This window comes from Cenococcum geophilum (assembly GCF_001692895.1).
Source record: "Cenococcum geophilum 1.58 unplaced genomic scaffold K441scaffold_62, whole genome shotgun sequence".
In the NCBI taxonomy this organism is placed as follows: domain Eukaryota; kingdom Fungi; phylum Ascomycota; class Dothideomycetes; order Gloniales; family Gloniaceae; genus Cenococcum; species Cenococcum geophilum.
In genome coordinates, this window is record NW_027137620.1 from 638,657 (window position 1) to 707,544 (window position 68,888).

Here is a 68,888-nt window from a genome sequence, read left to right on the forward strand (position 1 = left end):
CCTAGATATGTTCTTACCTTCTGCATCCACGGTTCTAATCCAGCAGCCGTACCGGTACCATGCGGGGTTGGTGCAACGCCGCTGTAATGTTTCACAACCTTGTCCAACCATCAACTTAATCGATCTTGACGGAGCATGACAAGTGTTTGCAAGCCCTTTCCCGATGCCCCTCATGGTGACGGTCTGTCATGTACCTTGGTCAAGAGCCACGAAGCATCTCATATCAAATCATAGCATACCGTCTTTTTGTGTAACGTAGGGCTAGAACATCATGACCTAGCTAAATTTCACTGCTGCCAACAAAACAGCTCTGACACATGTGCATTGTCGTTGAATCCGAGGCCTGAGAGACCCTGAGGTATTATTCCAGGACGTGGCTTCCTGCGGAAACCGCAACCATGCTTGCCATTTGCGGCAAAAGGACATCGAACTCCATTCCAATTTCCTCAACGTATAAGAAGGGACCACTGCTGTGGCGAACACCTTGCCGACATAAAAAGAGGGCGACTACCCACCATTCTCCTTCCATAACCGTTTTGGAATTCATTTTCAGACCCCATTCACGTTAGCAAACAAATCCATTCACAAGATCACGGCTCAGATTCGTACACCAAAACCCTCCGATTAGACCCTATTGAAATGTACCGTTCAATCCTCGGCGCCGCTTTCTTGGGGCTTGTAGCCATTTGCCATGCGTTGCCCGCCTCCTCTTTCAGGAAAATTGTCGTTGGGAGTGCCCAAGATACATGCCAGGTGAGTCTACCGCTAAAAACTTTGACAAACCGTAAATAGTACTAAGTGGAGTTGTGGCAGGTTACATTGAGCACCGATGTCAATTTTGGAGGTGAAGGCGTGGTCACTACAGGTCCAGCTGGTCAATGTGTTTCAATGGCACAGATTGGCCTAGATTAGTCAGTAACACTACCACATTGTCGCTCTCGCAATCTCTATCTTCTTACTTACAATCATCCGCAGTATCAATTCCGTGTCTTCCTTCAGCATCGATGATGGTTGCATTTGCACCTTGGTCACGTACGTCCACTCACGGCGAAGATCCACCTCCAAAAGTTTCTGCGCTAACGCTGATCATTTGCAGAAACGCCAACTGTTACAATATTGGCCAAGGACTCCATTTAGTCTCACCTGGAGAACCAAACCTGGCTAGTCGCCCTAGCTGGAACGACGATGTCGGGAGCTACCTCTGCAACCGGTAAACAACCTCATTCAGGCCCATTTCCTTCTTAGACGTCGAAAATTTTTAGGCATATCGGGCTGGATAAATTGAGATGGGAGTGGCGGAAAAGTTGAATAGGTTCTGATGGCGTTTGGATGATTCATTCTTGCCTTTGCTTTTCTTTGAGTGCATAGCCTACTCAGTCGTTAGCCCTTCATCCTAATACTTCTTGCTGTTCTAACTCATATCGATCCTTGTGAGCGTGGGTTCTTGGGTAAACACTACATTGTTTCAGCCAAGCCAGGGTCTTTGGGGGACTTCGTCCTTTCCTAACCTTAGATCTACATAGCACCCACCTTTAAATCGGCGTAAATACCTACTGATCTAGCGGCTGCTTGCAAAGCGTACGCATACTTTCCACACTTGCCATCTGCGCTTCCCTGATGACTGGAACATCCGTATACGTAAATCTTGCTTCCGCATTAGCAACATACTGACTGGCAATCAGCACGCCACCTCGCCAAATCCAAGTATAGTAACGCATACGCATACGTTACGGCCTCCAACGTGCCTTTCTCCGTCTGCATCATGATACTCCATTTATACGGCTGAATATTCGACTGCGGATCCACACAGTGCGCTAGTTTCTCAACCACTCTACTCGTCGGATCATGCAACCCGATCTGCTCAGTCCCGACATTGACCATCCCGCCCGCACGCTTGCCCTTGTCTGCGATGATGTACTGCGTGAGGTTGTCGCTGAAAGACCTGCATGCAGTTCAGGCCGCGGCCCGCCATGTACCCCAGCCAGTCCGGAATATGCCGGCTCTGGATGATGCGTTTGGAGATAGTGTGCCCATTATAAATTCAGCGTACGGCCATATCTCGGTGGTCCTGGACGCGCGGCAGTCGTCACGGTGGGGTGAAGCAGCTTGCTGATGTGGATATGGCCGCCGAGCTCCCACGTCACGGAGTCGTCTTTCTCCTTTATCTGCAGCGAGCCCGGCGGGTAGTAGTCGTCAATGTCCTGGCCTTTGTTGCACAGTAGGATGCGTGTGCTTTTTTTTCCCTTCATCGCTGAACTTCCTGTATACCAGCAGCGTTTTGGATGAGGCCCCCGTCGATGATCCCGTCTCTTTTGCTCGCATATGAAGCTCCACATGTGGAAACTCTCACCAGTTTTGCCTTGGTTCGGATCGTGAAGCCGTACTCGTTGAAGCGATCACCAGGCAGATGCTTCTCCGCATGGCCCGCTCATACTCAACCAGAATCGGACCCTTGGCAGGCTAACTGGTCCGGCATTGTTTCTGTGGCCCAGGAACCTGTTATGGCTGATCTTCGTATGCTCCGGCGAAATTTACATTTAAATTTGGCGAAGTACTGGGCCTAGCGGATGCTTTAACTTATATCATGGCCGGAAAGGCGTAAGGAAATAAATCGTCAACGCCGAACATGATACGTATTACCGAGTATAGAGGTCATTGCCGAAAGGAACAAGGTATTACTTGTACTCAACCAACGAACTGCATCTTAATGAATTGTGAGGCGCTTTGGGCCTATCTAGCACTAACGTGCTACGTTTCAAGAAAATGTTGACAAGGTGGACAACGGAGGCAAGGGGTTTCGAATCTGATTGGCAGGAATAGTCTTGCGAATGATGCATTTCTCACTTCACAAGGGCTGTCTTTGAAAGCTTTGAAAGTGATAGGCTAGATATGGAGGCATTGCGATGATAAGGGACAACTCCGTTGGAGTGTTGCACAGGATAAGTTTTCGGTGATAGAAGCCTCCCTGGATGTGACCCGTGCGCAAAGCTCGAGACTATACCATTCTTATCAACACGTACATTCATGAGAACGAGATTAAAAATATATATTATTTCATTACGCTGCCTACGGATTTGCATATCGTCTCTTATGTACCGGTCTTCCCTTTAACGAAGTTATGCGCTCCGATTTCCATCCCTTTCCTTAAGTAAGTGCAATACCAAATCCAATTACCGCCGCAACCACTCCCCCTAAAGCGGGCATCTGCAAAGCAGACGCAGCACTCGTACTCGTTGGTGCGGCTCCTGCAGATGCAGTGCTGGTCGCCGTCGTATTTCCCGCTTGGTCCGCGTTCAAGATTCCGATTCCGCCTACATCAGTCGAGTTGGCGCATTCGGAGTCTGCGAGTAAAGCAGCAGTGGCGTTGAAAGTGATATCTGCGCACTTTTGGGCTGTTAGAATATCGAGTAATGGCGGGGACTTTCGAAAGACAAATAAGAAGGAAAGTTGAAAAGGAATATATGAAGAAGGGAGAAAGCGGAGAGAACCGAAAGCATGCCTAGAAAATTCAGCCAATGGAATTACACTTACATTATATAATGCTGCCCCTGTCGTGCTAATCTGAATAACCTGCAACGTCGCATCGACTCCGTCAACTGATTTCGCGTCGTACCCAGCTCCGCTAAGTCCAGCAGCCAGCCGCGCCTTTCCGGTCTCCTTAAGACAGAATGTGCCATTCCCAGTCTGGTTGAAGTGGTCCACAAGGCTGATGTTGAAGTTGGTAACATTGCTCCCGAGCCCAAGGTTTACGTAGGTCAGTGCCCAGTGGTGGCCAACGTGCAGTCGGAGCGAGCCACCTGTTGTGGTCCACGCAGTGCGGTTGGTGGTTTCCGACACGTTGGCGCCTAGGAGAATAGGGTAATTAGCGCCTTGAACTAAAAATGCTAGAGGTTGGCGGGAATTGGAAAGGAGCAGCTTCGGAAGACCTACATGGAAAAATCCACTGCGAAGTACCTTCAGCGGAGGACGAGCCTCGCCAATAGGGATACTCAACTGTGAAGTGGGCAGAAGTGAGGTGGAGGAGCGCGAAGAGAAAAGTGATGGTTGTTGAAAAGGCCATTCTTGCTGCGAGAAAATTGCGAAAGGCCTTCTAACTCCTTAGACGGATGAGATATCCTATTTAGTATCTAGAGCAGGTCCAACGAATGGAAACGGAACAAAAGGTGAGACCAATTGCTCTTTATAGCTCTTCAGAAGTTAGCAAAACTAAGCTAGGGAACATTCCACCTGCGCTGAACAGCGGAGGAGCTTGGCAATTAGGGAGAGCCGAATGTTAAGCTCTGCCAAGCCCACGACATGTGTGCTTGAGGCATTTGTGGCGCGGACCATTTTGTTGCTCAAATTTGCTCATCGAGGACTTGGCGCTAAGAGAGCGGGGAGTGTTGTGCGAAATGGTGCGAGGCGGCACGAAAAGAGGGGAAAGCATCAGCTAAAGATACACTGGCGAGAAACAACCTGTAACGAGAACTTGTCATGTTCGGAAGGAGCACAGATTTTATTTTGCGTAAGCATAACCTTGTTGAATCATATGAAAGATAATGCAGAGACTGTATTCCAAGAAATGTTTCCATACCAACTCCGCAGAATTCCCAAAGAGTTTGAATTTAAAACCTACTACTTTGCTTTTTCCGCAACGTATTCGAACTTTGATCGTCGCTCTGGCTTCTCAGACCCCAGAAACTCTTCTTCCCACCCTTTAACTTACGTCCCTCGTCAGGTCGCAAAAGTCCACCACCACCAAAAAAGGAACTGGCTGAAGCGCTGGGCTGACCCCCACCTGGTGACTGGAGATAAGGCCCACTAGACGTATGGCGGGGAGGCACTGCAGGTCTGTGAGATGGTTGTTGAAGCAGCGGCGCGGAGTATCTATGTTGCTGAGATGGCGGTAGCGGTGTTAAAGTGTCTTGGTTTCCGTATTGCTTTCGTAAGCGTTCCGTCTCTTTATCGACCCCAGCCTGACGCCTTCGCCGATTCTTCTCTTCTGCTTCGAGAAATTTCATGGTTTTTTTGGCTTCTGCCTCCTCAGCCTTTAAGCGTTTCCGCCTTTGTATATCTTCAAGGCGTTTCCGTTCGCGGTCTTCAGCCTCGACCTGGGCTTTGATGCGAGCGGTCTCGGCTTCGATTTCCCATTGTGCACGAGGATCCGCATGTGGTGATGGCGTAGCTCCTGTTTGGAGAGGAGGGAGAGAGTGTCTGTTTCTATCGTTTCGGGACTGCTGTTGGTAAAGATCATTCATCGCTGCTCCATTCGAACTAGGTCGAATAGGAAGATTAGTCAGAGGGATTTGAGAGGATGTTGGCCTGCTGGGTACTGGAGGGGTTATGAGGATTGGTTCTATTGGAGATGAAGTCTTCCTGCCTAAAATGCCTCCGCTGTTTTTCCTCGCTCCAGGGTCTGTGATGTGGAACGCTTCCTTAGTGTGGCCGAAGTACAGGTCCCGTATAACAGCTGCACCCAACAGCAGTACCACCTCTAGACCTTTATAGTCTTCCATTTCAACTCTGTAAAGATTTGGCTCGTAGATAGTTATTTCTTTTAACCCCGCGAACAAGGCGACAGCAATATCAGGTTCCTTGCTCTTTTTCTTGCCAGTGGGATCGGTAGATTTCCCTGTCATAAAACATATCATGTCCTTTGATAGTTTGCTCTCCTTTCTCCAGACAAAATTGATCTTAGGCGTTGCGGTGTCCGCTCCAGGATCACCCTGACTCCGATCTAGCGCAGAAACACTGGGTGTTCTAAAGGAGGTTTGCGGCATGCTAAACTCGTAGCAAGTGCTACCGGTCCATTTTCCAGTCTGCTGTGTGACCTTGACAACCTGATCAGGATTGTAGAGTTGAATGGCAAACTCGGTCGGAAGTATGGGCTGAGGTGGCGGAGGAACACCTCCATTACGCCGAATTTCTTCTTGAGATAGCGTAGGCTGAGTCCATCCAGGCCTTGCTAGCACCTCTGCGAAGAGGACTTCTGGGTTGTGAGAGTCAAATATTGCTGCGGCATAGGTATTCTTCGCTGAATTCGAGGAGGGGTCGAGGTGGTGGAGAGCATATGTAGCTTCTGGCTCAGAGCCATACTGCGATAGATAGAAGGACTGGTGATGCTTGATATTGTCTGGCGACGGTTTAAGAAAGAAAGCTGGTAGAGTGTTAGTGATGAAGATGAGCTGCTGCTGTATAGCAGTGTACTTACTAGGGAGATTCTCGTCTAGCATGGCTTCATGTTATATTTCCGAAGCCTAGAAATAATAATAGGGTAGGAGGTTGAGGCCTGGAGAGAGGTTTTAGCGGACTAGAAAAGCAATGGTGAGCTAGTCTTAACATTTTTGCGAACAGCCATCAAACGCGTGGTTGGAGGCTGTGAACCTTTCAAACTGCACAATTACCCTCGGCGAATGAACCCGATGACGCCTGCTTGGTCGCTTATTGAACCTAATACAGGACTTTCTATTCTTGGAAAAAGAAATTCTTCGGGTCCGAGGTCCCCTACCGTTGCGTACCTGTCTTGTCCTAAAACTTCTTGGCTTTCCAATCTTCGTACAAAGACAGTTAGCAACTGCTAAATTGCTGGGCGGTGGTGGTTCAGCGTGCGCGTCGCCAGATCACCACTCGAATAGCCTGCCCTTGCCGCGGCACGAGCACAGCCTCATTAAGTTCATTCCCTGACAACCTCTGCACATTCAGCTCTGCAGTAGTACATCCAGTAGTGCATCCAGTAAAAACTTTGTCTCCGCCGTGCAATTGATTCAATCCACTCCCGTTAGAAAACACCCCTCTATTTATTATCAGCCTTTGCCTTCCAACGGCGAAGTCCTACGAGAGTTGGACCGTGCGCGAACAAAAGTACGCGTATGAGCCTTGATCTTATTGATTCTATTGGCTGGCTCTTATCGATAACCGTAGGATACATTTCACCGCTGGAAGGATAAGTACAACAGTAACCTGTTTCCGGAGATGAATCATCAACCCGGTAGCTACCTCCACCCAGCTCTAGCACTAATGCAATAATATCACCAGAACTTCATCTTAAAACATTCTCACACCATGGCCGAACCAACCTCTTCTAGACAAGTCCCTATGCAGGTTCTTGCACTGGGCTTACCAAGAACAGGAACATCTTTCATGCAAGCCGCACTATCAAGGCTTGGGTGTAATGACACTTACCATAGCTTCGATATGCTATCCCGTCCTCAGGATATACCTCTGTGGGAAAGAGCATCAGACGCGAAATTCTATGGCCTAGGCAAAACACTCACCGGACGTGCTGCTTGGCCGATGTGCAGTGGTGACAGACATGCCATGCGCCTGTTTTGCGGATGAGTTAGTTGAAGTGTATCCAAAGGTAATCTCGAACTCTCGTTCTCCCTAGCAAGCGCGCACTAACCCCGATCAGGCCAAAGTGGTCCTCGAAAGCTGGCACAAATCTTTCTCAGCCAATATCGTTGGAATCCCCCCAGCCGCACCGCAGACATCCTAGTGAACTATGCTGAGTCGCTCATCGGCTTACGCATGGGCATCTTCTATAAGCGGTTGCTACTAGGCCACTTCCGGGCTTCTTCGGGAGACGAAATCCTACGTAAAGCTCGTTCAGAATTCGTGGCGCACTACGAACATATACGTGACATAGTGCTACCGGAGAGGTTGCTTGAGTATAAACTTGGCACAGGATGGGGCCCACTATGTCAATTTCTCAGCAAAGAAGAACAGCAAGAGGAGTTTCCAAGGCTGAATGACGAGCAGGTTATGAAAGAGAAGAGATTCCTCGCCGGTTTCAAGGAATTAGCCATTTATACCGGCCCATTAGTCGTAGTAGGAGCAGCAGTATATATGGTCTCAATATAAGGATTGTCAAAGAGTAAATATCTTCTACTTGAACCTTTATTCAAGACTTAAGTGACTAGGAGCAAGTTCGACAACTACGTATCTTTGCTTATCTGAGGGATCTCAAGGCTCCTTCGATCACGGAGCGCCTCTTAGCATGTTTTCATAAGAGATTTTGTGAAATCGTATCAAAGCACTCTACACTAATCAAATTAAGATTATCTGACAGGCTTTACGAAGTGTCAATTAGCAGATAGTAATCTGTAGGAGGGTAGGAATGGGGTATCTTAACAGGCCATAGACTTGATTGTGCATCAATGGTTGACACAATAGGCTATTACATTCGCCGGAAGACATTCCCACTAGCGCTTCTCCGGTCCTTCCGATCGTGCCACTGCTTTTTAGTATTCTCCTCACCCACACCACCCGCTTCCTTTTTCTTTGCGGGCGCAAAGGTGATCTCCTTCTCGCCCACAACACCCCTAGCACCCCCGCTAAATGAGACTTTCTTTTCTTTAAGCGAGGTAGCTCGAGACCCGAAAGATCTATCCCGGCTCTGTTGAGGCTTTCTGTTTGAGGAAGATACAATCATCTGAGGGCGTTGAGATCTGTGACCTGACCGTTTGTATGATGAAGATGAGATGCGCCCATTATCTTGAGGCTTCTCTTTGGTGGCTGATTGCTTCTGTTCAGTCTCGCTTTCGGATGATGATTCGTCTGAGCTGGAACCATGCCGGTCTTCCAGTTCTTCCTCCTCCACAGCAGTGAGGCCTTTTGGTAATCTCGCCGACGTTTGGGTACTAGGATTGATAGATTGAAATTCGTGAGATGTCTCATCGATTTCAAAATCCTCATCTTTGAAGAGCCTCGCGAACCGAGGATCGTTGAGAAGGCCTTTACCGGTAGAGGGCTTATTCTCAATCGCTCCGCTCATTTCAGCGTCTTCATTATTAGTAGCCGCGCTTAGTACTTTGCCCAAGCCAGTCATATCATCATCACCGCCCTTCTCCAACACTCGCTTTGCTCGTCTCCGCTCGTTCTTCTCTTCCCTTTCTAACAGCTTCTCGGCAAGTCTTCGGTTGACTTTAACTGATACCTTCTTGTTCCCTCGGATCCTACTCTCCCTCTCTTTGTTTATCTTTTCCTGGATACTCTTCGCCCGCTGTTCCTGCCACAGTTCTGGATTCGATATCAATCTTGCTTCCTCATAGAGCCGCTGGGCGACAAAATATCCGTGCATATATGGGCGCAACAGGCTCGTCGTTCCGACTAAATGATCTAAGTTAAGGTTTCGTAGTTGCGGCAATGTGAGGAATTTGTAGTTATCGTAAACCTCTCCAGTCTGGTGCTTTCCGAACGCATTCGGGTCATCAGGGTCCTCCGCCATCTCTTCCACGAGATTATCGAGGAATGCACACCATTTCGGAGCAGGCCCAAGTTGCGGAATAAAGAACGAATGCTGTTGTTTCCCTTCGTTTGCTGTAAGAAGCATGCCACTATCACGACACCATTCGACATGGTTAATGTCCACTGCGGGCTCGACAGATGTCCATGGTGTGCCGTCACAACGATCCCAAATTTTAATGATGCGTTTGTCAGAAGATAGTATTTTTGGTTCAGAAGTTTGCGCGCGGGTTGAGGTGACACCGTTAAGGTAGATGAGATTTTGGATTGGATAACCGTAGCCTTGGTCCTTTCCAAGAAGTGGTACTGGAGAGCGGAGATCGTAGAGATGTATGAGGCCATCAGAGGAGCCAGTGGCGAGCTCAAGGCCTGACTGGTGGAACTGAAGTGCTGTAATTTCTGACCTCCCGTTAGAGAGCGATGAGCCTAATGGCGTTGAGAGTATCCCAGCTCTACTTCTAGACCGCGGGTCCCAGAATTCGACGGTCCCAAGCGAAGTCCCGAATGCAAGCAAGTTGTGGCTTTCTTCTGCTATTGCCGCCGTGTTTACGCTTCCAGTATTGATTCCTCCCTGTAATGCGCCCCCACCTGCAGATGTGAAATCGTCTCCTCCTACATCAACTTCATAGCCCTTCATGAATCGACCCACTTCGAGGTTTAACCGAAAAACTTCACCATTTCCTTCCACATTGACGCCAACTGATGGTATGAGCGCTTCGGTAGAGTGCCTGTCGTAGAGGAGGTCTCGTCCATACCGCGGTATTCGTGTTGAATAATGACATCCTTGGGGAGTGTGGAATTCGAGAAAGCGGTTCGTCTGCAGGTGGAGAGACTTGGAATAGTCTGAGGAAAGAAGAAGAAACGTTTCGTTTAGTGTGTCTGTATGGCGTGCGAATGAGAGAGAGAGGTGCGGTAAGTAGTGGGTATGTATCTGTGGTTTATAGGTTCCTGGAGATTGAGGTTAGCATATTGCGGGGGTACAATTTCGAGAGTGAACGACGAATTACTTCAGCAACAAAAGGGAGACTCGCCTGTACTCATAACCCAGTCGCCATCTTCGCTCACGCGCACACAGGAACTTGCCTCTTCGAACTCGAAATCTTGGAGCAGCTCTACCCGGTTGGCGAACTCAGGATCCTGCTTCAAGCTCCGTTTCCGTTTGCGCGCAAGCCAATCTGGAAGAGGTCGAGCGGTCGATGAACCAGAGACGGTGTATACGGGGACGGCAGAGTGAGTAGACAGCTTCATGGTGCTATGTACATGGAGTTGGTTCCTTAGTGGAGCAGACTTGCAGTTCGAAAATTTCGCCTGGAAGCTTTTCGCGAGAGGCGCAGGTCGTCTATTGTTGCTCACCAGTCAGCTCGTGCATCTAGTGCTGTTATGCACTGTTAGACACTTGATCAGAGGATCAAAATGAGTACGAAAAGCTCGTTAAAAAATCCTTTCGCAAATCTAAAGCGAGGCACAGGCTAGTTTTCATATGCCCTTCTGAAGATCACCAACGGCCTGTCCAAACTGAAGAAATACCTAGGTACGTACCGATTGCTTGGCATCAATCTGAAAAAATCACGCCTCACAAGGCTGAACTCTCTCAAGGGCCAGCCTGCCGGGGACATCAGGCTCTCGGTCTACCTCGATCCGTAACGCCCGCTCTGTCTTCAATACTTATATTTTCCGCTCTGTCCTTGGATTTGGCAAGCTGCGCTTCCAGATACCGTTTCCGGACTACTTTGGGGCCCCTCGACCTTCTCCATCCTCTTTTCCCAGGTTGAGTAGCAATGCTTGATCTGGAGCCAACGAACCACGCGACCATATTATATAATGTATCTTGCATAAGGCTCATGGAGATATCCGGTTACTTAGGCCTGTCATAGTAATATCGACTGCGCGCCGCGACTCGACCTCTGCGGAGCGGAGTTGATGAAGGTTCACATAGCAGTATTGGGCGTGCATCTTCAACGGCAATATCATCTGAGTATTCCATAGTTTGGGAGAACAGCCCTTGTAATGGAATTTCTTAGGACTTGTAATACTAATGCGCAAGCTATTGTAGGATAAAACACTCTCGATGTCCTACGAAGTCCAGTACTAACACGTTTTTTCTTCAACAGGGAGACTTCGAAGCTGTCGCATATCAGGCCTTCTCTGTTAAACGCAATCCTACCACCCCCCCGGTAAACTCGGATGAAAGAGTGGAAAATCCCGAGGACCTACATGCCGTCGAGGAGTCATTCAGGCAGGGAAACCATTTGGTTGTTCAAGATGGGGGCAGATCTTGGTTGTGGTTCTTTCGATCTACAACTCCTGATAGATCCGGCCAAATACCTGCAGCTTCTCCTGTTCTTGATGGCTTTGCATTCCATGGTAGGATGACTGCATCACGCCCATTCAGCATGTTGCTAATTTATATCAAGCGGAGCGCTCAGGAGTTGTAAAAGCAGCTGATTTGGCAAGGTATCCTGGGAGGCCAATAAGCATGAATACCTCCGCATCCGCAGCAACCTCAAACTCTCCTTCAACTCAATCGAGCTATCGTGCAGCTCAGACAAGCAATTTGCGAGCAGTCCAAGCCAACGCCCAAATTCACATGTCATTCACCAGCGGCGGGGAGCAGCAACAGCAATCTGATATATACGCCATTTATGAGTTATTTATGTCAGCTATCATTGCTCTCCTATCATACTATCTAGCACGGGATCACGACGTGATACCATTGAACTATCGGACATTCATATCATTTTCAACGGCCGAGTCACAGGCAGAGATTGAAGACTCAGCAATACCTGAGCTGTCTGCATGGCTTACAGGCATGAATGTCCATTGGACGAGTGGAGGGTCTGTTGTAGTCTCTACGTCATCGTTTCGACACCCTGAGATTCACCAAATTAGCAGCTCACTAGCAGAAGAGGCACAAGAAAACATGGTTGGTAAATATATCCGTATCGCACCGAACGGCATACTTGCCCGACTTGTGGAATTCGAAGATTCTCTAATTACCATTGATGAAAATGAGATTCGGCAAGGGCAACACAAACGCCCAAAAATCAGGAATTTTGAAGAAGAGATCCGAAAGTGGAAGATTATCGTTATTCGGTGGTTAAAAAGCAAAGGAATTTCTCTTTCAAGGCAAATAGAGAACAAGGCTTGGGTAAAGATCCAAATAGCTCAAGATGTTCAACCGACTTCCATGGATCAAACCCCTTCATTCCCGACGCATTCCCGAGAAGTTCTTTGGCCGGCACCACTGTGCTTCTTTTATGAGTCTTGTAGTAATGCATCAAATAACCTCAATGCTCATGTGACGGATGCAGAAGGGCGCCATCAACCGTATAGTTCTTCAGACAGGTCTCTTGATTGGTTTCAAACCCCCGACTCAACTGGATTTCGAGATCCTTTAGATCTTGCCCAACAATGGTTCTCCGGGAAGGCTGAGAGAGCCAAAGTACAAAAGGCTCGGCGAAAGACTCAGCAGGCTGAAGTAGAAGCAGCTCAGGCCCATGTAGACGCCACTAATTTATACCCATCCTCGCCTCTATACTCACGGACTGGTGCGTATGGTGACCTCCAGGCGGTCAGCGGCGTTTATCCAACCCCTCCGGACGGAATTGTGTCACAAGGTCAAGGCGGATCATCTAGTATTGATGTCCCGAGTGTTTCTGGTCCAACTGCGAACATTGACGGAATCCTGGCCCAAGCTGGAAACCAGCCATTGTTGGGCTTGCCAGGACCACTTGACATCGACTCCACAACAGTACATGATCTCCCTGGAAGTTCACCAGAAATGCATCACACGTTCGACTCGCAACAAGAAATGCACTTCGACACCTCACTACATGACGCGAATGATGATCTTTTCGAAGACATGGACGAAGACGTATTTGGGGGAACTGGAGTCACAGAAGCGGATTTCAATTTCTTTGACGAACCGGACGGTGCGGAGTTTGAGGATATGATCGAAATGACTAGAGCTGATGCACCACCTGCCGACGTTTCCACGCAACCAAAGCTCCAGGACTCGCCAGCCCAAGAGCATAATGTCAAAAAGGAACCTTCATTAGATCCAGAGCCAAGCTTAGCTGATGCTGCTCCGTTGGACACGCAGTTAAAGAACGAAAACAGCCATGATTCAGAGATTTTCCAATCGAGCGATATGGAAGCAATTATTGAACCGGAGATCGCCGATCATTCGGACTCAAAACCCATGGATCTTGATGAGCCGGCAGCGACAAGACAAGAGATTGAGGAAATCGTTTTCAGCCCTCCACTGAGCCCGCACTTAATTAAACAGAAACTTCTACCTTCGCCAACAACAGATATTAGTCCAAACGCGGCTCACAGAACTCTAGCGGGTAGTACCCACAGAGAGAGCATTTTTGATCCTGTCAGCTTCAACAGGAAAATAAGTCTCTCCGATTCGAAATATAGTGATGGCCGGTTCAGTTTCCCCACACAACAAGCTACCAAATCACCATTAGCGCAAAAGGAGTCGAAGATGATAACAGCGAAGGACCGATTCAAACTCTCACAAGCCGATACCCCTAAAACATCCACTCCACAACGACTCTCACTATTGAAGATGCTTCGGGGATCTACAGAGGAAAGCGATGCCCATCAGACCCATCCGGCCGGAATTTCATCAGACGGACAGAACGCAGACGAGAGCGACACTAGTGATCAATCTAGCGGGGACTTCTCTTCCGAGGATGAACTCCCGTCTGCTGTAGCGGAGTCCGTTTCTGCTGGACAGAGCTGGCCTAGCAAGAGAAAATGGGTTGCAGAGGAGAATGCTACACCAAGTGCTACTCCATTATCTGCAAGTTCATTCGGCGAGACAAAGACAAATGGAGAGAACCAAGACTTTGCAGTTAAGCGAAGTATGGTCCAGGTAAATGCCTAATCGTTTCTTAAGGATCTCATGTCATTCTCAGCCTCAGCGATCGCCTCTCTTAAGTTGTGATGCCGGTCTGTAGTGGGGTGTCTGAAGATTTAGTGAACTATATTTGCGGCTTGAGCCTTATAGCTAACCCGTGCTCCAGACTGACGACCAATGCCTCACTTGGTTTGAGCCCAGTCCATGGGATTGGTCTTTGGCTGATTTGCCTTCTACTGAACTACCAGCCCCAACTTTCCGGAATGATTTATCTTTTTCCTCGCCAGGGTGGCCGCCGAAGCCACAGCTTCTAGCTTCGCAAGCAGACGGTGCCATCGATTCTGCCGATGAGAAACCGACTTTAAGTGGCAAGGATACTATAGCAGTTGCTCAAATACTCACTGCTCAGATTGTGTTAGCGACACTTGGTAAGTTCCAAATCTCTATTTAATTACTATCCTACAAGAAAAGGCTGCTATGATATAGAGGAATTCTTCTATCCCTAATTTTCCGTTTCTGGCATATTTGCTACTGTTATCAAATATTCTACTTCAGGGTCAACCCTCATGAAGGTCTTAACCACAGGAACGTCAATGGCAATACTGATGCTCCATAGACATACTGCAAGAGGATAATCATAGTCGCGAAAAATGCGATACAAGTAATGAAGGTCCTCTCAGTCCAGGTAATCTTATACAAACAGTTGTAAAAGAACTATTTTCCAAGACCGTTGACTGCGATTTACTGAAATATGCGACAATTCAAGACATCTTTCCAGACATCTCGCAGGCTTCGAAGGGCCAACCCAGAGCGATTCCTCGAAGAACGAATGGCCCCTATGGTCAGGGCGGAGATGGTGCGGGCTCTCTAGGTATGTCGCGATACAACATTCAGAGTCAATCCTATGGCTGTTTGCCTTCGCGATTAATTGCGAATATCAATTGACACTCCCCTTTCAGGACATCTTTTGTATCCGATTGGCCCCCCTCACATACGTGTTCGCCGGGCGGATGCGCTTTGGGATCTCTTGCCACCAGCACTATCATTTTGGGAGCCTTTAGGATTAGCTCCCACGAGCGGCCCCAAGAACATCGTGACTTACTGCATTTATCCGCACAGCGAAACTCTCGGAGCTCGCGTGGAAAACTTTCTCGACAATATTGGAATCGTCTATGAAGGATGCAAACTTGGGAATCACATTCGAGGTGATAGTACTGCTGACTCCGAAGCCGGTCTAGTACCTTCAAGAATGTCCAGTCCAGTCTCAATGCGAGCTGCGTTACGAACAGTGCGGGATACCTGTGTTCAACTTGGCAAAGCACTTGCAAGCTCCTATTCTGAAGCCCGAGACAAGGACGAGGCCCAAAAGATTGACGCATTCGTAGTATATATGGTCGACCCATTCGAGACTCCGGTCGCACTCTGGGAACTATGTTCAGCATTTTGGTTCTTGTTTCAGGCATACGGGCAAGGCGCTAAGGCTCGAGCTGATTACTCCCCAAACCCTGACCTAGTTCTCCAGATAGTACCAATGAAGTACATAGCATCATTCGATGCACCAGTGGTTCTTGAACCATGGACTTTGATTAACCTCGCTCGCGAGGTCTATGATCGTTGTCCGCCCAACCAGATGAGCGAGGACAAAACTCCGTTAAGCATATACTCAGCCCCATCAATCCAGCTTGAAGAAGCACTACCAAGGAGCATACAATTCAAGCTCACTGCTGAGCCACCTTCCGATTTGCTTCGTGAGAATTCTTATATGCACCTTGGATATGCTATCAGTTTGGATGGTGCTTGGATTAGTGCTGCATGGAGTGACAATTGTGGGAAACATCAAACTGTCGTGTCATACTGCGTAGGTAGCAGGGCCTTTGGCGAGATAGCTCGGGAAATTTGGCAAACAACAATTGAAATCATTCAAACACGAAGAGTCACCTGGCGGGTCTGTATCGCTAAAGCCGGCGTAATGGAGCGCGAAGAGCTAGAAGGTAAGTCAGCTCGTCCATTTCACAGGGCACACGCTAACATCTGCTTTACAGCTTGGGTATCCCTTGCCTCTTCTCCTACCCAGCTCAACCTCTTCACCACGCTCATCGCGGTCGACACTTCGCCTGCACTGACCCTCACTCCTACCATTACCTCAGTTTCTACCTGCAACTCCTCCGCCAACCCCGCATCATCCACACCGGTCTCAACACCCCAACCTGGTGTATCTCCAGACCAACACAGTCTCACTCCAGTCGCCACTCCTTCCGATCTCATTTCCGACCCCAGCGCTGACCCTGACGCTCGCCTCATCGACATCACCGATGAGACATGGGGCATCGTCCTCTCCCACCGCCTTCACAACTCACACTCAGCAGTCGAGTACCGCCCTGCTCTCATCAGCGGCCTCCTGGTCAAACGTGGTGACAGCTCCGCAACCACATCACCAAGCCAATCCTCGGACCTTAGTCATGGCCCTATAGTCATCGGCATCAACATTCTCTGGGTTGGTGCTATCGGCGGGACCCGTGCCGGGTCCAGTCCCTTCAATTCACCTGCAACCAGCGACGGGGTAAGCCCAGGCGGCATGGGCATGCAGGGAAGCACAGAGAGAAGCTCGAATAGTATGAGCTGGACGTCGACAGCGCAGTCGCGCGCCACGGCTGAAAACCTACTTAAAGAAGTCCTAAACCAGTTTCGAGGTCTAGGGCTACTGGCACGCCTGAAGGGCATGCGGGGGAGCAAACATGGAGCTGTGCCGTGGCATGTTGCGGCTGCTTTAAGAGCAGTCAGGGGGATGAGGCGATGCATGTGACATTTACGGCGTTATTCTTTTAGGAAACTCATTGGAGCAAAGGCGTTTTGGGTAAAGATGATTTCGGTGGGGTGAGTAATGGAATTCGTAAACGCATCCACATCAGATAATTCATACAATTCAGCCAATCTACCAAACCAAAGCGCCTTCGGCCATTTGCATAGCGCCCAGCCTCGTAAACGCTGACAGCCCAGTCTTACTCTGCTTTATCCCTCAATTCCTAGATGGTCAACGCGCTCCACCTGCCTCTGCGCCCGCTTCCGTTCCTGCGCTTCCGCCTGCGCGTACGCGGCGCCGCTCAGCGCTGCCTGGCCGCAGCCTTGGGCCACTTCGTTGCGCTCTTCGACGGAGCGGGACGAGCCGTCCGGGTTGTTGTAGGTTGTTTTCTTCGATTTAGAAGAGAGGGCGCCGCTGAAGACGCCGAAGATGTTGAGGTTGAGTCCGGCCTGGTAACTAAATTAGTGGATATAGGGTAGTTTTATGGCGGTGGAGCATTAGATATATAATGACCTGTTATAACAAGATTTTTTCTTCCTCCCTTAAAACTTCTAGTGAAAACGAGATATTGAAAGAGTAATATAAGGAGAAAAGATAGAATCTGCTAAAAAATAACCCAAAATTGAGATATTTAATAGATAGGAAAGACGAAAGGTGTTATATCACTACCTTTGCGCTCGCGCTCGCATAATGCTCTCTCGACTCCACCTGCCGTGACGGCTGCAACTGCTGGGCAGTTGGATCAGTCTTAGGGTGTGTTCGGTTGCAATCTGGAGCTTTTTCAATCTGACGTTGGTCCATGCTTTGACCGGCGTCAATTAGTAGATAATTAGTGGCGCTTAATCTGGTAGTCGTACTCAATCTAAAATAAAGCCAACTGTTCGGTTAACCGTTCTAAAAAGGCCTTAGATAAGGCTTAAAATTAGTAACATCTTCTGCCTACATTAATTAATCCTCTACTAAAACGTACCTACTACTAAACCTTTATTACTAGCTCCTTATTTTAGTATCTTCTTACTATATTACTAATAACTGCCACCCCTACTCCTGCTACTAATACGCATATACTACGTTCTTTACGCCCTTTACCCCTTTATATATAGCCCACAGCTCGCTAAGCAGCTCTAAAGAAGCAGCATATTAACTAGACTTATAAAATAGAAGAAGCTATAGTTAAAGGCCTAGTAGAGGCTGTTTGGAAAGGGCTCCATATAGATAGCTTATATAAAAAGGAAGGCTAGTAGATAGCTCTAAACGCCGTATAGGTAAAGACTTAATATCTAATTACTATACAGTAGCTTAAAAGTAAGCATAAAAGCTATAAAAAGGACTAGAAGGTATAGAAGGAGCTTTATAGCTAATCTAGCTAGGGGTAGAACAATAATAAAGTATAACTAACTACTAGTGCTCTCCTAAGCCTACCCTTAACTTACTTAATAACTCGCTTACCTTAACTTATTTACTAACTTAAGCCACCAACTTAACCACTAACTCGGTTAATAACTTGGTTAATTACTCCTTTCTTATCTTATTATTTATACCTTCCTTATATATATATATAGACCCTTTAGACCTCTATTTACAATTAAATCGCTTATTTAATTTTCCTATACTATAAAGCTTATATAAAGGCATACTAGTTGCCTCTAAAGACGTTATAAATAAATATTTTAAAGCCAATCCTAACATTATAAAGTTTTAAAATACTCTACCGCCTTTCCTAAAGGAGCTTAATAAGCTATTTTAAGGTATAGTTATAACGGGTAACTACACTCTTACTATTAATAAAGCTCTTAATTAAATAGAGAATGGGCCGCTAATTAATCCTATACTAATAGAGGAGGAAAGTACTACTACTATATAGGACGGCAGGAGTAAGGAGGAAGAGTCTTCTAATAAGGAAGATAATAAGGTAGCTAATAAAGATAAACCTTAATCTTCTATAGAATAGCGTTAGTTAGCTTTATTAGCCAGTAATATTTCCTTAGATAATCGCTCTACTACACCTTCTAGTTAATAATTATTGTCCTTAGTAAGCCTAAGCCTTTATTATACGCCTTCGTTAACGCCTACTTAAATATCTTTACTAGCTATAAGAAAACGCGCTACTAAATAAGCTGCCTAGTTAAATAAACTAGATATAAAGTATTAGCAATCTAAAGATAGGTAAAGAATAAAGAACCTACTAGAAGAGACTATAGAATTAGTATTAAAAGAGATTAGAGCTATATAAGAGCTTCTTAGTTAAAAGCCGCCTCTAAAAAAGGCCTTAGTAGAGTTCCTTAACGAGTTTAATAATATAAACCTTAATAATTAAGTACTTATTCTAGAAGCCTTTAAGATAAAATTAATAGTAAGAACCTTTTTAATTATATTAAGGGCGTTATAGAAGAGGTTAATAGATAGAACTTTAGTAAAAATAAAGAAAAAGGAAGACGTTAAGGGTTAAAGTTTATATAAAATTAGTAACTACTTTTACTTTATATTTATAATTGCTTTACTATTAGTAAATTTATTTTTTAGTAAGGTTTTTATATATAAATTAATAAGTCCTTAAACCTATTATAAATATACTCTATAAAATTAAAGCAACCGCTTTTCTATACATAATTATTAGAAAGTTATTATATTAAGAAGCTCTTCTAAGGTGCGCTCTATAGTAGTAAAATATATTAGTATATAATTTAGTATAGTAATTTACCTATAGATTATATACCTAGATATTATAAAGGCCTCCTAATTACCTAATAATAGCTTCTCTATATAAGCTCTGCAATTTTATCCCATTTTTAATTTATAGCAACCTTACTCTCTTCCTTTACTATCTATACGTCCTCCTTATTAACCTCCTTATTCTCTACTATACTATAGTCCTCTAAATTATTAGGATTATATATATTTAAGAAGTTATATACTACTATTAATATATATACTAAAAGAACCTATATTACTAGAGGGAAGTTCTATCTTACTACCTTAAAGTATTAAAATCGTCTCTTAAAGACTCTAAAGGTACGCTTAATAATATTCCTAAGTCCTATATAATATAGATTAAATAGCTCCTTTATATTCTACGGCCTTATATTTACCTAAGCTTATTTATAAAAATAATATTAAACGCCTTAGTATAGTACTAACGTTATAAAGGTATTTAAATAACTAGCGTTAGTAAGATAATATTAACCTTATAAAGCTTTAAAGCCTTTCTTCTTTGCCGAATTAATAACTTTATAGTTATAGGTAGTACCTTCCTATCTAGCTAGAACATATACAAAGTTTATATTAAAATTAATAGTAGCTAAAACGTTCTGCGTTAATATACCTTTCCTACTATACTAGGGAGCTTACTGCTTATACCTACCTTTAATCGCAATTAGTAGATGCGTATTATTAAGTACTTTAATATAATTAGCAAAGAATGGATATTACTTTAGGTCATCTATAATCTTATCTAGTATAGTATTTTTAGGTAGATTAATAAGCTCCTTATATAATTTAATAAGCCTAGGAAGAACTAAATATACTACTCTATATACTAAATTAGCTTTAGTAAAAGGACTGCTTTAAAGTATATATTACCTACTCCTTAATTATTAATAAGGCGTGCTATATTTCCTTATAAACCAACTAGTATAACTAATTATTACTAAATATTAGTAGGAATATTAATAGCTTCTTTACTACTAATAGAAGTTTTATATCCTTTAAGCCACTATTAATTTAGAGCTATTTAAGCAACTTCCTAAATACCTTTAGCCGCATCCTTGTTAAATTATAGAGCCTCTATAGGTGACTATAAAGCAACTATATTGTCTATAATATCCCCCGCTATATATTAGTGTGTTAAGTATAAACACTAGCTAGTTAGATCTAAGCGGCGACAGTAAGGATTAAGAAGAGGATATTATATAGGGCCTACAGCTACTATAGTAATACCGTTATCGGTAAGGGTAGTAGTAGTAGGGGCATAGTGGGTAATTAGATAGGCGTATAAGCAGAGCTTTAGATTTAACTTAACGATTAATCTAGAAAAAAAAGCTCTAGATTAATCTAACGCTAAGACCTTAGATTTAACTACTATATATGGTAAAGCGTGCGAATTTAACGCGGTTGCCGATCTAGAGGAGCTCTAGATTAGAAAGTCGTCAGATTGACCGAACAGTCGCCTCCAGATCAGATTGGGGCTCCAGATCAACTCGGTTCTGGAGCTGCAACCGAACGCACCCTTAGCAATCACACGAGATGTATTCGACATTTTCGTAGCTTAAATTCCGACCAAATTCCTACAACATAGAAGACTTGCTAAAGAATATTTTCAGCGATCATTCAGAGGTTGATGCTCTTGTAAGGGGATAAATGCCCCAAGGTGCCTAGTCACGATTTTGTACGCGCGCCTTGATGAGAGATGAGCGATGATGTCACTGCCCCTTCCACCAGGTTTTGGCGCAGGGTCGGACCAAGGCCGATCTTGGACCCTTGGGATCGTTCGAATGCGTGGGCAAACCGGGTTGTGCATCGCGCCTCTCCACAAATCTTTATTCCTTCCGTGCGGAGGTGTGTCCGGCGTTTGGTTTTGCGGTGATCATTCTTGTCTTCCCTCATCCTGGTAAGTATTGTAAAATAACTCCTCCAACATCCCTTTACTCCGAGAAATTTATACACCAATTACATGATAATAAGCTGAAGACGGTATCTTTCTTTACCCTATTTTAGAAAAATTCTTTGTTGATGTGCTTTGTGTGTTTTCCAATCATGATGGTTCTTTATGTGTACAAAGCGATGGTGAACAAAGCATCAGAGAACCGATAATAAGAACCATAAGCTTATAGTTAGGCTCATTTTGTGGCAACGATTAGAACCTCACACAAAGCATTTGAAAAGAAACAGACCAGCCATCCTTACCCCCCGCAGCAACAAGAACAAGTCAGTGCTTAGCATAAGCAGACCTATCCACCACATTATTCGGAAACAGAATTCCACCCAAATAAACAGCTACTCCGCAGAAAGGCTTACGGCAACAGCTAAACAGCTTTCTGTACATAAACAGACCATCCCCGCTAGGCAAAGTCCACAGAAACAAGACTGATACCTTCACCTTCCCACTATCACTAAGCTCACTACTGCAGAGCCTCCTTCTCCAAGCCATCCGCCCTCGTTACACCCTCCTCATCCCCGTCGTCTACTCCCCCAACGAGTGCACCGCAAATGGTACACTTCGCCTTCTCAACCGGACGTCCGCATTCACCAACTGTGGACGGATGGCCATTGGCGCAATTATACCAATGTTCCGTTCCAGAAAACTCATTCGCGGTAGCCGTTGTCGAACGATCGTGATTACCCCTGTCAATTTAGCTCTCCTATATTCGGCATAGATCAGGGGTGTCTTGGCTGCTGATCTTGACTGTATATACGTCAATCGGACAGAATTCTCATTCTTGATCTTCCTTTTTGATAGCCGCAAGCACGGCCCTGCGCTCTTCAGTAGTAACGAAACTGAAGAATGCACCATCCTGGAGATTGCTTTCGACAACTTTTGATCTCAGTCATTATATGCTTCAGGTTGGGTACCTCCCCTCAGAGCGTTTCGCAAAGAGAGGTGGCAGTGTCGAGGTGGATCTCAGCTTCGTTCTTTAGCGCTTGAGCAGCATCGAAGCGGGACGTAGATCGTTCGATGGCACAGTAGCGGGCCTAGAAAATACGTGCTTCGGCTTCACGAACAGGGTTATTGGAGGCCTTGGCGGCTTCAGCAAGTACGCCGCAGTCCTGTCGGTTGATTGATAAATCGAGAGAGTTCTCTAATTTGATGCGGCTGGGGCTCTCATGAACTTGTGCGATGAAGTCTGACAATATAGCAAGATCGCATCAAAGCAGTAGAGCATTTGCCATGGTGTGGAAGGTTGTTCGTCGATGCCGTGGCGCCTTCTGGTTGATTCCAGGGCTTCCATCAATATTCAATATCAGTATAAGGTCGTATTGATATTGATATTGAATAGTAATTCAGTATTGAAAAGATATTGAATATTGAATTTTTGCCAAGCCTCCATACAAATATAGGCTGCGAACCGTGCATAATTAAGGCCTTAGCATAAACGCACGCCCAAAACGGACACCTTACGTCCAAAATAGCCACCTTATATTGTCCTATAGCCTTTATACACCTTATTATACTCTACTGCGTATAGCAGAGTATATATTTCTAATACTCATTATAGCAGAATCCATAAAACTGGCTATTTTATATACTTTTATATATTCTCTTTCAATATTCAATACTGATGGAAGCCCTGGTTGATTCTACTAATTCCCACACGCGAACAAAGGGTACCTCTTCTTTACGGACTTTGTTAAAGTAGCTTGTTGTAGCTTTCGATATTTTGTAATACCGAGAACATTCATGAGCTGCGTTAGAAATAAATCTAAGCTGTTGGTCGCGGCTCCCGCCGAGATGAAGGCAGTGATGTAATTGGTCTGGTTGGTTACAAATTTTGCCCTCGTAACCAACCAATAGCCCATTTGAAGGCCCCAACCGGTTGCCCAACCGGTTAAACCAGATAAACCAAATGAGATTAGAAATATCGTGAGTCTTGGCATAGTGTTGAGTCGAATCAATCGTTAATAACTACATATTTGATAGCATCTCCCTTATCGCTCTTATCACCGTCATCGTCGCAATCGCTTTCACTAAGCTCCCCTTCCTGCTCGTCCTGTTCCTTATCGTTTTCCTTACCCTTTTCCTTATCCTTTTCCTCATCTGCATTACCTATTGTATTAGAATCTTTCTTGGCGGCAGCTTTGGCGGCAGCTTTGGCAGCAGCTTCTTCCTTATATAAATCGTCAACGTCAGGATCGACGCCTCGCTGAAAGGCCTTGGGCTTTAGGCGCCCATACCAGGACTTCAAGCACTCGTTTGCTTTAACGATATTAGCTTTAAGACGATTGCGAGAGTTAGTAATAAGGTGTTTTGCAGAGCTAAATACTCTCTCGCATTCAGCGCTTATAAGTGGTATAGCTAGCATATCAAGAGCAAATCGGGCGAGCTCTGGCTGTGAGAAATATAGCGAATTCCAATAAGCCAGAGGATCCGAATTAGGTTCCAGCTCTGCTCGTATATAGCTTTAGTAGGCGTCAGCTTTCATAAGGGGTGTATGTTTAACTTGCTCGTGCAAATATAGCCTACCAAAAGTTTCGCCAGGTGTATACTCCGTAGTAGATGACTGCTAAGCGGCCGCGGTGGTATATTTGCCTTTATATTCCTCCTGCCAGAGCTCCTCTACAAGGCCTTGTATACCAAGATCTTTAGGATCCTTAGGGTCGCCACAAAGCCAATATTTCTTCTTTTTATTACCCTTGAATTGTTGCTTAAACCACGCCCACTTCTTATCCGGAAGAAGAACTTGCGCAGCGTAGTAGGCAGCGCTCTCATCCGCATACTTATAGTATTGCTCACACTTCTCCCATAAAGCAAAAGCCGAAGCTTCCAAGTAGGTATATTCCTCACTGTTGCCGTGCTTCTCTTGTAGTTCTTTAAAATCTTCCTTCGCATTAAATAGATATCTAAGAAGCCAATCTATTGTAGTAAACCAGCGGTAAAGCGTGTGTTTATGGCCCTGGCCATATATAGTTGCCTTGTAGAAGGGTTGTAGTACGGATAAGAGCTTTTCAAGTAGGAACCAGTGGTAATTTGTGAGGGTATTATTTTCTATGCCTTCGCCGCGTTTTGGCATATGGTTATTACAGAAGTTTTAGATACGTTGTTTACAGTTAATAGCGCGTATAATAGAGCTAAAGTACGAGTTCTACCGGGTTGAATTACTTTAAATTAACTATAGAGTAAAAAGTTAGAATATTAATAATATTGCGACCGTAGATAGCCCGGGGGAATAGATAATCTAGCGCCGTACCTAATTAAACTCCTGTCTTATTACGTTATAGAGAGGCAGTAATAGGACTTACCTCAAGCTAATTAAACTCTGCCCACTCTCCACCAATTACAATTCTCTTGAACTCCTTACGACGCTGCGGCAACATCCTAATATACCTTATTATATTATGTAGTCGACCAAGCGCTCCTTACTTTCTCTAAATTGCCGCAATAGCGTTAAAATCCCGCCTATTATACGCTAACTCGAGCTCCTCTAAAGTAGTATCCGCAGTCTTGCCCAGAAGAAAGGCCTGGGCAGCTAGGTTAACTATATAGCCAAGACACCAAATACGACAACGTTTCCGCTGCTTAGCTGTCATTTGGGGGTAGAGAGTCTTAAGAATTAAGTCGACTGCTATATTATTACTTAACGTGTTATCAAGCACGAAATACCTAAGATAACTGCTAATTCTATATTTACTAATTACATTAAGAACCATCTGGGCTATATTGGCGCCGCTATGCTCTCCCTCTAGCTGTCGCAATCCAAGAAGCTTTGCCTGGCGTACTCCGTCGCGATTAATATAATGGGCAACTATCGCAATAATGGCGTAGTAATTTGGTAACGTCTATAAGTCAAAGAATAAATAGATACTTAATCGAGCTTGGTGTAAGTCCTCCTGCAGTTATCTCTTCTATTTTTTGAACTCTCCTATTACCCATTTGCGTACTATATTTCGCGTAGGAAGCAATTTGGCAAGGCTTTTATTTAGATGCTGAATTAATTTAACAAAGTAGGCGTTTTCGATCTGGTAAAATGCGACGTAATAGTATACGAGCCATCGAATTAGTAAAAGCTTAAAAGCTTTAAACCAGGCCTTCCAAATATAATCCTGCTGCTTGACGAATTTTATAATTGCGCCTTTAGGGGGAATTGCTTTACCGTGGTAATTAATGCGATAGGACCGTTTCCAATGGCCTAATACTGTTGAATTACCATCGAGCGCTACCCTAAAATTAGCTGATATCTATATAAGAGCAGGGCGACTTACTGAGAGGCTTATACTTTAGGTCCTTCTTCTAATCTAAGTAGTAGCAGTAGTAGTAATATCGAACGCCTATGGCTTCGTGAACTATCGCATATCCCTTCTCTTCCTCCCATATATGCGACTTCTTTATACAGCCTCCACGCTTCCTCGCAACCTCGTCGCAACGCCTATACTATTAGCCGTGGACTTCAAATCGCTTTTGTTAAGAGGCCTAGCTTACCGCAGGCTCTGGCGCGGAGTTAGACTCAACTTTATAATAGGTAAGAGGCTCCGCCAGAGCTTTATCCGGCTTTATCTTTTAACGCTTCCTTTTTTAACTTTAAGAAGACTAACAGGCGCGCTTTTTAGGGACGGCAGGAGCCTTGCCCGCAGAACGGCTACTACCTATAAAACTACTACCTCCACTACATAACGATCGACCGGTTAAAACAAAGGCCTCCATTAAGTTGACGGTAGACAGAAATAAGGGCAATTGGCAATAAGAATAAAGCAATAAGGGCGACGCGATAAGGACGCGACGTATAAACGGGCTCTCGAGTTAGTAAGGGGGTAAACTTTAATAGTTAAGTGGCTCTAGCTCTCGTTGTACGTGGCACCCTTACCCAAAACCTCAACACCAAGGCTCTATACTAACTTAATTGGTTTAGGTAGTTAACCGGTTGAGCGGAATTTTCTATAACCAACCAATCGCAAGCCAAAAAAAGCTCTAACCGGTTGCGATTTTGGAAGCGTAACCAACCAACCAACCAAAACTTCAACCAGACCAGTGACATCACTGGATGAAGGCCGGTTCGCAGTGCTTCCACATTAAGTTGAGTTTCTAAATTAGCAAGTGATTCTTGCTCTATGGCAAGTTTCTGTGCTAGAGGCACATATTCCGAGTTCGCCTAGGACAAGGACTTCTTAGTAGACTTATTAAGCAGCGCGCGCCTAACAATTTGACCATAGCGAGAAATATCGCGCAAGGATCCACGACACTGAGGGCAACTCGGGAGAACTTTCCCCCCCAAAGAGAATGGTTCTGATGGTTTCTTAATTTCGAGCACCGTTCCAGCAGTAGTCGTGAAGTAATTCGCGGACATCTTCATGTGATTATCTATATTGGGCAGCAGTGTGTCCAACAGTCAGCTAGTTGCGAGCTTCAGCCTTTATAGCTGACTGACTGCGTCAATTGGGCCGCTTGCTGTCCGCTGACTGCAAGGTAACGTAGGCTGACTGTCACGCTGTCAGCTAGCTGCCCCAATTAGGAAAGTGATATAGACTTTATGGTGTTTCATTGCGGATTTTTGGCAGCACTTCTCTATATATAAATATTAACGTTGCCTAATTAAATTCAACCCTAATTTACCTAATATAGTATTTAAATATAGCTAAATTCGTTATACGCACCTACAGAGGTTTAAAAAAGTAGAACGTTTGGTGGTGACATTAGTGGCAAGGTTAGAACGAGGCATTAGTGAGGACTTAGGAGGCTCTATTTCTACATTAGATTTAGTTAAATACGAAGCTCTATTAAATGTATCTTACCAAGCTAGCTTTTCTGCCTCTATAGTTGGCTTATAGCCAGCAAGATTAATATTCAAGCTTGTTAACCAAGGTATAGTTAAACCTCTATTAGAGTTAATACAGTCAATTAATTAACTACCACTTTTAACATTAATCTGCTTTAATGGTTTTTAAGCTAGATAGTAGAGCTTACATAGCTAGAGCCTCTTTTTGCCCAAAGGGCCGTCTTAAAAAAGGTCTGCTCTATGCTTCTATATTAGGGTGCGTTCGGTTACAGCTCTAGATTAAATCTAGAGGCTCCAGAACCAAGTTAATCTAGAGGCAACTATTCGGTTAATCTAACGACTTTCTAATCTAGAGCTCCTTTAGATCGGCAACCGCGTTAAATTTGTACGCTTTACTATATATAGTAGTTAAATCTAAGGTTTTAGCGTTAGATTAATCTAGAGCTTTTTTTTTTAAAATTAATTATTAAGTTAAATCTAGAGCTCTGCTCGTGCGCCTATCCAATTACCTACTATACCTTTACTACTACTACCCTTACCGATAACGGTATTACTATAGCAGCTGTAGGCCCTATACAATATCCTCTTCTTAATCCTTACTGTTACCGCTTAAATCTAACTAGCTAGTGTTTATACTTAATACACTAATATATAGCGGGGGACGTTATAAATAATGTAGTTACTCTATAGTTACCTATAGAGGCTCTATAATTTAATAAGGATACGGCTAGAGGTATTTAGGAAGTTGCTTAAATAGCTCTAAATTAACGGTAGCTTAAAGGATATAAAACTTCTATTAGTAGTAGAGAAGCTATTAATATTCCTACTAATATTTAGTAATAATTAGTTATACTAATTAGTTTATAAGGAAATGTAGTATACCTTATTAATAATTAAGGAGTAGGTAATATATACTTTAAAGAAATCCTTTTACTAAAGCTAATTTAGTATATAGAGTAGTATATTTAGTTCTTTTTAGGCTTATTAAATTATATAAGGAGCTTATTAATCTACCTAAAAATACTACACTAGATAAGATTATAGATGACCTAAAGCAATATCCGTTCTTCGCTAATTATATTAAAGTACTTAATAGTCCGCATTTACTAATTGCAATTAAAGGTAGGTATAAGTAGTAAGCTCCTTAGTATAGTAAGAAAGGTATATTAACACAGAACGTTTTAGCTACTGTTAATTTTAATATAAACTTTATATATATTCTGGCTAGATAGAAAGGTACTACCTATAACTATAGAGTTATTAATTCGGCAAAGAAGAAAGGCTTTAAAGCTCTATAAGGTTAATATTATCTTACTAATATTAGTTATTTAAATACCTTTATAACGTTAGTACTATACTAAGGCGTTTAATATTATCTTTATAAATAAGCTTAGGTAAATATAAGGCCGTAGAATATAAAGGAGCTATTTAATCTACGTTATATAGGACTTAGGAATATTATTAAGCGTACCTTTAGAGTCTTTAAGAGACGATTTTAATACTTTAAGGCAGTAAGATAGAACTTCCCTCTAGTAATATAGGTTCTTTTAGTATATATATTAATAGTAGTATATAACTTCTTAAATATATATAATCCTAATAATTTAAAGGACTATAGTATAGTAGAGGATAAGGAGGTTAATAAGGAGGACGTATAGATAGTAGAGGAAGAGAGTAAGGTTGCTATAAATTAAAGACGGGATAAAATTATAGAGCTTATATAGAGAAACTATTATTAGGTAATTAGGAGGCCTTTATAATATCTAGGTATATAATTTATAGGCAAATTACTATACTAAATTATATACTAATATATTTTACTACTATAGAGCACGCCTTAAAAGAGCTTCTGTCACGGCTTAAATAAATGCCTCTAAACCGAAGCTTGAACGAATGCTGTATTACGAAGATACTAAGCTAAAGAGAAGGAAAAAGGGGTCGCCAGGACCGATGTAAACAAATATGTAGGGTAAGCCGCCAAGGCGCTAGCTTTAGGCGGGCTAATCACAGGTCGGCAGAATATGGCAGAATTTGGCAGGTAACGTGCGATAGCGCCGTTACATCACCCCCCTCTTTAAAGAAAGCCTGCCCTCAGGCTTAGTTAGAAATAGGGTAGCACTAGGCTTATAAATGTGGGATTATAAAATATAAGATAAGGAGATAAAGGGGATAAGAGTACGTCCAGACTAAGTACAAAGGGCAATTGTAGGCTAAGTGGAAGCACTAGGCCAGAAAGAGTAGCCGCTAAAAGTCTTAGCACGGATCTGACTAATTAAACAACTTCAACCGGTAGTCGAAGTTCCTAGACATCTAATATTTTATGGTACTAGCAGAAAACGGCAGAATATAGCAGAATTTGGCAGACAGCTGTATTAGGGCTTTAGGGCGTTTTTGTCCCTATATTCTTCTAATAACTTATTATCTTTATTATGCTAGCATTCCATCTATTCGTCTAGGTACTTTGGGGGCCTAGGCGCATTAGGGTATTGGTTATAGAATTCTTTAAGCTTCTAGGGGCAGCCTATAAAGTTCCATATAGGGTACTAGGTTGGGTCAGGATTGTAGCCCTTCTATTAAACACGGTATTTTAGCGTTCCCCATACTATCTTACAGGCTAGTATTTTGTTAACCTCCTATTCGCTGTCACCGTTTACTTAAACTGGTAGGGGAGGCTTATTCTTTTATCTAGGCAATGGGTTGTTTGTAGCTTTCCATAACTTATCCGGCGAGAAGATAGGGTAAACCCTAATTAAATCTAGGAGCTTTATCTTATATAAGTTGCCTATCTTCTTAAGAACCTCATATAGTCCTGCCATCTGGTAGTTTAGCTTATGGCTGGGTCGTTCGGTCTTCTAATTCCTTATTATAACCTAGACTATATCGCTAGGGGTAAAATCGGGCTCTTAATGGTGTTTATTTGCCTGCTGTTCCATTAACCTCTAAGCTTTTTTTAGGTTTTTACGGGCTACCGTTTAGGCCTCCTCTAATCATTTGGTGTACTATTAGGCCTTAGCATAGGATAGCTTCTCTTATATAGTCTAGGGTTCTTCTGGCCTTTTCTAGTCAAAGCTTATATGGGGTAAGTATCCCATTTCTAGCTAAATTGGGGCAAACCCTATAGAGTTATAGGGTAAGGTTGCTTGCGCGTAGTCCATTAAGGGTAGTAGTTTAGACCAGTTGTCCTAGAAATAGTTAACGAAGGGCCTAAGCCTCTAGTCCAGGTACTAATTTATAATCTCTGTCTAACCGTCTGTCTGGGGGTAATAAGCCATAGAAAGCTTTAGCTTAATGCCTAGGATCCGGGTAAACTTATTCTAGAAGGCCGATATAAACTATGGCCCATAATTAGATATAATAGTATTTAGTGGTCCGTAGATTCGGTAGACGTAATAGACATATAGCTAGGCTGCCTCTTTGGCATTAATGTTCTTATAACAGGGAATTAAGAACGGGCGTTTACTAAAGCGGTTAACTATAACTATAACTATATTATATCCGTTACGGTCCCTAGGTAGTTTATAGAAGTTTATAGAGATATACTACTAAGGGCGCTTTGGTATTGGGAGTGGCTTAAGTAGTCCTGGGGTCTTATCCCATGGGATTATAGTTCTCCGGCAGTCTTTATAGTTCTATATATATTAATTAATATTCGCAACCATTCTTAGCTAGTAGTAGCGGCAGTTAATAATTTTACGGGTTTTATTCTTGCTAGGGTGTGCTATAGAGACTTAGTAATAAGCTTTGCGGATTAGTTTGGTTCGTAGATTATTAATATTAAGGACTATAAGCCACTCCTGGTATAGGAGCAATCCTTCCTCCGTCTTAAAATTGGGGTTTCCTTTTACGGCTTATTCGCGGAGGGCCCTTAGGGCATTAGCCATACGGTTTATAGTTAGAAGGCGGTTAATTAGCCCTATTAGCTTATCTAAGGACTCCTCTATTAGTGCTAGCTCGTTTTGCTAGGAGTCTAGCTCCTTAAGGATCCGTAGGTTAAGCTGTTCTAGATAGAGGAGGGCGCGCGTCCAATATTAGGTCTTTAGCTTATCCTAGGGTCCTATATCTTGTTCTTTTTAGGTTAGGGTATTAGCCTTAGAGTTTTACTTGCTAGAATAATATATAATCATAAAGAAGAATTAGGAGAGTATTTTGGCCTACTAGGCCTATTGTTTAGTAAGCTGCTTTATAGTTATAAAGTACTCTAGGGCTTTATAATCTATATATATCTTAATCTAGGAATTTATACCTTTAAGCTCTGCGCGCCATTAGAAGAGTAATTAAATAATAGCTAGCATTTTTTTGTCGTGTACTTTATAGTTACACTTAGCCAGGTCTATTATCTTTAAGAAGAAAGCTATAGGGTACCATTCGCCGTCTAGATGTAACTATAATAGGATTCCCGCTACGACCCCATTAGAGGCGTCCGTTTCTAGCATTGATTTAAGGTCCGGGTTATAGTAATAAAGGATTAGGGAAGAGATAAGCCGATCCTTTATCTCTTTAAAGGCTTCTATATAGCTATTATTAAAGATAAAAGGCATATCCTTCCTAGTTAGTTATATAAGAGGTTTTGCCGCAATTCTATAGTTATAGATAAACCGGCGGTAGAAGTTGTAGAAGCTAAGGAAGGACTAGATTCCTTTTACTGTGTAAGGGGGCTTCTAGTTACGGATTGCCTCTACCTTCTTAGGGTCAACCTTAATTCCTTCTATAGTCACGATAAACCCAAGGTATTTTATACGTTTTACCCTAAACTTACATTTCTTAATATTAACTTATAAGCCCGCGTTCCGTAGTCTCTTTAGGACCTTCTTAATATGAACTTAATGCTTAAGTTCGTCATCTAAGTATATAAGAATATCGTCTAGGTATACTATATAGAATTCGTTAAGGTAATTAAAAAGAACGTTATTTATATACCTTTAGTACATAGCCAGTCCGTTTATTAGTTTAAAAGGAAGAACTTTATATTTATAGGAACCATAATAGGTACAGAACGTTGTTAAATCTTTAGATATAGGGTCTATCCTAATTCGGTGGAAAGCTTGGCGGATATTAAGTTTAGTAAAGATCTTTACCTAGCTTAGACGTATAAGGGTCTCATTAATTAAAGGAATAGAATACTGGTCCTTCTAAGTAATAGTGTTTAGCTTTTAATAGTTAATACAAAAATAAAGGCCTCTATTAGGCTTTTTTACGAATAGGATAGGGGAAGTAAAAGGGGCTTGACTTAGCTCGATAAACCCTTTATTTAGGTTATTAATTAAGTACTACTTTATTACTTTTAACTTATCCATTAATTAATAGTAAAGGGGGCTATAGCCTAGTAAGTTATTGGCTTCTAATTAAATCTTATAATCATACGTCTGGTAGGGGGGTAACTTATCTAAGGCCGCCTTTAAGAATATATCCTTGTAGTTTATATAAATGGTAAAAAGGAGGCGTTTAACTAGTTCCTCATCGGTTTCCTTAGCTAGCCTTTCCTCTCTATTATTAATAATTTAGTTAATCTTATATAGGCTTATTATAAAGACCTTATTATCCTTCCGGTATATATTAAAGTAAAACGCTATAGCGCTAATTGCGGTAATGTCTATAGTAGGGGGGTTGCCTAATAATAGGGGCGTATATAACTTTAGGGACTTCCGGGGTACTAGCGTTATTATTACCCCTTTTAGCTCCTGTTACATCTTTTAGAGGTTATCCCTTATATCCTATTAATACGTTCTTTTCTATACCAGTTAAATCCGTGCGATTTAGACGTTGTCTATATTACTATCTGTCCCGCTTCTGTACGTAGAGTCCTCTTTAAACGTAGCGCTTTAGGAGAGTATCTTTGTTAGTACGGAGTTCTTTCTAGCTTTATAGCGGGCGTCTTCTTAGGTAAAGGCTAGGTCACAGGCCCGGACATCCTGCTAGTAGGTAGGGTTAGCCCTTACGGTTAGTGTCTTATAGTTAGTTCGGATCTCCCTAATAAAGGAGGGTAACCTTGGTCTATCCTCCGGCTAGATAAACCGTCTTTATTATACGTTTAACCAGATATTAAAATAGAACATCTATTTTCGTCTAAGGATTATATTGTAAGACCCCAGGTCTAGGATATAAAAGGGGATGCCGTATTAGCGTCGTCCGTTAAGAGTAATATATAACTTTAAGATGTGGGTAACGGGCCAACCGGCTTAGCCGTTATAGCCTTTTACCTAAACAGGCTTCTCTAGTTAGATGGCTTCTGTATTTAGAAACTTGGCAATATTATTTATATAGGCAGTATTTATAAAGGCAAAGCTATTTGCTCTAGTGTTAATAAGGGCGGTTATATTAACTCTATATCCATTTTAAGATACTATATATAGAAACGTAAAATACTTTCCACCTATTAACTAACTAAGATTAATCTCTTTAAGATCAATAGGGTACCCTAGGGGGGAGTCTTTCCCTAGGGTTCCTCTTTTCCCAACTTATCTAACGTTTCTCCTTCCTTTATCTCCTTAATATCGCCTATATCCTTTAGCTCCAGGTAGGACGAGGTAAAGTGACCCTACTTATTATAGTTAAAGCACGTGGCCGAGGTAGGGTTAATTAAAGTATTGCGGCGAATACTAGTTAATAGTGTGGTACGTAACTGGTCGGGTAAGGCTCGCTAGTGCGTAATTATAACCGCCTTTAGTAAAAGAGCAGTCGTAACTTGTCTTCCTGCTTTAGCTTTTATAGGTATAGCTAGCGAGTTCTAATTATTATAGAGTTGCTTCTACTAATTAGGGCGGGCGTCAATCTGCTTTAGTTCTAAGTCTAATAATAAGCAATAAGCTGCAAGTCTTTTATAGGTTGGTAGGTCATCTAAGGTTATAGTAATCTTTTCTTATAGCCGGATTATTAGCTTATTATATAGGTCTAATTGGTAGTTCTTAAGGGGGACCTAGCCTTCTCCTATAAGGTATAGGAATTAAGTCTAGAATTTAGCAAAGGGTTAGTTCGGTTTTATTATTAAGCAATTATAGTTATAACGGGCATCCTATACTTTGTTTGGGTTAATATAAATAGCTGCTAGGTACTATATTATCTTATTAATGGATATAAATTAGACAGGGGAGTTATCCTCAAACTTAGCTTAAAGGTGCCGTTAGGCGTCCCCAGTGGTTCGACTAAAGAGGTAAAGCATTTTAGCTTCTTTAGAAAGAAAATAGTTATAGTTAACACGGAGCTTTCCTTATACTTAAATCCTCTAATTCTTAAAGGTAGGGTCTATCCCGTTAGATAGTAGTAGGGGGTTAGGGAGCTTAACGGACTTTAATTGCTTCGTTATTGTATCTATACTCCCTAGTGTATTATATTTAGTAGAGTAAATAGGTTAGCTAGGGCTTTAAGAAGGGGAAGCTAGGCTATTTTATAGGGCCGTAAGGCTTTCTAGGATCTCTTATAGGGTCTCTTGTATATTTCTCGCTTTAAGACAATCGGCTTCCTAGCTGGCTACAAGGGCACGAATCTGCTCGCGTACGTTTACGATGTTATTATTATCTTTAATTTCTAATCCTAATTGGATCTCAGGTTTCTCTTAGGTAGAGGCAGCTCTCTTAGATAAGCTTGCTTTAGGTGCCATTATTAGCTTCCTAAGGTTCGTCGGTATTATACGCTTTAGTTTTAATTTTGGGGGTACAGGTCCAGTCCTATCTAGCTTATGAGGTGGGATATTATCTAGGCCTTCCTAGGTAATGTAGAGTGGTTTTAGTGTCTAAGTATAGCGCGTTAATGCGTTATTGCAGACAAAGTTTCTTTAGGGTAGGATATTATTGAGGCCTTCCCAGGTAAGGTAGGGAGAGCTTAGTATAATATCACGGCTTAAACAAATGCCTCTAAACCAAAGCTTAAACGAATGCTATATTACGAAGATACTAAGCTAAAGAGAAGGAAAAAGGGGTCGCTAGGACCAATGTAAATAAATATGTAGGGTAAGCCGCCAAGGCGCTAGCTTTGGGCGGGCTAATCGCAGGTCGGCAGAATATGGCAGAATTTGGCAGGTAACGTGCGATAGCGCCGTTACAGCTTCTTAATATAATAACTTTCTAATAATTATATATAGAAAAGCGGTTACTTTAATTTTATAGAGTATATTTATAATAGGTTTAAGGACTTATTAATTTATATATAAAAACCTTACTAAAAAATAAATTTACTAATAGTAAAGCAATTATAAATATAAAGTAAAAGTAGTTACTAATTTTATATAAACTTTAACCTTTAACGTTTTCCTTTTTCTTTATTTTTACTAGAGTTCTATTTATTAACCTCTTCTATAACGCCCTTAATATAATTAAAAAGGTTCTTACTATTAATTCCGTCTTAAAGGCTTCTAAAATAAGTACTTAATTATTAAGGTTTATATTATTAAACTCGTTAAGGAACTCTACTAAGGCCTTTTTTAGAGGCGGCTTTTAACTAAAAAGCTCTTGCGTAGCTCTAATCTCTTTTAATATTAATTCTATAGTCTCTCCTAGTAGGTTCTTTATCCTTTACCTATCTTTAAATTACTAATACTTTATATCTAGTTTATTTAACTAGGTAGCTTATTTAGTAGCGCGTTTTCTTATAGCTAGTAAAGATATTTAAGTAGGCGTTAACAAAGGCGTATAATAAAGGCTTAGGCTTATTAAGGACAATAATTATTAACTAGAAGGTATAGTAGAGCGATTATCTAAGAAAATATTACTGGCTAATAAAGCTAACTAACGCTATTCTATAGAAGATTAAGGTTTATCTTTATTAGCTACCTTATTATCTTCCTTATTAGAAAACTCTTCCTCTTTACTCCTACCGTCCTATATAGTAGCAGTACTTTCCTCCTTTATTAGCGTAGGATTAATTAGCGGCCTATTCTTTATTTAATTAAGAGCTTTATTAATAGTAAGAGCGTAGTTACCCGTTATAACTACGCCTTAAAATAGCTTATTAAGCTCCTCTAAGAAAAGCGGCGGAGTATCTTAAAACTTTATAATATTAAAATTAGCTTTAAAATATCTATCTATAACGTCTTTAAAGGCAACTAGTATACCTTTATATAAGCTTTATAGTATAGGAAAATTAAATAAGTAACTTAATTATAAATAGAGGTTTAAAGGGTCTATATATATATATAAGGAAGGTATAGATAATAAGATAAGAAAGGAGTAATTAACCAAGTTATTAACCGAGTTAGTAGTTAAGTTGGTGGCTTAAGTTAGTAAATAAGTTAAGGTAAATAAGTCGTTAAGTAAGTTAAGGGTAGGCTTAAGAAAGCACTAGTAGTTAGTTATACTTTATTATTGTCCTACCCCTAGCTAAATTAGCTATAAAGCTCCTTCTATACCTTCTAGTCCTTTTTATAGCTTTTATACTTACTTTTAAGCTACCATATAGTAATTAGATATTAAGTCTTTACTTATACGGCATTTAAAGCTATCTGCTAGCCTTCCTTTTTATATAAGCTATTTACGCGGAGCCCTTTCTAAACAGCCTCTATTAGGCCTTTAACTATAGCTTCTTCTATTTTATAAGTCTAGTTAATATACTACTTTTTTAAAGCTACTTAGTAAGCTGCGGGCTATATATAAAGGGGTAAAGGGCGCAAAGAACGTAGTATATACGTATTAGTAGCAGGAGTAGGGGTAATAGTTATTAGTAATATAGTAAGAAGATACTAAAATAAGGAGCTAGTAATAAAGGTTTAATAGTAGGTATATTTTAGTAGAGGATTAATTAATATAGGCAGAAGATATTACTAATTTTAAGCCTTATCTAAGGCCTTTTTAGAACAGTTAACCGAACAGTTAGCTTTATTTTAGATTAAGTATAACTACCAGATTAAGCGCCACTAATTATCTACTAATTGACGCCGGTTAAAGCATAGACTAATATTAGATTGAAAAAGCTCTAAATTGCAACTAAATACACCCTTAGTAATATAGGAGCTTTAATATACTCTACTGGCGAGCTACAAATACCAGCGAGCTGCGAACCCCAAAAACTACCAAAAATCGGAAAAAGTGCACCTTAATATCTCGACAATGGCTTAATAATAAATTCTGAAATTTTATAATTAGCCTTTTATACCTATTTTAAACCTCTTATTAGATTTAAAAAGTAATCTATTAAATAGCTCTAAAGATATTGTAATTTAGCTTAAGATTAGGGGCTAAAACCTAATATTTTAATAACGGCCAGGTAACGGGCAGGCTTATTATACTAGAATTTTATTAAAAGTCTTAATATAGGCATAAAAGGCTAATTATAAAATTTCAGAATTTATTATTAAGCCATTGTCAAGATATTAAGATGCACTTTTTCCGATTTTTAGTAGTTTTTAGGGTTCGCAGCTCGCTGGTGTTCGCAGCTCGCTAGTAGAGTACGTTACTTAACGTGTTCTACTAGTTATCCAACAGCCCCCAAAACCACCAAAAATTAGAAAAAATGCACCTTAACATCTTAACAATGGCGTAATAATAAATTCCAAATTTTTATAATTAGCCTTTTGTGCTTATATTAAGACCTTTAATAAAGTTCTAGTATAATAAGCCTAGCTGTTATTAAGATATTAGGTTTTAGCCCCTAATTTTAAGCTAAATTGCAATATTTTTAAATCTAATAAAAGGGTTAAAATAGGGTTAAAAGGCTAATTATAAAATTTTGGAATTTATTATTAAGCCGTTATTAAGATATTAAGGTGCATTTTTTCTAATTTTTGGTGGTTTTTGGGGCTGCCGGATAACTAGTAGAACACGTTAATAGCAACCGCTTATTAATAACCCGGTATCCATATTTGCTAGTAAGCTTACCGTATATTATTAGGTAGAGATTATCCCAGCCATAGTTCCGATTTGCTAGAGGAGGCTCTCGCGATACGGAATTATCTTAACCGCCCAATTCAGTATTATCGTCAATTAGAAGAGGGGAGGAAGCAGTTAATCCACAAACCCTACGCGGTGCTAAAGGAGTTAAATAACGCGTAGATTATAAATTAAATGAGGAAGAAGTAGAGGAAGTAGCTCTACTGCTTAGCTAACGCGTGAAATGCAATATACGTTGCATTTTATATAGGCAATAAAATGGTAAGCTTTAGCACGGGTTTATAGCGCGCAATGGAGATATTATCCCTTCGCCCGCTAAGATGGGCTCAACGTTATCGATAAGGATCTAGCTAATAGGAGGCTCTCTCTTAGCTCTCCATAATGGAATTTATACATAACGTAAGGCCGTTTAAATTGCTATATATAGCTATCTAAGGCCTAGTCCTTAGAGTTAAGCTTAGCTAGATATTCTTTCTAACACTATAAGGAAGTATAAAGTGGAATCTTATAAGCTATATAACTAAAGTTCGTCCTAGGCGGCCTTAAGCGGCGCTTTTAGCTATAACTATCCTCTCTCCTCTTCCTTATAGTGTTGTTAGATAAATTAATAAGTGGAATCTAAGCGCTCTAGTGTTATATAGAGGTTGTATACCGTACTGCTAAGTAGGTAGCGCAGGTAATAGGTTTCTTAAAGATCTGCCTATATATATACTTACATACTAGCTACTATATTATATTTATTACTCCCTTTATTATTTTAGAGGGCCGTAGCGTAGTAGTTTAAATAGATAAGTAGAATATGGCATTATAGAGGTTGCGGCGGAATTAAGTATGGGAATATTAGCGTAGAGTTTACTCTCTAACTATCCTATAGGTAGATAGCTAATAGTAATTGCTAACTACTATATTTAAAAGGAAAGAGAATAGAGGCTTCTACGTCTTTATATAAGTCCTCTTAGTATTATAATAAGACCTTAATTAGTTGGCTACGTTAACACTATATATAAAGAGATTATACTCCTTTATAAAGTCTAGTATATCTAATTCCTTCCTAGCCTTATTATTAAATACCTTTACTATTTACCTATAGCCTATAGTTATTATAGAGGGTCATTTTTGAAGCTTTATAATATAATTCTGGCCTAGTAATATATAACGTTAGTAACTCTATAATATGGTGTTAAGGATAATATACGTACTATTATAGATTATAGATAGAAATAGAACGTATATAGTGTCCTTTTAGGCAAACTCTATTACCTTATAACTCTTAGATAACTCTCCGTATAGTATATCCTACGGAATTTACTTATTATGGCTTAATTTAAGGTCTATAAGTAATGCAGAGAAGCGCTCCGCCAGCACCTTCTTTTAGGCCCTTATTATCCTTTTCTATAAGCTTATATCTAGTCTAAATATACCGTCTTAAAGCTTAATATTATATTCCTTTTTACCTATCTTCTCTTATTATATACGTATTATTTTAACTATTCCAGCTACCCTAATTCCAAGAGATTTTAGCCGTTTAAATAGCTTTATACTACTAAAGAGATTATCTAGCTAAACTACGTGCTTATCCGGCGGATATAGGCGTTTATTAGTACTTAGGTGACGCTATATAAGGAGGTTAAGAATAACGGCTTAAGTTTTTATAAAGCCCTTATTTAGGAAGGATGTATTTAGGTTTACTAGGCCCTTTTTATCGCCTTTAGCATGCTATAGCTAGTTAAGAACATAGCCCTAATTTGCTAAGACCTATATCTTAAAGCCTTCTGGTATAGGTTTTAATAGAATATTAACAATCTCTAACGCTCTACCCATAAACCTCTAAATAGTCTTATTAACAGCTAGGTGCGGGCCTGGCCTCTAGTACTACCGGTAGTATACCTATAGATACTTAGCAAGCTTATCTATACGCTTAAACGTATTATGGAAGCCATTATTAGGTATAGAACTGCATTAAATATAGCGCTTAAGCTGCTTCTATTAATTCTTTAATATATAGTCGCCTACTTTATAAGCGGCTCCTTTTTTAAGAGGCCCCTAATAGTCCTCTATGGCTGGCTCTATTATTATTTCTATATAAATAACAACTGCAAAATATGCGTATAGCTCCTGCCTACACGTAGGGCTCTATGGCCGTTGCTTGCCCCTAGGTATATCTTTTTCTGGTACTAGATACGCCTCTATATAAGCGTTTATCTATATAGCTATTAAATCCATTATCTTATTGTTAAAAAACAGGCGGAAAAGGGCTATAGAATTATGCCTATTAATGCTAAAGGGGACAAAGGCTTCGCCTAGGTCGTAATAGTCGTCTATTTGCAGTGGCTTGAATGGCGGTAGAGGCCCTAGCTCTAGTGGAGGCTTTCTAGACGTTTTAGTGCGAGGATCCTTTATTTTCATATAGTTGATGTCATTTAATGTTCGCGGCATTTTATTGCATTGATTTGGGCTTAGGGAACTAGCTAATTCGACCGTTTACATGCTCTGTGATGCCTCCTGTACAGCTCAGCACGGTGTTGCTGCACGGGCCTGAAAACTGGCCCGAGCGTTGTCCACCAGCGGGCGAAGGGATAGCTAAGCGAGAGATTCCAATGGGTTTCTCATTGCTTGGCGTATAATCAACCAACCGGATTATCCGAATATCCTCAACTTCTACCAAAAGCTTCAACTTACCACCAAATATTACCGCCAAGACAGCGAGCTGTCAGCTGGCTGCAGTCTTATAGCTGACTGACTGTCACGATTTAGTTGGCTCGCTGGCTGCTTACATTATCAGCCTCTTGGCAGCGAGGCTGACGGCGTCGCTGACTCTTGGACGCACGTTGGGCAGCGTAATGATATGCCCACATTGAGGAAATATGCATGGGTTCTTTGTCGAGTTCGACAGCGGGGCCGAAAATTGAGTAGCCAAAAAATTAGATAGTCTTGTCTGTGATGTCGAAGTTGGAGCATTCTCGCCACTTGCACGCTGATCTGAGGCTGTGGTATCGCTCACCACAGTAGAGTATCGATTTTGAGTAGAAGGCTGAGTAGACATAGTGGCTTCATGGCGTTCACATGAAGATAGGGATTCGTTATATCTAGCTGGTGTGGGTTGCTGGGCGGTTGTGAGTCCAATTGAGGGACGACCAGAAGCTATATTGATGTACTTCTTCCTCGCAACTGCAAGTGGCTGGCCTCTATTTCGAGGACCTGGAGCGAAGATTGTGTTTTTAGTGGCCCGGTGGATTGTTTTGCTGTTGCCTTGCTTCAAAGTTCGTGGTTCTGTTGGACTAGACGGTTCATGGGAGAACGGGTACTGCTCTCCGAGAGGGCAGCCTTCAGGTGATCTGGGGTGTTTGCACGCCTGCTTGAAGCATGACTGTAAAAGGCTCTCATCGTGGGAGAAGGGGCAGTTCCCTCGCCGACAACCCTCAGGAGTATTAACGTGTTTGCAGGGCATTAAGAGCTTCCTAGCCTGCGAGTCCAGAAGAGTGGACTATGGTGACCTGATATAGTATAATCAGAAGAGGTAGAGGTATAGGTGATGGACCTTGGAAAGGCGTGAAGGTGAGACGTGAGTGAGGAGAAATATGAGTGGGTGGACACTGCTGCTTCGGTCGATTTAGTGCAGTGAAATTGGTTCAGCCCACCCAGACGAGATAGTGAACATTGCAATATCACAGAAAAGTAAAGGCGATGAAATTTGCGACGAAGATCTTCAGAGGGTGATCCACTAAACTGCATTGCATGGTAGCATGTTTCTTACTCAGGACTTCCAATGCCTGTGTCACTGCAACTCTCCCTGGCACCAGGTATTCCATGCAAAACACACGCTGGAGTTCAAGTCCTCCAGACATGCAAAAGATTGAGACTTAGTATCTCCACAGCTCACCGATCTTCTTTATCTCGACCTCCCGCCACCAATGTCCTGTCCCAACTGCCACATCTTTAGTTATATCTCCTACGATCGAAGTCGATCAGGTAGTACTTACGCGATATCCACTTATTTTCTCCCACTCGATCTTTTGCCTCGTAATCGGTAGCTGCCTCCTCAATGCCTTGAATGTCCCTTCGCTCAGACTCCCGAACGCTTTGTTCAGATCCTCTTGGTATTTCCGTTCAACCATCGCAATCTGTTTTGCGACCTCAGAGGCGCTGGCAGACGAGGACAAGGAAACTGAGATAGGCTTATCGGTTAGAAGACGCACATTGCCATCTTCGTAGTAATGAACGTCAACCTTGAGAGAGCCGACTAGGGAACCGCTGCCGGGGGAGAGGATATAGAGAGAACGCCAGCGGCCATTCCTGTAAATTTAAATCAGCCACGGCAGATAGCGGACGTCATGGTTTTATTATAATCCTAACGCCTTCGTACCAGAAATTGTTCGGGCTATATTTATTGGCTACCGTCAGGATGGCAATCTGGGAATCGTTTTCTATGGGGTACACTCCGAGAGAGGATTTTGGATAATGTTCAGCAACATGCGAGGACAGAGGCTTTAGGAGCGATTTGCTATAGTAGTGGGGCAAGTCAGTAAGGTGCTTGAGCGTAAGGTCACAGGGGGTATTGTCACTTACACTATGTCAAGCTGTGATGATTCTAGGACATATGATTGCACTGCTGATGCTTTCTAAGAATAATTAGCTGCTTTCATACTCTGAGAGGCGGGTTGTAGAACCTGAGAAGCGTGGTCGAACACGAAAGAACTCTGGGTGGCTACATCATAATATCGTCCATCGCCGAGTGAGTTATGCGAGCTGACAACGACCTGTATCCTAATATGAGCGCTTCTTTTATATTTTTTCCATATCAGTTTCTTTTGTATATACCTCCTCGCTACCTCCAGGTAACTTGACAGTTGCGAACTGCTCCTCGTTATATTTCTCGAAAGCAGGCGTTAACGATTGGAGGGCTGATGGGTCGTCGGCAAGGATGGACTTGATCGCTGTATGTCATGGGAGCTTAGAGTCTGCATTGAAGATTGAACGGACAAATATGCATACCCTTAGTGACATCTAATAGCTAGCAACTGGTTAGTTTGTTGCCCAACATCAGGGAGCGCAAGTCTACCTCTCCAGGCGGGGCACTCTCAACAAAGGATGCTAGGGCTGGATTGTTCGAGGGCATCGAGAGAGTATTTGAGAAAGTATGGCAAATGATCAAAATATTTTGGCAGATCTAGCCGTGGCGGTTGATATGTTCAATGGTGGGTCAGATTCGCAATGCGGAGGTTGTCCCAAAGTCTTGGCGAGGGGCTTGGTGTTGCCCGCAACATGTCGTTTCGCTGCAGAAGCTAGCCATGTACAGGAAGTAGACAGATATACAGTTGTCTCATAAATTGGACTATTCTGATCACATGATACGAAGTGTCTATCCGCTTGTCCCTAAGAGGATTACAGTTAAGAAGATACATTTGGATATCATCGAAAATTGAACTTGACGCCACTATCTGCACCTCCAACTAATGCTCCAACGCCACCATCCCCATTCTAAACGCCGCGATTTGGAAATAAAACCGCTTTTAAAAATCCCGAGGTATACGACCCAATTTCACTCAATACTCATCTTCATAAGACCGTCGTGTGTATCCGTCATGCCCTGAAGGCCAATTCTCTTAGGCCCTAAAACAGGGGTTATGCTCGAGAGACTCCCGCCGCTATTTGACCGCTCACCTGCAGCATGGCCAGAAACGGAGCTCTCACGGCTAGGCTTTTGCGTGTTCCAAAGACCGCTGTCTCTTTGACCTGGTGATTGCGACAGTATTGGGCTGTTCTGCACACTCACACCTGGTGATACTGCGCGCCTCTTAATGGAATTACCGTCGAGGTCATCATCCCTGCGCCTCTTATTCGATTTCTTCAGGCCATCCGCTGCAGTCGGGGGAACCAGTGGCTGAGGTGTCGACGACCGGGAGAATTGAACATCCCTCCCTTGTTCCTGAGCGGCAGCTACACTGGTTGAAGGAAGTGATGTTGATGCAGATGAAATCGTTGGCGAGTCCATATTGATATCATCGCTAATGGCTGAGGAGCTTGCCCGAGCAAAGAATGGAGGCGGTGTAGTATGTGCGTGACTCTCAAGATTGCTCCAGTATCCTCGTCCGCCGGAATTCTTCGATGCCTGTATGTTGAACGCTCCAAAAAGTCCCTTCACAGCTACTGTACTCGAGCTATCCAGACTCATTCCACTTTCGCTACCCTCCCCTAGAACGCCTTCAAGCGGACCATCTAGCCCAGGAACAGTCGGTAGCAGCGTCGGGGACGAATGTGCAGTTGTGGATTGAAGGCGGTCAAGGTCGGCATCACTTTCGCGAACTTGCCGGATAATCTCCGCTTCTCTGCGCACTTCACTGTCGATGGGTGCACTCTCTTCTAGTAGTTCAGCTTTGATGCGACCAAACTGCCTCGACTTTGGCTATCCTCTATGTTAGTTCCACATCGGCAAGAGTACGTAATGGCATTACTTGCCAGCAAATTACCCCTCCTTGTAACAGGCCGCCGAACTACCCCTGGTGTTGATGGCGCCGTGATGCCTGCTTCATCTCCACTGTCATTCCCTGAAGATATATGCAAGTCATTGGTAAACATTGATAAGCTCTCTCTTCGAGAACCTGCGCTGCGGATCACTGCTTCTCTTGCAAAATACCCTCCATTGCCGCTTTCAGTACCTTTACCGTTAGGAGGCGAACCAGGCCCTGGACTGGCCATGGAACTATGCCCACTGGCGCTGCTTGAGCTCTTTCTGCTCCGTCCCTTCCGCAATCTCGCTCGCTGGATGCTCATGAATGTGGGTGGCCCACTTGGAGAGAACATGGTTGACCAAGCTCCTCCAGGACTAGGTGCGGACGGTCCTCCAAAAGGCGTTGAATTGATGTTTATGGAGGACTTTAGCACTTGAGGGGTCATGATCATAGGATCATCATTATCATCTGGATCTATTGGATCACCATCATCCGAGCTGCTGCTCGAGGACTCTGAACCAAGCATATTGATGCTGCCGAGCGAGCTTGATGCAGCTGTTCTATCTCCGTTGCCCAATGCTGACCAAATAGAACTCGAGTTCAGATGTGGCGAGTCAAGAACCAGCGAGTTGGACCTGCCCTTCCTCGGAGGTATCATCATTCCCTTTTGTGTGATCGTCGGCGAGGAATCAGGCGATGATTGCTCCGCAAGGGTTGAGTGGTGGAGGTTGGTACAAGCGCGTGAGAACTCCGCGCCTCGCGAGCGTCGTGGTAATAAAGAAGCTGGGGAAGCGTAGGTATTACGAGCATCGAGCTGAGGAGAGAGAGGTACGCGATTAACTAGGTTTGCTGGACTCTGCATCCCGATGTCCCGAGCCGGCATTTGCAACGATAAGCCTCTAGAAAGGAAGTCCGGCCTCCGAGGTGTTCGAGGGCTTGAGATAATGGTTTGATCATCTTTTGAAGTGAGTCGAGGTTCGCGAAATTTGGGTGAAGGGGATAGTTGGGGTGTCGAATCCGAGAGCGACCGAGCCTTTGAAGGTGATTTTGTTGGAGTTCGCACGGAGAACAGGGAATCGGAATCAGCATCGCCCCCACCTTCACCTCCGCTGGCGGCTCTACTCGATCTTTGGCTGGCCAGTTGGCTTCCTATCATTGCCTCGATAGAGGGAGGACGAATGGGCGGTTCTGATGATCTTGTGAAAGGGTTGGCCATATCCATTGTGAAGAATTGCGATCAAGTGGGCAAAGCTTGCCCTTCAATGATAACAAGGGCCGGCATTTAATCATATCAAGAGTTGGTACCAGCATTGAGCAGTGCTGAAGATGCCCTCCAACGCCGCGTTGGAGGTGAAGGGCGATTAACAGAGCACGGACGTTAGACGCGGGGTTACTTTGAGCCGCAAATCACGTGTTTAGGAAAGATAGGAGCCTCAGTGGAAGTTATCTCATGAATCAGACCCCCGGGGAGAAATTGCGCCACGACGTAGCTAAGGGCTAGCGCTACGCTTGTGGACCTTACCCTAGTCCTGTGGACTCCTGGACCAATCAGATCGCACCGAGAGGAATTTCTCCCCAAGGGTCTGAGAGCTTATGGGCCCTCTTTATATAGGAACTCAATATTTCTTATTAGGCGATAACTCTTCTATTACAACGCTATATCTTAACCCTTTTATAACGTCTAGTTATTATAAAAATACTATAAGGTAGGAGCTCTTTAATTTCTCTATCTATTGCAATAAATAATGACGTCGTGGCTATATTAGTTAGTCGTATTTTCGTTAGTTGTATTTTCATCGGTCACAAAAATCGTTAGTCGCAAAACTCGTCGGTTGCAATCTTACCTCACTGCTCTGCTCAAAGCTCTGCATAAGGCTCTGCTCGAAGCTCTGCTCGAAGCTCTGCTTGAAGCTCTACTCGAAGCTCTGCTCGAAGCTCCATACCTTATATACTTCTCTACGTCTAATTATCTCTAAAATACTATAAGCTAAAAGCTCTTTTTCTTCTCTATTACCTCTACGTTATAGTAATATTATAGCTCTATTTTACAAGAAGTTAGACATAGGCAGTCGGTCATTTTAGCCTATTTTATCGCAATCTTGCCTTACTACCAAAAATTACATACTTCTCTATGTCTAATTATCTCCAAAATAGTATAAGCTAAAAGCCCTTTATCTTCTCTATCGCCTCTATATCGCGGTAATATTGTAGCTCTATTCTACGGGAAGTTAGATATAGGTAGTTAGTCAGTTTTGGGCCCAAAATCTATAAAGATTCCGTTCAAAATCTAACTTAACTTTTGCAACAATGTATCTCACCTCTTAATACTCTAGGTATAGGGCTATAGTATATATTTATAAAGATATAATTACCTAAAGAATCTATTACATCAAACAAAGTTTTAATAACTATTGGTGGGGCCTTAGTAGAGCCAGTTAAAGTTAAAATACGCGATCTAAAACATTCATTTCGCACCAAAGCGACTCCCATAAGCTCTCAGACGCTCCGCAGAAGATTTTGCTGGTGGCAGGGGTGCGCAGTGGGCTGAAATTAGTGCGCCATTCTGATTGGTCTAGGAGTTAGCATGTCACCGGAATAAATCTTTGCGGAGCGTCTGATTCATGAGATAAAGTGGAAGTTAAGGTGTTAAAGATGTCAGTGAGGTTGGAAAGGTTTAGCAGCGACTTAAATTATTCTACGTGCAAATGATACCCTTGGCGTAATCAACGTCGTCCCAGGTTGCTTCCCAAATGTTCAACATCACGAACTTCCATTTCTTTCCATCTCTTTTCGTTTTTCCTATGCATCTGCATATCCTTTGTTGCTCGCTTGGGTTGAGGAATCTGCCGCTGTCATAATCCCACAGTTCAACTCCTTTCCAAAGCTCGTATACACCATTCATGAAAGGAGGATGGTCATGAAATAAATCGGAGAAGACAAAATGTTGTTTAACACTATCTGGTTCCCGCCATGACGAGGCGACTCGAGCATACAGTTCGATGATTGTAGGTTTACCGTTACGAACAGCATGGCGACCTATATTCAGGGCTTCGCCAACACGGAAACATGTACGGAGTAAACTTTTGGAGGACAGGCCGATGATTGGGGATCGGTCTCGCACTTGGACTGGAAAGGGAGGCCTGACAACAGGTGTGTGGTTCGAGAGATGATGTAAATTTTCGTTTAGCCCTAGAGCGCCCGAAAGTGTGGGTTCTGGTACAATTCCCTCTTCCGGATGACGGAGATCGTCCGTGTTACCCGGCTCGTATCTACTAATATCAGTGACTGCCGAGTTTTCAATGAAGAAGGCATGGCTCTCTTGATCAGTTGATGAGGATGGTTCAGCAATAGAACTGGATGGGCCATCGCTGAAATCCAGATCGAAAAAGTTTTCATCGTCTTCAAGAAATGTCCAATTATCTCTACTATCCTTTTCCATTGCGCTTGGTTCTCGTTGCTGCAGCCTCAAGCTGATGTGGCCTCCCTGGGTTTGATGTGTTAGAGCTTCATGAAAAGTAGAAGACATCTCACAACTGGTCTCCCCTTTGCCGGCCTCTTCATCAACTGTAAACATCAGAAGGTCGGAGTCACTTATCCCATCATCTAAATCCTCAAACGCGTCAAGTTCAACGCTTGCCTGACTGTTACGAGAAGAGGCTGCATATGATGAACCAAATGAATTTGAGGGCGGGGCACGCCTAGGCTCCTCATGTGCAATCTGACCCTGCGAATGAGGTAAATTATTGTAGTCTCGGTCTGATCGATGGGCAGACTTAAACGCCTTAGAGTGACTCCAAGAGTCTGTCGGAGCGCTGGGCACAAGTCCGAGTGAAGACTGCAAAATCATGGCTGCGGTTTCGGTCCCAGGAAGTTCCGTGGGAGTTAGTATGTCTAGGGAGCTTGTTGATTTATGCCTATTTATAATATGCCCATAGTCAATAGTGAAGGGTAGAGATGAGCTACTTTGGGGGTTGTTGTGTCTTGTGACGCAGTCTTTGCGTGTCAAGCGCCATGATTCCTGAACAAGAGTTGGAGTGTTGCCTTTGAGAACATGGTTTAGAGGCATATTTCGCGCATCACCTACTGGCTTTGCGGTGTCGCTATGAGCAAGGGATATTGTTCCTTTTATCCGCGGCGTTTTGCTGGTTAGATATATTGATGAGTCCGATTGTGGCAGAGAGCTGAGACCAGTATTTGCTTGATAGGGTCCTTGATAAATTATAGAGCTGAAACCTTGCTGTACCCTGATTGCGTTTAAGGATGTCATTGGTAATATGAGGGATATGTCATCATGTTTTGGTATGCCATGCGGTAGTGAAGAGCCTTGTAAGTCAGGTGTTGGCTCTGAGGCTTTGTTCCCGAAGGAGCTGAGCTTGTTTTGGATAACTTCAGATATGTCGACCACGTTGGGCCAAGTATCTGTTCCCGAGCTCTTAATTGGGGCCTCAGTATCCTCGGAATGTTCAAAGCTTGGTTTATTCTTCGAGATTGTTGGCCGCAGTTGCGCGGTGGTCTTCGTGATACGTAGTCCATCAGAAATGCTCCACTTCTTGGCTTTGCCTTTGGATTTAACCACGGCAGTCCCGGTTGTTGCACTAGGCATGTTCCACTGATTACCGCCGCCACCTCCCACTGGGTTGCGAGTCCCAGAAGCATTTCCACCGTCACGCTCAAATTTGGAAGGCGCCCCAGTATCTTCACCGAATCCGAGATATTCGACAACCAAAGAATTACTCTCCTTGGGGAGGCAGCTGTGCTTTAGAGTGTCACCATTATGCCCTTTCGACCCGGTGGTACTTGCTAAAGGTAGATATAGAGGGGCCGAGGAATTAGGCTGATTGACGGGAGTGAAGCTTGAAGCCGTGTCGTGACTGATGTTGGGCTTCCTATACCGATCAAGAGTTAGCCTAGGTCCAATTGGTTTAGTGAACAGGCAGTCAGCAAAAGGAAGTCAGCAAAAGGAAGTGTGAGCAGTGTCTGGAACGCTACCTCCACTTCTGCGATGACGTTTCCTCTGCATTATCACGCTCCTCTAGTGCTCGCCCAACCTTCATTGCGTCAATGTCCCATCCGTGATATTTGGACATGGCGCGCAGGTATTCCGTAAGCCGCAGCACCGTTATGAGCGCCCACTCCGCAACGCGCGCTCATTTCCCTCAATGGATCCTGTAGCGGTTAATAAGCACGCGAGTAAACCGTGGGCTGAAAGGCGGCGTGCACCTGACGTACTAGCAAGTACCAGTAACGTGGTTAACGGGGTTTTGACCGCTCCCTGAGTTATGACTGATTTGAACTTTTATTGTTATTTACTTCCAAATCAGCATTTCGGCTAATTTTGATTTTCCAATCGGTCATAACCCAGGGAGCGGTCAAAACCCCGCTAACCACGTTGCGTGATGCCAAGTTGGGGTCGGAAGTCGCACAACATTTTTCCTGAGTCCACCACGCCTCAGAGCCCCACCAAGCTTAACTAAGTTGCAGCGACCCACCTCATCCCTTTCAAACATTCCCGTCTCCTCCAGCAGCTGGCTACGTACTCTCTGCATTTTGGCTCTCTGCTGCGCCTTGCTACTTCGTGACCTTGTGTATCTTTAGCTTCCCAAGATCCTTGGCTTGCAGATCGACTAGCATTGAGCTCGGCCCCTCCATCTTCCGGCACTGACAGCCTCTACTAAGAGCTTCGGCTCCCCGCGTATTTTGTTCTGAGGCTTCACACGGCCTATCACCATTTTAGAAATTTCTTGTATTTTGACAGACCACGCGAGCGCCGCTGCGAAAATCACGCTTCCAGTATGTGTAGCCTTTCGAAGCTTTGTGTTCCCCCGTTTGTGGCTCTTGTTTCTGCCAAAAACGATTCATGCAAGTGAATCCTATCCAGGCAGATCCTCTGACTAATGTCAGCTCCTGCAGCCAGCCTTAAGTAAATCTGAGAAACAGTCGTCGTATTGACTGAGCCCTAGTTTCCCTAAAACAGGAACTGCTGACGGGGTCGGTGTGAACCCCAACGGACCGCAATGTTTGGTGGCCCTGTAAGCACATAGCCTTTCCATAAATGTAACAAGCCGCCCTTTTAAATAACTTAATGCCCGTTTCATTTTCGAGTACTACCATCCCCACTCTTTATTAGACTCTTTTTCTATGTCTACCATGACATCAGTTCTTGCCAGCTGCATACAATCTCCATGCCGATCAGATACTACAACTCTTCCCCCGCCTTATGCCAGTGCTCGCTTCCTAAAACCTAAAGACCCACCTCCATATACGGAAAAATCTAGTCCCTTTAAAACCAAGTCGAAACATCTTCACAAATCTCGTTCTCCGCCTGACTCATCTAATCTTTGCAAATGCTGTCCAATATGCTGTCTTCAGTACTTGCGAGGTATACTAAGGGCATGTGTGGAACAACAGAGAAAACCGTACTCGGCTGTCACGGTCCAGATTGATCGTCTGACCAGCGAACAATATGAAGAGAACGACCTGGGTGGAATTGTAGATCTCATAGAAGTTATACGAATACAAGAATCCGGGCCAACGGAGGCCGCTAGAGCTATTCGTAAGAAACTGTACGTGTGTCATTGCAAATTTCTGGCATCATACGCGACTAACCGTAGATTAGCAAATATGGAAGTGTGCACCGCCAACTCCGTGCCCTTACGATTCTAGACGGTCTAATCCAGAATGCTGGAAGCCGATTCCAACGTACGTTCGCGGATGAGCCTCTTCTGGAACGTCTACGCCTTCTTGCGAAAGATGACATGGTGGACGCTGAGGTTCGCGCGAAGTGCAATATCTTATTCCGACAATGGGCTGTTACGTACAAGGGTACAGCAGGACTGGAAAGGATTGCAGCATTGTACAAGCAACTGCCCCAAACCAAACGACCGCAGCCGCATCAGTCGAAGGTTTTGCGAGAGACGGAGGCAGAGGCCGAGCGCGAGAACGCCTCGTCTCCGGCATCACCAACCTCTAGCAATCGTCGAGGCTCCTCGCCACCATCGTATATGTCGGTATCATCATCAACACCACGTCCCGTCACCCTAGGTCCGGCACCTCTTCAAAGCTCGTCAATTTTCAAGAAGGACAAGAAAGCCAAACATAAGCCTTTCAATCTTGAGAAAGAGAAACCGAGACTATTGGAGACTATTGCAACTGCCTCAGTAGCTAGTACCAACCTTTTAAATGCGCTACAGCTCATCAACCGGGAGGAGCAGCGTGTAAGCAACAACCCGGAGGTTATGTCACGATTCGAGGCTTGTAAGCTGCTTCGGCGTCAGATTCTCCGATATATCCAGCTTGTTGAGTCAGACCAATGGATTGGCAGTCTTCTCAGTGCAAACGATGAACTTGTGAAAGCACTAATGGCATTCGAGATTATGGACAAAAGCATCGATGACGACAGCGATAGCGAGCATGAGGGCCACGGGAATACGCCACCAATATCTCCGAAAAGCCCAACAGGGACACGTGGAGCCGAAGCGGCGTTCGCAGGGCTCAGCCTCAATGAGAAGGTCCCGCCTAAACCTCCGAAACCTGGCGGCATTTTCATGCCTCAGCCACCCCAATTCTCCGGTGCTGGAAAGCAGAAGGCGGAGCAAAGTGAGAGTGAACCAGAAGAAGATCTCGACGATGATAATCCGTTTAGCGATAACAACGCTGTGAAGACACTTTATTGAGAGAACTGGTATGACTTGGTGAGTTAACGTCGGTGTCGCACCATATTTTCAGGCTATTAATAGAAATATTAGGAGAGATGTTTAATTTGGTGGGAAGCATTTGGCAGTGGAGAATTGGGTTGCGGCGTTTATGGCTTTTGGGCGCATTACTACCATATTTCTTATGCCTGACGCTTAAATACCCCAGTACGAATATTACTATCTTTGATCTGATATTAAGAGAGATATTAAGTATACATTAATGAACATTAATATTCATTTTCGTGTCCATGAAACGATCCGTGTCCTAAGAGCTACTTTAATTTGACTAAATTCGGGTGCTTCCCTTGAAAACTGTGATAGTTGTTGGAGCAGCAGGCCACTGAAAGAGTGCTTTTACGATAGTGTAACAATCACTCCGGAGCTATCGCCCTAAGCGCTGGCAAGGATCTTGAAATCTCCTGGACATCAATATCCAGTATCCCGGGCCCCACGCGAGTTCTCGGGCTAAATTTAGTGTCAGCATGCGCTGTGGCGCAGCATCACCGCCAAGGATCTTGGATTGGAATGTCCACCTCAGCCTATTATTTCCGTCTAAATTCCTCTCTTCCTCATAGACCGCGCAAAAAGTCATCGCAAACTCCATTGCTCCACCACATATTTCAGCACTGCATTATTATCTGTAGGTTTCGACTATGTTAGTGATCGGAAACTTTACTTACACTGCCACAGCATCCCCGCCGTATTACCTTTTCTCACTTACAGACCTGCTACGCAATATAACCTTCAAGGAAAAGCCTCGACCGAACCGCAAATCATGCCTGAATCAACTAAGGGCTCCGTCACCTCAATCACCACCTCCGTCATCAAGCCCACCGGACCAAAGTGCAATTGCTACCACGACGAGGAATGCGACTGCTGTTGCATTCCCTGCACAGTGATGTAGATCCCCTACATCCAACCTCTACAACACTACACTGATAACTATTGGTCCGATTGGGTTGGAGTAAATAGATATTTTAAATGAAAATTGGTGATTCTGCTATGGCTACACTGAATTAGCGCGTGGCAACTTCAATCTAATGCCCCAGCTTGCAATTGTGGCAGTGATTTTCGAATCTCTCAGCTTGTTTTATTCAAAAGCGTTCCCTTTAAAACCGAACATCACCTTTTCATTTAATCCACTTCATTAAATACCATAGCCACTTTGCGCACTGCCTCCAGGTGCAGAATCTAGCAAGAAACATCTGCTATATTAGATTTAAAGCTTTAATTCCATGTTTATCACGTTATGCCATAGGTTTTGTAGGCTGTGCTCCGTGGTGCATACTATGTATGAAGCACTGGCGTCTAGCGAAACCCTGGTCTGTTTTGTCCCTGGAGCACAGGAAACCATCGCTTAGCCTAAATTAAAAGGGCGCAACTCACTCTATACTCATGTTTCCCTCCTCGATTTCCTTGTTCTTGCTATTCCAAGCTTGCTGTAGTAGCTTTCTGTAAAACATGGCTCTTAGAGTCTTTCCCCTAGCTTCACCCATAGTAGTTTTTATAACATTTTCCATCTTTCCAGCTCTTTCTGGTAGCCATCCGACCACACCGAAATCAGACTTCAACTTTGCTCTAGCTCTCAACCTCCGATCTTCACCGCAATGTGGCTTCGCTGGGAACAACGACATCTACGGTATCGGCATCCGCATCGGTATCTACACCCAAATCTTCGCCGTCTGGGTTGCCAATTACTTCCTTTTCTCTCAAGCCCAAATCCTACGAGATAGTATCACCATCTTCACGGTCGCTCTTCTGGTTGTATCCTTCATGTTCGTAGCCAGTCCGTCAAGCAGCTATGCTATAGAGGCCTTCATTCTCTTTCAAGTACTATCGTGGTCTTGTATGATGGGCGTCCGTGCAAAATCGCGTTGCTTTAAACTTAATTTCCGCAACACGGTTATAAGAGCGGTCGTTAGCGAGACGATCGGTCTCTGCAGTCTTTCACTCCAAGTATGGTTCTGGTGGCGCGGTCTTGATCAAATGTTGAAGACTCCCTGCGGCACGTATATTTGGTACTTGGTTAAAACTGACATATATGGGTGGGCGAGGACTGTGATGAAGGTGCTTTCGTTGTTTGTATTGTGCGTCACCTCATACTGTGTCGCGATTGAAGGTACCCGTGCATGGAGCTACTTCGCGTTGAAGTATACTAGGGAGATGTTCGAGTTTGCGATAATGGAATTTGAACGAACTGAAATACAAGGACGGCTTCAGGCCTGCTCAGATGATCCAACAGCTTTCGCGGACCTCAATGGTGGAACTCAATCACACAACGGCTCAATAACCTCCTTGGCTGAGGATTCCAGCGAATACTCTCCAGCAGAACAAACCACGCTCTCTCACAAACGGCAGACTGGCCTCGACGGTCTTTCGATGGATCGTAGAGGGACCTCAGTGGACACACTGGACCCGGAGTCAGGCAATCATGATCACGGAGGGAAATCTCAGGACGCTCATCCTGCGTCTCAATCGAAATGCGAGAGCCAGATTGGAGTCGTCCAAACAACTTCGATTCTCAGAGGCGTGTATATGGGAGAAATTTATATCGAGAACTGCATTTCCGCTGGTTCTTACCAACGTCTTAAAAGCCAAAAAGTTACGGTTATCAATAACATTAGGAATATTTCACTTTTTCGATCTCAACCAAAAAAAACTCCTGCTCCCGCTGCGTTACGCCCCTGTAAGGGTGACGTACCCTCTTACCTCACCTGCCAATTCCAGATTCTCAAAGCGCTCATCACTTTCAAATTCCCAAAGCAAGCCTTCATTCTCTACATCCACCTTCGCCACTCACGACTACTAGATTCCTGGAACGGCCCGTATCAAATCTATGCTGCGCTCTTCTATAGTGATGGTCCCCTCCCATCGGCCCTCGAAACGGCCCTTGCATCGTCTCTCATGCTCACTAAGGTGCCTAAGAAGACCTGGATGGGTTGGTACTATGCTATTCTCGATTTAGCCGGGCATGTTCTAGTCATTCTGCAGCTGGAACTTTCAATACGGTGGAATCATATTGAAGGGCTCCTTGGGCTGGGGAGTGTGGGGCAGCTTATTCCCTTTATTACTGGTCTGGTAGGGCTAGGGCTTATTGGAGGGCGATGGGTTGAGCTGTGGCACAAACGCAGGGGGGGAAAAGTGGTAGAAACCGAGGCGACTCAGGGGGAAGAAGAGCAAAAGGTCATCTATGAGAATGGGCTAGATGGGCTAGATAGCAGTGTGGTGGCAGGTTATTACAGGTGGAGAGAGGCGTACGAAGCATCACTGGAAGAGGGCAAATCTTTCCCTAACGCCGAAATAAAGGCCAGTTAAGATTAGGTTGGCCATGGAGAAAAGCGGCTTGAGTATTGGTATTACGAAGCTTTGATTAATGTTCGTAAACATCTCTTTTCTAATTTAGGCGGACTTTGTATTGTTAGTAGTCAATGATTTATCGGAGTGCTAACCCTCTTCTGCTCCAGAATTCCCGAGAAAAAATCTTCGCTTATTAACTAAAATCCGGAAACGGAGGTCGTCTTACTTAAAATAAACGACTTTTATGTCATCTACTTCATGCTCCAGATCGGAAATGTGAGACTTCAAGTCTCGATACCATTTCGTACTTACGCGAGACATTTGCATGGGCGTCATCGGGTCTCCATGTGTATCATACAACGAAGAGGGAATACTGTCGTATCTCCCTTCAGATACCGCTGCTTTCCCTCTCTAGCGTCTCCAACTCGGTCTTCGCGAGCAGTCGCTGTTCCTAATGTTTCCAGAACTGCTCCAGGGCACACGCCTGGAGTTCCCCATCGCGATGCCTTCAAGATTCTGATAGGAAAATGGCGCGCCGCGGGTGAGACCGGCGTATCTTGCTATGACCCATCAGCGTGGTCAAGAAGTAACTTTTGGACTCTATATGTGGCATAAACGAGGAAGTGAAGTTTAAGTTTTTCCAGGATTGGGTGAAACTGTCAATCGCCCTTGGGAAGAGCTATGCGATGACTTCCTGCGGGTCTCTTCCTGAGTCGATGGGTACCAGCAATCTTGAGAGTTGGCGCGTATGTGAGAGGGGTTAGAGATATCTTCTGCCGCGTCGAAATATTACCGAGAATGATTACACGCCATTGTTTACAGACCTCCTGGCCAGAGACAAGGTCCTGAAATGGCAGCTCGAGAAGGATCATCAGTACAAGCTCGACGATTTGGCTGATCCGGGTGGTAGCTGGTTGTGTCATATTAGACGGGCAAATTCCAAGCTCTGAGTTTAGGGGGAGGTGGGATTGTGGGTTGAATCGTAGTGCGTGCTACGTTTAGTTTATGATCTTGCAGTAGTAGAAAAATAGTTACACAATGGTAAGTTGACTAAAAAGTTAAATGTGAGAGTCTAATGTTTTGGAGGTGAATCACTGAAAGCTTAGCTTGCTTCACTCTAGTCATAGATTTTCTTGCTAAGAAACCATGATAAACTATTTAACGTGATTTTTTTCCCATGTGATAGATCTAACGTGACCATATATCCTTACCAGATCGTGAAAAGGCATACTATACATTGCACTCTGGGATTGTAGACATTGTTCAATTCTAGGCAGTGATTGTATTGGACTAGGCTGGAGTAGATTCGGGCTCAAATCCACTCCATCCAGCTAGTAGATCATTTCACTCCGGGATCCACGGAGCTCCAATACATTTATATACTATATTTAGAAAAGCTTGGCATTGTTGTAGTATTATAAAGAGGGTAATGAAAGTATTTTTAGAAAAAAATTAGATGGAAAGAGTAAAAAAGTAAGATAGGGGAAGAAAGAGAACAAGGAGGGTATGTAGGTAGGTAGTGAGCGTTTAGGTAAGTGGTGAGCGTTTGAGTAAATGGGTAATCTGTGTCTAGGTGCGCTGCCTATTTAAGTTTAGTGGGGCCCCGACACCCGTTTTCGGGTATCGCTCTCTTGCTTAGCCGACCGCCGCTTTTGACGTCTATAAAATGCTCCATCGCCTTTACTGCCCTCTCTACTAGCTCTTTCTCCCTTGGATTTTACTTCTGCCCTAGCCTTACCCCTGCTATAAGGCCCCACCCTTATGGCCTGCGCCCGCCCCTTAATACTAAACTTCCAATCACAACCAACACCGAGATGCACGCTCTCTTAGCTGACGACTCCTAAATATTTAACTATCGTTTCCACTCTTGCGGCCTATATGCTACCGTTATAATCTTGGCATGGACTACCTTAAACAGATACGCTAGATTTAGGGAGGCCGATATTGCGTCCCCTCTCTAAGCCTCGTTTTCTCTTTACGCTCCTTTTATTTATTTTTCTCTCTAGTATTCTTGTTGGAATATTAATCACGTAACGTAGTCACGGGACTATAAAGCGAGACTAACTGTCTGACCTTGGAGCAACCCCTTTTTTCTAGACAATAATTAACTACTAACTTTAATACCGCATACGTACCACTATAAGTGATATTCGTGCACGTTGATAAAGAGAGTTATACTAATAATTCTTTTTGCAGGCTATCTAGGTCTTTGGTTCTAACTTTTATATAGTTCTACTTTATCCGTATTCTATTATCTCAGCTCTATTGACTAATAGCCTGCCCTAGAGTTAAGACGCCCATTTAAACACTTAGATGTCGCGCCAGAAATTACTTTAGCGCTAGCACTCTACCACGCTATTGCTATAGTCAATTAAAAAATATGTCTTATCTTTACCGCTTTAATAATATAACTTAGGAGGCTATAATTAAAATAAGGAGCTGCGGAGCCTGAACCGCAACTAGTTACTAAAATAACTGCTATAGTAGTAGGAGTATAAGTGGGGCAGAAGGGCGCAGCAAAAGGACGGCAAGGGGCTTGGATAAAGGGTAAACCTAACTAAAGGACTACTAAATCAATCTTCTAACTAATAAAGGAAATGCCTTATTGCACGAAGCTATTATAGCGCCGGAACGGGTTAGTAGAGCTTTATAAATATTTTGTATAACTGCTCGCTAATTACTCTAGACTAGTCGATTCTGTCTCTACTATAGAGTCCCTATCTTATAAGAAAGAGTAGGTAGTATATTTTAGCGGATAAATAGGATAAATTAAGGCTAATGGGCTAGGATCTAGGGTATTCTATTAGCCCTCTATCCCCTAGGTATTAGTTTTGGCCCTCTTTAGGAAAACCTAAAATTAAAATCCGTGGAAAATAACCGGGAATACACGGTCTGGATTTGACGGCAATACTGTGACATACTGTTAATCTGGGATGACCACGTCATACTACTATGCTAGGGGCACTTAAAGCATCCACCATTGTGACTAGTAAAGGAGGGAAAGGTTATATGGCCGAAAGGGGTAGAGTAAGCTGATCTGGTACCGCTGATAGATATCAGTGTTGCCACCACTTACAGAAGTTGTAGATATAGCACTGTCGACGTAGATCCTAGTGCCGTAAGGCGCAGACAGCAGTGTTTGTTTGTGCATTTGCTAACTAAAAGAAGCAATACTATGCGAGAATATTTGAAGGATTTGGTAGGGGAAGCGACGCGAAAGCCTTAGATAACTCCCTAAGTAGCTCCGGCTGAAAGTTAACCTACTAAGCCGATCCTAGTACTGTAGGCACCACCAATTCCCAGGGGATAGGCGCAATATTTATATACTGTAATGCCTTGGCCCGAAGCTACGTGAACTAAGCCACCGCCGTTGCTATTGGGTTCGGCGGTAAGTATAGAGAGGATAATAGATTAAACTAGCTAAGGACCAGGCTATGCTAAGAGCACATATATAAGAATATGCTCTCTCACTAATTCCTAGATTATCTTACTCCTTAAAAAGATTTTTTTATCACTTCTATATCTTTCTATCCCAATCCTTAAATTATAATAGACTTTTAATCTTTTTATATACCTAGAGTACTAACTGCCCGGATTTCTAGGCCTAAGCTATACCCCCGATTACCCCATATGCAATTGCCTCCTATTATGGCTAGTAGATAAGGTAGGCAATTTACTAAAAGAAATAAGAGTTTTACGTCAATTATTGATCTTACAGCCCCCACCCTGGAAAAAACTGTTATAGAGTGCTAGATAGCTAGAGGTGACCTAACTAGGGCCTAAGGTAAGTGCATACGCAGTTAGATTGTAGTAACAGTATCTAATATAATATAGGAAACTCGTCTATCGCCCAAAACAATGTTACTAGGAAAACTTCTGGCGGCCCCCGTGGTGACAATAATGACTACCTTCTAAAAGTAGAAGACCTCATTTCTGGGAAACATTAGAGAAAAGAAATGGGAATTTTTAGCCTTAATCCTTAATATGCGACCGCCGGGCAGTTATTTAATAATAGGAGTTAGGAAAGTGGCCTTCTCTATAACGGATATAGATCTGGAGCTAGGACTAAAGTATTGGTTAACAGTAAAGGTAAATATATTACATTTAAGATTTCTTTATAATCGGCTTAAGGAAATTGCTTATACTATACCATAGATAAACTAGCTACACTAAATACTGGAAAACCATATAGCGGCCTATCCCACCACGACGCCTAAAGCCCTAAGCCCACTACCGTTGGCGACTAAACTAGCTTTACTCCTATTTCTAGTATCCTAAGTAATATTACGGTCGGTTATCTAGGTGCTAAACTAGGAAGCACTAATGGCATTAATAATAGCCAGAGCCTCAACGACCAAAACTATAATATTAGTGAAAGTGCTAATAAGGCAGATAAGCAGCTAGAGAAGCCAGTTAGAACTATTTTAGTCTTAAAATACCCTCTAACCCCCTCTAAGAATTCCAACTAAGGTAACCCCTAAAGAACTATAAATGATATAGGCGTCTAGGGCGAGGAGTCGGCCCCTAATTGCTCCGAAACGTATAGGAGCGGCTCTGGCTCTAATAGCGCTAGCAACTATATAAGTAATTAGAACGTCAATACTCTCTAGTGGTAAGGAATTAGGCTATAGAATGGACTGGACCGCGCCTAAATAACTAGGATTAGACGTTCTAACTCCCGCGATAAACTTGCTAAAGAAGAACTACAGGACGAATCTACAGTAGGGGTCAGCGATTTTTGCGCACTAAGTCCGACTAAGGTAGATACTAATAACGTTTACAGCGAATACCTTTGTAGTAAGGGGGTTAACTCTAGACAAGATAGTGACCAGCATTTAGAGCAAATACTTCCCCGAAGCGATTTAGCTATAAAATATTATATTAGTAGCAATCCTGCGGAGAGTGATATAAGTATAAAAAGAGCGTATTCTTAAAGAGCTTATTAAGGTATGCTTAAGATAATATTAAAAGAACCCTAGCCCACCTAATGCGTTTCCTTAAAAAATGCTACCTATAAGTATAGCCTAGCCAAGAACGTAAGTAGATTAGACCCTGTGTACTAATTATCACTAGAGCAATAAAGTTAATACGCTCTACTTTAAGCCAAGGCTCTACTATCTAGTGTTGATGCTCTACCTTAGAATACTCTTACTTAGAAACGGCCTGTCTTACTTATTAATTCCTCTACGCTCCCTTAAGATGGTTAATCCGCTAAGCGACGCAAACGCTTAAAGGGAAAAACGGGGAAGGCTAGAATGGCGAAGGAAATGCTCCTTTATATATATCCACCTAATAAAAAGAACATGGGTTACACGGTTAAGCGTGTTAAAGCTGTTTACCTTATAGATAACGGGTTTATGCTATCCACTGTGAAATGGACGTTATTAGAGGTACCAACGGATAGTCTAGTAGGAGAAGAGTATTATAGCTAGTTTAAGGGCTTATTTAAGACGGAGTTTGGAGAAAAGGAGTGGGACCTGTAATGGGAGAAGCGGCTTTAGAAAATGGTGAGATATCTACGTTATGGAGAGGATAACGATTATATAGTTGAGTATGTTAAGGCTCTTCGCGTTGCAGAGGATGGATCTATACAATGCACTGTTAGATAGGCGTTATTAGTAGTAGCGGAGGATAATCTTAGAGAAGATCTGCTTAAATAGGCTAAGAAACTATTTAAGGAGAAGTACGGAGAGGAGAAGTGGGAGTAGTAGCTTTGGAAGAAGCAGGAGGCTACTAACTAAAAGCCCTAAAGTAAAGGTTAGAAGATTTAGAGAAGGTAACGGGATATTTTTGCTGGCTATAATAGTTTTAGTATCCCTCGACTGGCATCGGCGTTGAAGAAAGAAAGATATTTTTAGTATTTATTATCTGGCAACCTAACTGATTGCTTTCGGCTTAGGTGCAAAATATACTTTTAGTAATTAGATAAACTAGCGAGGTAGGTAAGATCTAGTAATTGCTTCTACTAAAAAGGGTCTCCCTTAAGAAGGTGACCCCCTTACTAAAATCACCCCTTACAAACCTACTTTATTAAGCGCTATAAATCTTACTATAAAAAAGCTAAAGCTAGTTCTTTATTGTAACCACTTATTATTTAAATATGTTTTTATTTTGGGATGACGATATACTTCTTCGGCCTAATATATCTATTGATATCAATGAAGTAAACTGTTTTATTAATGGCGACCACAATACGCGTATTGTGATGTATCAGCAATATATAAGCTAGTTAATAAATTCGCATATCTGCCGAGCTTTCCTTAAAGAAATACTATATGACGATCGCGAGAAATTATTTAAGAGTATAGACAAATAAGCACTTTTAAGATCACTTCCCTATATGGACTACGACTAAGCTCGGAAGGTCCTTACAGAATACTATGGGGAAATTAACTCTATAATTGAAATTCTTAATTATATTGATGACCAACAGCGAGCACTATTGATATTCGCGCTTATAAAAACAGCTTATATAAAAATATTTTATAATATAGATGAGGAAAGCAAGGACAGAGCTATTTGCAGTCTTAATAGCAAAGCTGTCTATAACGGGAGAAAGTAGATGGGTGCTGTGGCACTTAGTAGTTATGGTGCCTATCCGTTAGACTAGATAAAATTTGAAGATTTGTGTGCTTCTTGCAAGAAGAAATATAGCTTTGGAGACGAAATATGGAGAGCGAATTGTTAGGACTATACCTATTATGGAGACTGTTTGCTCGATCACTATAGAATGAACTACATTCAATGCCAAGTTCTACTATATGTTATTCGCCTTTAAGATTGGCATTACTTATAGGAACTTAGACTAACCAAGATAAAGGTTAATAGACTTATAGTCTACCTACAAGACCAAATTGTGTACGCGATGGTAAAATTTATAGAAGAAGGAGACCCTTACTGGTATAAAGCGGAAGTCCTTTATGACTATTGTGGCGCTGTATACAATATAGCGGTATTTGATTTCCTTAGTATACTAGCTTTTAGGTAAAGGCCTTGCCTATAAATAAGATATATAGGAGGCGGAGGTAGAGGCAATAATAGTAGGTAGTGCGGTGCTAACTAGTGTGGTAGATTTCTGTTGCTTTAAAGAGATGTCTATATGCTCGCTATAGGTTTGTATAGTAGCGCTCGAACGGCTTGTTTTATAAGATTAAACAACAGTGCTGCTGCGTAGAATAGATTTTAGAAGTTAAAAAGGTCTATAATATACTATTTTAAGATCGCAGTACTTTTTATACGGTTGTGATGTTAAAATACTATTTTTTGCTAGTAATGTTCGCTATAGTTATTTCTAAGCAGACTATTAGCTTTAATCATTTCTGGAGACGATTTTGATCCGTTTATAATAATGCAATACTTTTATGCTATACTAAATATGAATATCTAACTAAAATGTATTATATTAGTGCGGAAGAACTAACGCATCGGTCTCTGGCTTTGTGAGTAGTGCTTAGCTATTATTGCTTATTGGATTATAAGTGGTCTCTGCCTAAATCTATATAACGTAGGTAAAAGCAATGCCGCTTTCTAAGCGCTGTGCTACGGTTTCTAAGGCATGTAGCGTAAGTAAGGAGTTAGGAGATAAAGCTGCGGCGTATTCGGCCAGCTTTGACGTAACTAAGAAGAAGTTTAGGAATATAGTTTTTACTCTATTTGGAACCGGATAAGGGGTTCTACATACTAGTGTTTAGGGGTAGCCCTAATAGTTGATTATTGTTTAAAGCTGATGATCCAATTAAGCTAAGCTTTACGCTTAGAATTAAATAGGGGACTTACTTGATATTATAAGAAGGGCCTTAGACACTAGATACTGGTAGAGGTATTAGCCACTTAAATACCCAGAGGTTACGGGCGGTAAAAAGATTATCCTATAACTATTAATATGACTTAGTGTTGCGGCGAAGCAGCTTGCATGGTTTGATATTTTTAGATTAGAGCTATACTTCTGGCGTTAGTTCTAGGCGTGAGGGTATAAAGGGCGTTATCGCGTAGTATTTTTTTGCTCTATAGCACTTATAATTCTTAATTCTTTTATTCTGGCCCTAAGCTCTCGCTAGCCATGCTTTCTCTAGTTAAGGACTACTCGTAGCCGTCCGGTCCCGGATAGGTGGGAATTTCTTACCCAATAATAGGCTTGTCTGACCCCGCGAATACAGTCGCTAGTATTGAGTACGTTTCTCTAATGCCTCTTAGTAAGATAGCTAAATAATTATAGATCTTTTGATTATACTAACGGCTAAGTAGGTGATGATAAAGCTTACTTTGCGGATATTTCTAATGACAGCTTAGATTGTGAAAGAGAAGATAAATAGCCTACTAGATTCCTAAGAAGACTAAACTAAATTTTGGAAGGCGTAACCGAAAACGGTGCACTTAAATACTGGGTGGAGTGGAAGCCTAGGCTGACGAGTATTAGAGCCGCGAAGAGCAATAAGGATTTAAGGTATTGCTTGGTTCACATTATAAATAAAGTGGTAGTTTTATACTAGAAGCCTACTAAGGAGCCTATAATTAACCTAATGTTCTATAAACTTTGATCTTATTATAAAAGGAATCTTAGTAAGTTTATTAAGTATATTATAAGGTTTTGAAAGCTTAGAGAGGCGCTTAAGAAGGAAGACAGAAAAACACTTATGGCTTTGGTAGATAAGAGTGGAATATAGAAGGGGCTTAGATTGACCCCACGAAATGCCATTAATAAAAGTAGTAAAAGGAGATCGACGGCGAATCTTTAAAAAAGAAAGAGAAGTAGAGATTACCCCCAAATATATAGCGTGTGGTAAGCTTAGGCCTAAATGATTTAGGAATAGAACTTTCTCCTATAGTACTTTAAGCTATAAGAACTTTACTTCTAGCAGACTTCGCGATTGGCTTTCCTCCGTAGTGTCGTAATCTTTGTTAAATATCGTAAGGTTTCCGCCCGTACGATATTGCTAAATTTCGTTAGTAATTGCAGAGATAGCGTTATATTCCTGTTTTGGCGGCAATAACGGGGGCGTAGTTAAGGGGGAAGCGTATATCTTTAATTTAATTCTCCTGGCCAACCTAGGCGATTCTCTAGGGCAACTATGGCGATTCTCTAGGGCAACTAAAAAGGCCCTTGCGTATAGGCATACGCGTTCGCTATAATAGCTCCAATTTATATAAATAAGGGTTTATTTACGCAATTTAAAGTCAAATTGGTGGAGGTTACAGCGTTATAGCAAAATAAAATCAGCTCTGCTCGTTATAAAGAAGGCTTACTTTGTAAATCCGCATGTTCTAACTTTGCGCTTTTGGAATTAATAAGAGATTATTAAGTGTCGGATAGGGCGATTAAGAATAAGAACTCTGTCGATTAAAGCCGGCTTTAGAAGCTATCTATATATATAAGGTTTAGTTTACGTAAGCCTAATAGGGATCCGAATCGGATGTTAAGTAATAAATAATTATATATAAGGTAGGTACAGGTAATAGAAACAGGTAGTGAGATATAATTAAGGTGGTGAGATATAGGGTAGTAGTGTTGAATTGAGGTTATGGAGCTAAAACTCTGTGTATTGCTTATTTTCTATATAGGTGGTTAAAGAGATTTTAAGGAACTTCGACCGCCGGTCGAAGTTGTCTAATTAGGTGCTTATAGGGATTTGGCGACTTCTATCCTATGAACTTGCAGGTGCCTATTGAGATTTTCCGCTCGTGAAAAGTCTTTAGCGCATTTTAAGCCCTTAAATTTGGAATTTAGCATATCTAGAGGTATTAGAAAAAAAAAGGTCGTAGTATAAAGCCGAACTTACGAGTCCGTTTATATCGAAGCATGTCTTGCCTTTTAGCGTAGCTCCTTAAACATATATCACAATTTGCTTATAGGGCTAGTGTGGATAGTTCCGAAGCGGGAGTGCTGTTGCTATTTGTAGGAGAGGTCTTTTTCTGCTGTATGGGCAGTGCGAATAAATAACCTCCGTGCATTCCTAAAGAACTATTAGGAGTTGTTAGGAGGGTTTGTAGTGGTTCTATCTACCCAGTCTTTGTACCCAACTAAGTAAGTAAATTGTTGAATATTTTTGAGGACGAAGGGCTAGCCACCTAAAGGATCTTATTCTAAAGTGGTTAACGCTTTATTAACTCTAGATGCGCTATATAGCACATTTAAATCTCGCTTTAAATCTCTCCAATGTGTTATTTATCTTTGGCATTGATATTAACAGTTTTGCAATAAGCTGGGATATATTCCTACTTTGTTTAAGCAGCGATTGAAGTAGTATAAGCTCTGTAGATAAATTATATTAGCATTTAGTAAAAATAGTAGGTGTGGTAATAATAGTAGATTAAATGAGACTAGATATATTTGATAGAGGTAGGCCACGTCAAAGGCATAGGTAGAGCCACCTTTATTTATAAGTTTATTTATAAGAACTGTATTTATGATGTTAATGTCACTTTTAGGGTATGTCTATTGCGTATTGGGGTCGTAGAGATCTGTAGTGTAGCTAGTGGTTGTTTTGAAGGCCTAACAGTGCTGTCTATTGCCTAATAGTGCCTGACCTTTAATGTATGGGTTGTTAGGAGGGGGTATAAAGTGCGCGCGCGGATCTAATAACTTATGTCTTATTAATGCCCGCTATATATTACTAAGCTAGGGAGAGTTATAGACATACCGGCAATAATGTGATGGGTATTCGAGATATATACGGAAGGCCACGCTGAATTACTCGTCGTTAGCTGAGAATTGGAATCCTAACTCATTGAACTTCGTAGAGGGGAAGGGATAGAGATATTTAATAAGACATTTAGTTATAAGTTAAGAGATAACTAAGATAAAGTGTATGTAAATATGATCTGGGTCGATAGACAGTAGTACAATAGTAATAAGGGAATCTAATCTAGGTTGACACTCTATAGTTAAAATCCTTAACTATTTAGACGACTAACAGTAAACACCGCTATTATATTATCCTCCTAGATGCCGCCGTACTACCAGACTATCTCTTTCTTATATAATAAGCGTGTCTCCTATTATATTTTACTTTAGAAGCCTAGTAATTAGAACAGGCTTTTTAACTGCGTAAATCTCTATTAGGCGCTTCTAGGAATTCGAGGGCTCTATTTATATAAGTTTGCAGGTGCTTAGTAAAAGTGTCCGCTTATGAAAAGTTTTTATTGCATTTTTGGCAGTTATGTTTTGAATTTAATATATCTAGATATATTAGAAATAAAAAAGAATCGTAATATAAAGCCGAACTTATAAGATCGTCTATGTCAAAGCATGTTTGACCTACTAGCGTAGCTCTTATAATAGATATTACAATTTATTTGTGGAGCTGGCGTAGATAGGTCCAAAGTAGGAGTGTTATCGCTATCTATAGGAGAGGTCCTTTCCTGCTATATAAGAGGTATAAATAGATAGCCTTTATACATTTCTAAAGAACTATTAGGAGTTGCTGGGAGGATTTGCTATAGTTCTATCTGTTTGGTTATTATACCCAACCAAATAAGTAAATTGCTGAATATTTCTAAGGATGAAGGGCTAGCTATTTAAAGGGTCTTATTCTGAAGTGGTTGATGCTCTACTAACTCTGGATGTGCTATATAGGACTCCTAAACCTCGCTTTGGGTCTCTCTAATATATTTGTCGTTTGTCTTTAGCATTAGTGTTAATAGATAACCTGAATTGAGAGATTGTTGCAGTGTCTCCTCTAAATTAGTAAAAGTTCCGTATATTAGAGGCTGCCACGCGCTATTATTATCTATTATCTCCATAAGTGCCGAAGCTAAAAAGTCCCACCCTAGATTTATATTGTTATTGCTAGAATCTTTAATTAAGTAATCTTTAGGGCTGTTATCTATACTTTCTATTCTAGCTAAGTGCATAGAGGTAGACGATTGAGAAAAGGTAGGCGGCATTAGGGCTATTAGTGCGCGTAGGCAGACCTTAGGATTATTTAGAGTTTAAGACAGATAATTTGCCATCCTATTAATTATTTAGGGAACTCCTATAACAGGCCACATATTATAAATACCTGTAATTATATTACCCTATAGGCCGAAGTTCGTACTACTAGGCGGCGCTGTTGTCTATATATAGGTGTTAGTAGATAGCACTAGATATACTAGGAAGGGGATAGACGTACTAAGCTAGTAATAGTATTGGGAGGTTTAATATATACTTGGTCGCTATTATGCTTCTCTCTGCATTCTTATATATCTTGCTTTTTTATATCTTAATATATAGGTGATTAAAGTAGATAAGCTTGAATGATCTCTAACTGTATATTTGGACAGCTTGGTATATCTAATAATAGAGGGGTAGCTAACTGAAGGACTATATCCTGCAATTTTTTAGACTCCTTTGGCTCTAGAATTGACCGCTTAAGGCCCGGAAATATTCCTGGTATACTGAGGCTGTTAATTGTTGATAAAGTCTGCGAATCGCGGCCTAATAGTACTTGCTTTTTATCATATAAGGCTTTAGAAGTAGGTAACTGTACAGGTTTATTAAGGGTAGAATAGTTATGCGGATCTACTAACTTATATATTATTAATACTGGCCACCTTAGTAAGTGTATAATGGTTGTAGATATACCGGCCATAATGGAATTATTACTTAAGGTATATTCATAGGGCCGTACCAAATTATTCGTCGCTAACTGAGAATTAGGATCCCGCCTTATTGGATCCTATAGAGGCGCTACAGGACAAAACTGGTTTAAATCCTTAAATTTGATTTGCTTAGTATCAAATTCTACCATTTCTAGGACCGGTACTGTTGTGCACCACCCTTTAAAACCCGAACTATTTAGTTTATTTTAGAAATAGTTTTGTACAATATAAGTGGCATAGGCTGCCGTATTCCGATATATAACACTAATACGTCCGCCTAAAATTTCCGTAGCTGTAAGCCCTTCTACTAATCGTTTGCTAATCGGGGGTGGGTGGGAATCTATATATGGGCCGCTATATATAGGATGAATTACAATTTTGTATTCTATGCGACTGCTAGCGCACCTAAATGACTATATACATTTTAGATGCCCGCATTTAAAGGCTCTTATATGCCGGTCTATATACTCTCTTAACACTAAATTAGATAAACTACTAATAAGGGGTAGCTCTATACTTACTTAAACTTTCTCTTATCCGGAGTAGGTCTGTACTTATATTTAGGCTAATATAGGCAGTAAAAGAGACGGTCTGCTCTAGGGGGGATCTAATAGTAGCGGTGTTGACGTCTTAGTGGCCTATTAGCTAGATTTATTTAACTTCTTACCTTAGTCTTAGTTCCTATATTAGCTTATTTAGACTAGGGATTTATAAGATATTTAGTAATTGTTATAGAGGATTG

General features: G+C 42.4%; 15 protein-coding genes across 15 annotated transcripts; 5 read left to right on the forward strand and 10 right to left on the reverse strand.

Annotated features, from left to right (window-relative positions):
- The first annotated feature begins 817 nt into the window (after positions 1–817).
- K441DRAFT_668370 (uncharacterized protein) lies at positions 818–1,335 on the forward strand. The gene is made up of 3 exons (XM_067649994.1): positions 818–911; positions 976–1,032; positions 1,097–1,335. The coding sequence occupies exons 1-3, from the start codon at positions 889–891 to the stop codon at positions 1,212–1,214; spliced, it is 198 nt and encodes a 65-aa protein (XP_067498397.1). The 5' UTR covers positions 818–888; the 3' UTR covers positions 1,215–1,335.
- Positions 1,336–3,144: 1,809 nt separating this feature from the next.
- K441DRAFT_586271 (uncharacterized protein) lies at positions 3,145–4,060 on the reverse strand (the record flags this gene model as incomplete). The annotated part of the gene is made up of 3 exons (XM_067644624.1): positions 3,145–3,384; positions 3,532–3,845; positions 3,931–4,060. The coding sequence occupies 3 exons, from the start codon at positions 4,058–4,060 to the stop codon at positions 3,145–3,147; spliced, it is 684 nt and encodes a 227-aa protein (XP_067498398.1).
- Positions 4,061–4,604: 544 nt separating this feature from the next.
- On the reverse strand, positions 4,605–6,212 carry K441DRAFT_690318 (uncharacterized protein; the record flags this gene model as incomplete). The annotated part of the gene is made up of 2 exons (XM_067652373.1): positions 4,605–6,136; positions 6,191–6,212. The coding sequence occupies 2 exons, from the start codon at positions 6,210–6,212 to the stop codon at positions 4,605–4,607; spliced, it is 1,554 nt and encodes a 517-aa protein (XP_067498399.1).
- An 829-nt stretch (positions 6,213–7,041) lies between these two features.
- On the forward strand, positions 7,042–7,839 carry K441DRAFT_681497 (uncharacterized protein; the record flags this gene model as incomplete). The annotated part of the gene is made up of 2 exons (XM_067651480.1): positions 7,042–7,282; positions 7,391–7,839. The coding sequence occupies 2 exons, from the start codon at positions 7,042–7,044 to the stop codon at positions 7,837–7,839; spliced, it is 690 nt and encodes a 229-aa protein (XP_067498400.1).
- Positions 7,744–10,616, reverse strand: K441DRAFT_668377 (WD40 repeat-like protein). Its single transcript, XM_067649995.1, has 2 exons — positions 10,254–10,616; positions 7,744–10,170 (listed from the first exon to the last, which is right to left on the reverse strand). Exons 1-2 carry the CDS (start codon positions 10,468–10,470, stop codon positions 8,156–8,158), a joined length of 2,232 nt encoding a protein of 743 aa, XP_067498401.1. The 5' UTR covers positions 10,471–10,616; the 3' UTR covers positions 7,744–8,155.
- A 613-nt stretch (positions 10,617–11,229) lies between these two features.
- On the forward strand, positions 11,230–17,371 carry K441DRAFT_586412 (uncharacterized protein; the record flags this gene model as incomplete). The annotated part of the gene is made up of 9 exons (XM_067644628.1): positions 11,230–11,271; positions 11,334–11,586; positions 11,637–12,193; positions 12,365–14,107; positions 14,259–14,520; positions 14,709–14,963; positions 15,052–16,083; positions 16,135–16,847; positions 17,120–17,371. The coding sequence occupies 9 exons, from the start codon at positions 11,230–11,232 to the stop codon at positions 17,369–17,371; spliced, it is 5,109 nt and encodes a 1,702-aa protein (XP_067498402.1).
- A 4,638-nt stretch (positions 17,372–22,009) lies between these two features.
- Positions 22,010–22,210, reverse strand: K441DRAFT_586290 (uncharacterized protein; the record flags this gene model as incomplete). The annotated part of the gene is made up of 1 exon (XM_067644625.1): positions 22,010–22,210. A coding segment is annotated over one exon (201 nt), but the record flags the coding sequence as incomplete, so codon positions are not given.
- A 1,899-nt stretch (positions 22,211–24,109) lies between these two features.
- Positions 24,110–24,616, reverse strand: K441DRAFT_586523 (uncharacterized protein; the record flags this gene model as incomplete). The annotated part of the gene is made up of 1 exon (XM_067644634.1): positions 24,110–24,616. The coding sequence occupies one exon, from the start codon at positions 24,614–24,616 to the stop codon at positions 24,110–24,112; it is 507 nt and encodes a 168-aa protein (XP_067498404.1).
- Positions 24,617–25,448: 832 nt separating this feature from the next.
- On the reverse strand, positions 25,449–25,625 carry K441DRAFT_586441 (uncharacterized protein; the record flags this gene model as incomplete). The annotated part of the gene is made up of 1 exon (XM_067644629.1): positions 25,449–25,625. A coding segment is annotated over one exon (177 nt), but the record flags the coding sequence as incomplete, so codon positions are not given.
- A 14,927-nt stretch (positions 25,626–40,552) lies between these two features.
- K441DRAFT_300498 (uncharacterized protein) lies at positions 40,553–41,806 on the reverse strand. The gene has a single exon (XM_067641032.1). The coding sequence runs from the start codon at positions 41,573–41,575 to the stop codon at positions 40,898–40,900; it is 678 nt and encodes a 225-aa protein (XP_067498406.1). The 5' UTR covers positions 41,576–41,806; the 3' UTR covers positions 40,553–40,897.
- K441DRAFT_300493 (F-actin-capping protein-like protein subunit alpha-2) lies at positions 41,796–43,392 on the reverse strand. Its single transcript, XM_067641031.1, has 8 exons — positions 43,187–43,392; positions 43,120–43,138; positions 42,946–43,061; positions 42,795–42,884; positions 42,694–42,746; positions 42,491–42,628; positions 42,108–42,420; positions 41,796–42,052 (listed from the first exon to the last, which is right to left on the reverse strand). Exons 1-8 carry the CDS (start codon positions 43,241–43,243, stop codon positions 42,017–42,019), a joined length of 822 nt encoding a protein of 273 aa, XP_067498407.1. The 5' UTR covers positions 43,244–43,392; the 3' UTR covers positions 41,796–42,016.
- A 52-nt stretch (positions 43,393–43,444) lies between these two features.
- Positions 43,445–45,926, reverse strand: K441DRAFT_645890 (uncharacterized protein). The gene is made up of 2 exons (XM_067646807.1): positions 44,584–45,926; positions 43,445–44,530 (listed from the first exon to the last, which is right to left on the reverse strand). Exons 1-2 carry the CDS (start codon positions 45,796–45,798, stop codon positions 43,667–43,669), a joined length of 2,079 nt encoding a protein of 692 aa, XP_067498408.1. The 5' UTR covers positions 45,799–45,926; the 3' UTR covers positions 43,445–43,666.
- Positions 45,927–47,271: 1,345 nt separating this feature from the next.
- Positions 47,272–48,589, reverse strand: K441DRAFT_690323 (uncharacterized protein; the record flags this gene model as incomplete). Its single annotated transcript, XM_067652374.1, has 2 exons — positions 47,272–47,716; positions 48,540–48,589. The coding sequence occupies 2 exons, from the start codon at positions 48,587–48,589 to the stop codon at positions 47,272–47,274; spliced, it is 495 nt and encodes a 164-aa protein (XP_067498409.1).
- Positions 48,590–50,723: 2,134 nt separating this feature from the next.
- Positions 50,724–52,249, forward strand: K441DRAFT_681502 (uncharacterized protein; the record flags this gene model as incomplete). Its single annotated transcript, XM_067651481.1, has 2 exons — positions 50,724–51,139; positions 51,193–52,249. 2 exons carry the CDS (start codon positions 50,724–50,726, stop codon positions 52,247–52,249), a joined length of 1,473 nt encoding a protein of 490 aa, XP_067498410.1.
- Positions 52,250–54,313: 2,064 nt separating this feature from the next.
- K441DRAFT_668388 (uncharacterized protein) lies at positions 54,314–55,712 on the forward strand (the record flags this gene model as incomplete). Its single annotated transcript, XM_067649996.1, has 1 exon — positions 54,314–55,712. A coding segment is annotated over exon 1 (1,243 nt), but the record flags the coding sequence as incomplete, so codon positions are not given.
- Positions 55,713–68,888: the final 13,176 nt, after the last annotated feature.

Coding starts and splice junctions, on each gene's coding strand:
- K441DRAFT_668370 (XM_067649994.1), top strand. CDS start 889: ATGGCACAGATTGGCCTAGATTA. Junction 912..975: donor GCACAGATTGGCCTAGATTA/GTCAGTAACACT, acceptor AATCATCCGCAG/TATCAATTCCGTGTCTTCCT. Junction 1,033..1,096: donor TGCATTTGCACCTTGGTCAC/GTACGTCCACTC, acceptor GATCATTTGCAG/AAACGCCAACTGTTACAATA.
- K441DRAFT_668377 (XM_067649995.1), bottom strand. CDS start 10,470: ATGAAGCTGTCTACTCACTCTGCCGTCCCCGTATACACCGTCTCTGGT. Junction 10,171..10,253: donor CGACTGGGTTATGAGTACAG/GCGAGTCTCCCT, acceptor CTCAATCTCCAG/GAACCTATAAACCACAGATA.
- K441DRAFT_300498 (XM_067641032.1), bottom strand. CDS start 41,575: ATGCCCTGCAAACACGTTAATACTCCTGAGGGTTGTCGGCGAGGGAAC.
- K441DRAFT_300493 (XM_067641031.1), bottom strand. CDS start 43,243: ATGCCCTCGAACAATCCAGCCCTAGCATCCTTTGTTGAGAGTGCCCCG. Junction 42,629..42,693: donor TCATCACAGCTTGACATAGT/GTAAGTGACAAT, acceptor CCACTACTATAG/CAAATCGCTCCTAAAGCCTC. Junction 42,421..42,490: donor TATAGCCCGAACAATTTCTG/GTACGAAGGCGT, acceptor TTAAATTTACAG/GAATGGCCGCTGGCGTTCTC.
- K441DRAFT_645890 (XM_067646807.1), bottom strand. CDS start 45,798: ATGGATATGGCCAACCCTTTCACAAGATCATCAGAACCGCCCATTCGT. Junction 44,531..44,583: donor CAAGGAGGGGTAATTTGCTG/GCAAGTAATGCC, acceptor CATAGAGGATAG/CCAAAGTCGAGGCAGTTTGG.